The sequence below is a fragment of the Adiantum capillus-veneris genome, chromosome 7, assembly GCF_014529385.1.
Source record: "Adiantum capillus-veneris isolate H3 chromosome 7, ASM1452938v2, whole genome shotgun sequence".
NCBI classification, from domain to species: domain Eukaryota; kingdom Viridiplantae; phylum Streptophyta; class Polypodiopsida; order Polypodiales; family Pteridaceae; genus Adiantum; species Adiantum capillus-veneris.
Genome location: NC_140937.1, coordinates 50,498,745 through 50,570,833, shown reverse-complemented (window position 1 = coordinate 50,570,833; position 72,089 = coordinate 50,498,745). Strand labels below are relative to the sequence as shown.

At 43.6% G+C, this 72,089-nt stretch overlaps 1 protein-coding gene across 2 annotated transcripts; it reads left to right on the top strand.

Annotated features, from left to right (window-relative positions):
* Positions 1-32,730: 32,730 nt before the first annotated feature.
* Positions 32,731-68,336, top strand: LOC147453833 (uncharacterized). 2 transcript variants are annotated; one of them, XM_086515914.1, is made up of 7 exons: positions 32,731-32,888; positions 32,955-33,071; positions 65,189-65,536; positions 66,240-66,394; positions 66,714-66,837; positions 66,915-67,055; positions 67,523-68,336. In XM_086515914.1, exons 1-7 carry the CDS (start codon positions 32,823-32,825, stop codon positions 67,625-67,627), a joined length of 1,056 nt encoding a protein of 351 aa, XP_086372040.1. In that variant the 5' UTR covers positions 32,731-32,822; the 3' UTR covers positions 67,628-68,336. The 2 variants fall into 2 exon arrangements, with proteins under 2 accessions (XP_086372040.1, XP_086372041.1); XM_086515915.1 differs by lacking the exons at positions 32,731-32,888; positions 32,955-33,071 and adding an exon at positions 64,298-64,417.
* The last annotated feature ends 3,753 nt before the right edge of the window (positions 68,337-72,089 follow it).

Genomic DNA, 72,089 nt, shown 5'->3' with positions numbered 1-72,089 from the left:
AAAGCTTACATCAGCTTTATGGGCTTATCGTACTGCGTATAAAGTTGCTATTAATTGCACACCGTTTAAAATGGTGTATGGCCAAGAAGCAGTTATGCCATGGGAGTTTGTCATTCCTAGTCTTCGAGTAGCTTCTCAAGAAGGTTGGGATGGTAACCCCTTAGTTGAGCGATTATATATCCTGGAAAGGCTAGATGAAGAGAGGCAATTAGCTGTGCGAAATGGTCTAGTGGAGAAGGATAGGAGAAAGAAGTGGTTCGATAGCCATTTAAAGGATAAAGACATCAAGGTTGGTGATAAAGTTCTTATGTACGGGGTACGTAATGAAAAGAAGAAATTGAAATACGCTGGTAAGGGACCATATCGAGTGTGTGAAATTACCCCGCAAGGTACCATTCGTGTGGAGACTCTAGATGGAGTTGAAACCATTGGATTCCTTAATGGGAGTAAATTCAAAAGATATTATGATCCTCTAAGCCAGGAAGAGTTGCAAGCCATCTATCAAAAGAAGGCTGCCAAGGAACAAGCAGAGCTTTAAAAAATCCAAGCAAGAGTTGAGGCTCGAGAACAACAACAACGTCTTAGACGCCAACGAGAGGCTAATCTGGGAATCACGCAAGCATTTTTCGAGGACACAGATAACGACTCATTAGAATCTGAGCCACCCCTACGATACCCAATTGAGCTAAATAGCCCCTATGGGAAAGTACTATACAATGCCTTATTAGATACGGGAGCTAAACACAATTTGTTATCCTATGGAGTTTGGTGTCAATTAGGGAAACTAACCCTATCCCTGAGTACGATGCAAGTCAAGGGCATTAATAAAAAGAAAACTGCTATTCTTGGAGTCCTTCAGACCCCTATTGTCTATGACAATGGAAGCATAGTGCACAGGTTTCTAGTCATGCCCGCGGGAGCTATGGAAGGCAACGTAAACCTGGGATGCACGTGGATGTTGGCAACCAAATGCACTATTGATTGGGATACTGGTAGTGTCACGACGCGACCACCGACTCTTACCCCTATCATTCAAGCAAAGTTGAAGGATAGCCAACATTCACAAGCCAAGGTGGTTAACTCGTCTTTGCCGGCTACCCATGAACCTAGCACTTCAACACTTGTAGTTGCAGCAAGCAGTAATATTGCAAGTACTCAACCTGCACGACCTAAGAGTACATATCAATGGGTCCCCAAGGCCTTACTTCCAACTACGTCAACCCTCTCATCCATTTCAAGAAAAAATTTCCCTGAAGAACCAAGAGTGCGCTCTAGGAGATTCAAGACCAAATCACGATGGATTCCAAAACGACTATTATAAGCCCAAGGCTACTATGATGGAAATGAGCAAATTTGGCTACCTAAACGTAAAATGTGTCCTTCCCTATCGACAACAAACCCATATGAGTCAAACAGTGTAACGCTAAAGCCAATGGCATACCGTGGGAAGGGAAAGATCACAGAATGCTACACACCTAGTCCAGAGCTAGTTTGGGCTCCAAGGCAAAACCAATTTATTCCACCTAGCTCAGGAAGGGGGGAGTTCCCTGAAGCTTCTAGCTCCTCATGTAATTCATCCATAGAGGTAAAAGCTTCTACACAGCCTCCATCTATAGTAGTGGACCTCCATGAAGCTGCAAAAGAATCCACGCCTCCCAGTGTTCAAGAATCACCTGATGAACCACTTCAAGTTTGATCCTGGGAGAGTACCTTACCACCCTTGCAACTTGACGAGGCACCTAGGGTAATAGAAAACTACTGGCAAAAATCCTCACCTATTACCAACTGGAACAATTGGTTTCAAAGGGTGACGACATCATTTCAAACGGTATGATCTACCCAAGGAAGGGGGGAGTATTTGTGGACATCCATTATTCACTTGCTTCCCTCTCAACCTTTCTCCCTGACCTCTTAATCTCCAATCTTAGGGAATGTATATATAAAGCCTTATACTCACAAAAACAAGATAAAAAAGTAAAAGAGCAAGAGCCATAACACAAATCATAAAAACACATTATGCACAAGAACGTGACCCCTGTAATATTTGCACTCTAACCATCATCTATTTGCGTGTACAGATATGGCTAGTACGCTAGAGTCATCCACTCCTGCCTTGGGTGAGAGGTACCCTCGTTACTTTTCACAAATATTTCACATGGTCTTTCCAGTGCTTGCATGTGAATGGGATTTGATAGGTACGCTAGCATGTGAGAGGAATTTTGAGGAGTTAGAATGGCTGATACGTCTCTTGACCACGTCTGATCCATACTTAATAGAGAGCGTTTCTCCCATTGCACAAGCCTACCCTTTTGACCAAGATGACTATAGGCGTCTAGTGACCTTCTTAGTAAACATGGGCACCTATGATGAAGAAGAAAATTTACAGGACTACACGGATGGCACATATGGCCTCATGGATGATGACTTTGTTTATCTCAACGACGAGGATAGGGGTTTCGCCTTAGGGTTTCCCCCCAACCTCTACAATATCCTATTCCCTTGACTCTCTAGGGGAGTGCAAATAATTAGGTTAGGGTTCCTTATGTTTTTTGTTGTGTTCAATAAGTGTTGGTACCTTTTCCCACTAATGTGCCTCCTGGAGGTATTCCTTTTGTTTCCTAGTGTGTACAGGAGCGTGTTGCTATTGATAGGATTTGGACCTTCATGGAATCTTTATCTCGACTCACTCTTCAAATCAAGCGCGACCATCGACACAAACAGGTGTTTTTTGTCCATTAGCATTGTCCCTTATCTTTTTTGCATCTATGATTGTCTGCTTTGATTGTGATTGGTAGCATAATATCCAGCACATTTGCTTAGTATCAAACATTTAATTCAATGTCTTTTTTGTCATAATCCCTTGTCTAGGTTTAAACATCAAGCAAGTCCGACTAAGCTAGTTTGACCAAGTTAGGTGTTAGAGATCTTCTCTTAATACCATGGGGAATGCCTTCCTAATAATTAATGGTTACTTAGGTTCTTAATCCGATTTAGGCAGCATTGTGTGAAATGTACTAGGGCTTTCTAGTGGGGTTGACCCTATTGACCTTTAGCTTAAGTATTATAAAGGGAGTTTACTAGTGTGATGAGCCTGGGGAGGTGTATCAGTGTTATATGACCCCCCAAAGTTACAAAATTAAAATGCTGAAAATGAACAAACAAAAAATCAAAGTGCCACACTGTAAAATCTTAAGCTGGAAGAGAAATCTCAGCTTGATTTGGTACTTCACTCACATGTATTGCCTATGGTACTAGAGCCCTAGAGGTTCCCAGTATGGGCGCTTTTACTTGAAAAGCAAAAAACCCAAGGCATACAAAATAAGCACACACATCAAAATTGAATCACTGTGAAAAGAATTTGGGGGGTCAAAGAAAAAGTAATCAGTTAGGCCATGATTTCATGAGAAATTCCTTTTATGGTAGCTTAACTACAAGGTCTTCTAGATATAGCCTCTAGTCATCCCTCGAACATGAATACTTGGCTCTCGCGATTAAACAACTTAATTGACCACAGAAAATTAAGAAGCTTACCCATGGTATTAATATTCGATCTCTAGTGCCTTTCGACCGTCAAATTAGCGATCCCAGACTTGTTTAATTTTTTACCTTTACATCTATTTATGTGTGCGCTCCTTGCCACGCTGTCGAAGCAAAGGACTTGCCGATACACCGTGTGCGAGCCACAAATGGCTCCAAGCACACAACAAGCCTAAAGTAGCAAGCTCAAGAGAGCAAAGGGTGTGTCACTCACCGCTCTACGCTCGCCTTCGTAGTGGATTCCTCGCCGCGATGAAGAAGAAGCTGCAGTTGTGCCGCGCTCAACCACCTCGCCGCCGTCGTGCCGCCGCAACGCTCGATCGCACACACACTCTCACACTCTCTCTCTCTCTCTCACACGCACACACACACAAGGAGATGGTGAAGGAGAAGGTGGAGATGGAGCAAGAGCAGCTTCTATTGCACAATGAGAGAATGACTCAATTCTAGGTTTAATTGGCTTTTATGTGAGCTCACCCCATTCACACTTGGGCGCCCATGCTTAGCCAACTAACCCTAGCATGTTCGTGTTAGAGTGCGCCTCTCATCGGCAATCACTCTACCTTTCCCTATTGGACCGACAAGCCCGGTGCCTGACTCTACTTAAATAAATAATACGGTTACGGCGTCCGTCATAGGCGATAGGGTGTCCGTGAGCCACGAGGGTTAACATTGCCCCCCTTCCCGATGTAGATTCCGTCCTCGGAAGCTATTGAGTTGAAGCTTGGTATGTCCATGTTGTAGAGCATCTAGATTTGAATCTGCAAAGCAAAGTCACTGTTTTAGCAAGCGGAATTATATTGCCATAAATCATGAGGGGAATGTAAAGTACATGTGGAAATGAGTAAATGCAAGATTTATGAAATGTTAGACTGCCATTAAGGACAAATAAATTTCACTTTGAGTAAATTAATTAATCAAGAGTTTTGAGCTTATGGGTGAGTCTATCAATTAGTTAGCTATGACTAAGGTTAAAACAACTACTCTAGTACTAGCTAAGCTAAGAAGATTATCTAAATGCAAGATTCCCTAATTATGCTTTTCAGCTTTGATTAGCCAACTCGCTCTCACAACTGCAAACAAAAGCTTGAAATGTTAACTGTAAGCTCAATGGAATTCTTTTAATTTTTCTTTATTTTTTTATTTTTTATTTTTTAATACTTTTTTACTTTGGGTCACAATCATGTGACGTGTGTGCTTATTTTGTATGTCCGGGGTTTTTTGCTTCTCAAGGAAAAGCGCCCACACTAGGAACCTCTAGGGCTCTAGTACCATAGACAATACATGTGAGTGAAGTACCAATTCAAGCCAGGATTTCTCTTCCAGCATAAGATTTTTCATTTGTGGCACTTATGTTGTTTTTTTGTTTTTTTTTTTTTGCTTCCATTTCCTTGGTATTCGCACTAGTGTTTTTTTGTTGTTTAAGTGAGCAAGCCTTTCTCTGCCTAAAACATTCCTAAGGTCTCAAATACTCGGATAATTTTATTAGCTAGGCCTAGTGGTCAAGTAAATGAGTTAACCTAAAGTCACGGTCTCCTAATCTCCAGGCTCATCCATAAGATTAAACTGGAGTTCAATCAACTTAAGCAAAGACAAATTTATACATCTATAATGGCAGATAACAATCATAACTATTGCACTCAAACAAAGCATGAAAAATCATTATTAGCAATTACACATATCCACCAACATGAATCATGGAAAGTAGTACACCTGAAGGTATGGAGTGGCTCATTTCGTTGAAGCAGATGTCCTCAGCCATGTGGATGGAGATCCATATAAGTCCTACCTAACACATCCAAAAACAGGCACTATACCTCTAGGAGGCATGTCAGTGTGAAAAATTAAAACTCCTAAAAAACAAACTCAAAACACAATCTAGACCCCTAACCTACCTATCTGTCACCCCTTTTAGAATCAAGGAAAGAGGATATTATATAAACCGGGTGGCCACCCTAAGGCTAGGCCTCTGTCCTCATCATCTAGATAAATAAAATCGTTGTCCGTGAGGCCATAGTCTTCCTCACTCTCTATTAGTTCCTCTTCATCATCCTCTTGTGCAAGCATGCTAATCAAGAACCTCGCGATGCGTGGATACTCATCTTGTGCAAAAGAATAAGCATATGCCACTGGAGACACATTCGTTATTGGGTAGGGATCACTAGTTAGCCATAGACGTATCAGCCATTCTAACTCCTCAAAATTTCTCTCACATGCAAGGCTCTCTATCAAATCCCATTCGCAAGAAAGTATAGGGTAGCATACGTAGAACACTTGAGGAAAAGACAAAGGGTACCTTTCATCAAAAATAGAAGTGCATGCCTCTGGTGAAGTAGCCATTTCTGACAATACAGATAGATTTGGTTAGGCCTTTAAAACATAAGAGTTGTTTTTGTGTGTTGCTTGAATTGACACAGTGAATTTGGACTTATATGTAAGATCTGATAGGGTGCTCTCTCGTTGCTAGTCGCTCTTGCTCTTTAGTATTTTTGTTTTTTGTGAGTATAAGGCTATATATATACATTCCCTAAGATTGGATTTGAGAGGTCAGGGAGGAAGGTTGAGAGGGGAGCGAGTGAATGATTGATGTTAGCAAACACTCCCCCCTTCCTTGGGTAGATCATACCTTTTGGAATGAGGTCGTCACCTTTTGAAACCAATTGTTCCAAGTTGTTATGGGTGAAGGTTTTAACCAATAGTTTTCGACCGCCCTATGCGTTTCATCTAGTTGCAAGGGTGGTAAGGTACTCTCCCATGATTTTATTTGCAACATTGTTGTAGGTGGTGAACTTACCCCGGGAGGTGCAAACTCTTTCGTGCTTGTATGGATATGTACAGTGGTAGGTGGAGGTTGTGTCGAAGCTTCTATTTGTGTATAGGAACTACATGAAGAGCAAGAAGCTTCATTTGATTTCCCTGTTCCTGAGCTAGGTGGAACAAATCGTTCTTTCTTTGGTACCCAAACTAGCTCTAGAGCGGGTGTGTAACATTCCATGATTTTTTCCTTTCCGCAATTTTCAATTTGTTTCGGAGCCACAGGATTGGGTTTACATGGGCCAGGTGACAGGTAAGAGTACACTTTACGTTTGGGCACCCAGATTTGATCATTTTCTTCATAGTATCCTTGGGCTTCTAATAGTCGTTTAGGAATCCAACGCAACGTTTCTTTACATTTCTTGGAGTGAGTGGGACGATTCTTACGAGGTTTCCGTTTTTTTGCATCAACCATGCTCACTACAGAAGCTTTAGGGACCCACTTGTATGTTTTCTCTGTTATATTAGGATGGTTCTTGTGTGTCTCAAGCTTTCTTTCAACTACATCAGTTGAAGCTCTAGAGAGTTGGGCTATGGGGACGTATGGTTCAACCTCCTGGACATGCAATGTCTTGGGTTTTATTTCCTTAGGCAATATCTCAGGGACTATGTCTTGAGTGGTAGGGCTAAGAGTTGGTTTTTGCGTTGTAACACCCCCAGTCCCCCAATCAATAGTGCATTTGGTGGCTATCATCCACGTGCGGCCTAGGTTTATATTACCCTCCATAGTTCCAGTAGGCATGACCAAAAAGTCTTGAGCTACAATTCCATTGTCATAACTGACAGAAGTGTGCCAGATTCCAAAAATCGTAGTTTTTTTCTTGTTGACACCCTTGACTTGGATAATACTCTCAGATAGAGGTGGCTTCCCTGACTGACACCACACCCCATAGGATAGCAGATTATATTTAGCACCCGTGTCCAATAAGGCGTTATATAGCACTTTTCCATAGGCACTATTTAACTCAATAGGGTATCGTAGAGGTGTGTCAGAGTCCAACCAATCCTCTTCGATTTCCACGTGGAATGCATTTGTGACTCCAAGGTTAGCCTCTCGTTTTTGTCTTATACGTTGTTGTCGCTCCTTAGCCTCAGCTTGAGCTTGTATCTTGTTTAACTCGGTTTGTGCTTTGGCGGCCTTCTTTTGATGAATGGCCCGTAGTTCTTCTTGGCTTAAAGGATCATAATATCTTTTGAATTTACTCCCATTGAGGAATCCAATGGTTTCAACTCCATCAAGAGTTTCCACACGAAGGGTACCTTGTGGGGTAATTTCACATACTCTATATGGTCCTTTACCAGCATATTTCAACTTTTTCTTCTCTTTACGTACTCCATACATAAGGACTTTATCACCAACTTTGATGTCCTTATCCTTCACATGGCGATCAAACCACTTCTTTCTCCTATCCTTTTCCACAAGAGCATTTTGCACAGCCAACTGTCTCTCTTCGTCTAGTTTTTCTAAGATATACAAACGCTCGGTTAAGGGGTTACCATTCCATCCTTCTTGCGAAGCTACCCTAAGACTAGGAATGACAAACTCCCAAGGCATAACCGCTTCTTGGCCGTATACCATTTTGAATGGCGTACAATTAATAGCCACTTTATAAGTAGTACGATAAGCCCATAGAGCAGATGTCAACTTCAAATCCCAATCAGTGCGATGAGCTTCTACCGTCTTGGTTAAAATAGAGATTAGAGTCTTGTTGGTGCTCTTGGCTTGTCCATTAGCTTGCGGGTAATAAGGTGTAGACTTATGGTGGGATATCATAAAGGTCGTGGTAAGCTCTCTTATTACCTCATTTATAAAATGGGTACCATTATCACTAACAATTTCAAAAGGGCAACCAAATCTTGTGATAATGTTCTCAAAAAGAAACTTAGCTGTTGTCCTCGCGTCAGCTTTTTGTGAAGCCTTAGCTTCAGCCCACTTTGTTACATAGTCCGTAGCAACTAGAATATATCGAGATTGAGTGTTGCGAGCTGCGGGACTAATTGGACCTACAAAGTCTAAGCCCCATTTTTCAAATGGTTGGGTTACTTTAATAGGATGTAAGGGCATTCTGTCTTTGCGCTGTGTGGTCTTGTAACGTTGGCACTCATCACACCCTTTTGTAAAAAGTGATGCATCCTTAAATAAAGTTGGCCACCAATAGCCTGATTGCAGCACCTTTCTAGCAGTCAGGTCTCCTGAAAAATGTCCTCCTGCTATGCCCATATGTGCTTCTTGCAAGATATACAAATATTCATCCTCGCGGGCACAACGCCTAAGAATATCGTCCTTGCCTAGTCTATACAGAGTTCCGGCAATCAAACAATAGGGTTCACATTCTTTTACTAGCCTTCGAGCGATATCCTTACAAAGTTCCTTGGGTGGAAAACCATTAACTAAAAAGTTAACAATGTTCTCACTCCATTCAGGCATAGTCTCAACTATGAATAGGGAAGTATCGGGTAATTCATCATCAACTCCTGTAGGGGCTTCACATTGGGTATGCGAGACAAATGATCAGCCATGACGTGCCTTTTACCGGGTCTCACTACAATCGTGAAATCAAACTCCAGAAGAATTAACAACCATCGTGTGATTCTTCCTGTGGAGCATGGCTTGTTTACCAGATACAGCAACGCTTGATGATCCACATAAAATACAAACTTGTTTGCCAGAAGGTAGTAGCGAAATTTCTTTACTGCATAAACCATTGCTAAACCTTCTCGCTCTGTAGTGGTGTAGTTCCTTTCAACATCGTTCAATTGACGGCTTGCAAAGCTAATGGGATAGTCCAATTTATGTTCTCCTGGTTGAGTGAGAACACACCCAATAGCAAAGTTTGATGCATCAATATGCACATGGAAAATGACATCCCAGTTAGGTGTCCTTAAAATCGGAGCACTTGCTAGTGTTTTCTTCAATTGTTCATAGGCCTGGTCACACTCTTCATTCCATTTAAATTCAATGAGAAGCTTGTACAAAGGACGTGCTATCTCAACGAAAAATAAAATAAACCATCGATAATAACCCACGTATCCCATGAACCTTTGAACTCCCTTGTAATTGGTTGGTGGTGGTAACTCTAGAATCACTTTAATTTTGCTCTCATCGGTTGAGATACCATTCTTAGATACTATATGCCCTAAAATAACTCCATGCTTGACCCAAAATTGGCATTTGAACGGGTTCAATGAGATACGATATAACCTACACTTTTCAAACACCTTCCGCAAACATGATAGATGTTCTTTCCAAGAAGAGTAAACACAAAGGTCGTCTAAGAAAGCTTCACAAAACTCTCTCAAATATTCTTTAAAAGCAGTGTTTATTAATCGTTGGAATGTAGCAGGGGCATTTGTTAAGCCAAAAGCCATCACACGAAATGCAAACACGCCAAATTCCGTGATGAAGGCAGTTTTAGCTTGGTCCTCTAGCGCTATCGTGATTTGGTTGTAGCCTGAGTACCCATCTAGAAAGCTATAAGCTTCCTTGCCTGCAACTCTTTCGAGTACATGTTCGGAATATGGTAGGGGGTAATGGTCTCTTCTAGTAGCTGCATTAACTTTTTTGAGGTCCACGCACACCCTGAGTTTTCCATTCTTTTTTGGCACGATAACTATTGGAGACACCCATTCAGAGTGTTCAATAGGATATATGAACCCACATTTGATAAGCTTTTCTAGTTCTTCTTGAATGATCTTTGCGTACTTAGGATTCATCGGGTAGGGTCTTTGTTGTACGGGCTTCGCAGTGCTAATCATAGGGCTTGTATGTTGGACCACAGAAGGTGGAACACCTTTCATATCATGGTATGTCCAAGCGAATATGTCCTTGAATTCCTTGAGAAGCTCTTTGAGGACCGCCTCTTCAACTTCTGTGAGGTCTTGGGCAATAAAAACAGGTTTTGATTCTTCACCGGGGTCGGATAATTCTATTTCTTTAACTATTGCCGGACCATCATAGATTCCATTATTCCCATCGATAGGTATTATTTGGGCTTTTGTGTACACAACCTTTGCTTCCCCTGTGGTGTAAGATTTGAAATTTTCTGGTGCAGGATGCAAGTCTGTGGATTTTGGTATGTGCTTCTATTTCTGCTTTCTTGTGTTGTCGAGCTAACTCTTGGTTTTGACGCCTCCTTGCAGTGCGGCTCAACTTTGGCTTGTCTATGATCTCTAATTGGGCTATGTCATGGGGTCGTGGTCTACACCACATAACATTTTGGAGATATTCACCCCAATCGTCTACCAATTTTCGATGAGCATCACATGCTCCTATATAATTGAGCCATTCTGCTGAGGCTCTTCTTTTTTATCCTAGCACGTACATTGGCTTGATATCGACGCCTCTTAAAGTTTTTCTTTTTCTTATTTGAGACCTGCTTTTGATTTGCATTTAGATCTGGTTCACTAAAGGAGTCCTCGTTGGTGTCCTCTTCACTCTCGGAGGAGCTATCATGGGTTGATGTGCTCGGTCCTTCCGAATGTTTTGACTCTGAACTTGCTCCACTCTTTAATTCATGAGATTCAGAATCCGTTTCACTCTGGAAGTCAGTGTCTGAGTCGTGTTGGTTAAAGTCTTCTATTGAGCTATCGGTGTCACTGTCAGATTGGTCCACAATTGCTTTGCCCTTAGAAGATGCATGTATGGCACTTATCATGTTCAAAGGTGCAATTTGTGGTACCTCTTCCGCCTCTGGTGTGACCCAAGTGGTTCTTCTATTTCCCTAGGTATCTATGGTTGCAGCTAGGTGTACCCAGTCCACGTTGTCTGATTCCGTCATACCCGGTAACACATCCATGTAAGGAGAATCTTGGCCAATGTCTGTATCCTTCTTACAAGTGTAACAATATTGTAGTGGGGCCGAGTGAACTGTGGTGTCAGAACGATGATCAATAATGGTTTTACTCCCTAAGGGGTGTACCTTACCAGTCACCAAATCCACTCTAAGGACAGAGTCTTGGAATTGCAAATAGACATGATTTTTAGACCAATCATGAACCATTTGTGCTTCCCTCATGAATGGTCGTCCTAAAATCATTTCATATGACATAAGGTGTTTAGAGAAATCCATTACAATGAACGTATGTCGTACCTTGTGTCCTAGAACTTTGATCTTAAGATCCTTGAGCATCCCCATAGGTTTGGCTATGGTACCATTTGCCATCTTTACCACAATTTTAGTAACACTGAGGCGGGGTTTTCCCATGGATTCCCAACAATCTTTTGTAACGATGCTAACTCCCGCACCACCATCAAGAATTCCCTTTATAGTTAATCCCTTGGTAGTGATGGGTAGGGTCGCATTAGACTCGTCGCCTTCAAAATACTGCCCTAATTCGTTAATGGGTACCTCGATCACGGACTCGTGTCCATCTAAGTCAAGTGATTGCACATGATTTTCCTCATCAATCATAATCGAGTCAGGCCTATTTGGTTGCGCAAACTGCGGTAATCCCGTTCGTAGCTCTCCGTTAAGGAATGCTCGAAGTGCAAGGAATAACTCAGGATCTCCATACAGATTTGCTATGATCGTGGTTCGGACCTCAGAAGACATGAAGTCCACTAGTTTGGCAACATTCACTGGCATTTTGCAGGGTGTAGGTCCTTGACTAGGAACTGGTGAGGATGGAATCTCATATTCCTCAATGGAATCAGGTATTCCTTCGTTAAACATCCTTTCCAACAAGAAGAGTGTATGCTCACTTTCTGATGTCCCGTCCTCACTCCCTTCTTGGATGATACTAGATATGGCTAACGGTCTATGGTTCATGTGGGGTGGATGAACTTGCGTGGGAAACACTGTGTCATGAATTTTGACATGCATGGGTTCTGGTTCTAGTTTCCCTTGAGTCTCCTCCACTAAACCTCTTAGATGTTTCACCTGCTCAATCTCGTCTACTGGGTTTGGGTACGTCCCAATCTTCTTTTTACGATTCTTCCCTTTTTGCCCCTGCGGTTTATCTTGGGGGTCTTGGATTGGATTTGGAAACACTTGTGGTGTTTTCAGAGGCTCTTTATGGTTTTCTCTTATTCGGTTTTCATTTGGTTCCATGTTACGGTTTTCTTTGTCGGTCTTTCCCTTTGTGGTATTGGTTCTAGTCTCCATTGTCTCGATTGAATCTGAATCATCCTCGAGGTCATTCATATACACGGGGTCATCTCCTGTTCCTATGTTTGTTTTGGAACTTGGCTTTGAATTTCCCGTATTTTGCGACCTCTTCCTTCGTGTCTTCTTTTTCTTTGCTTGGATAAGTGACGCGGTATCTCTCTCTTCGAGGATATGGCATGGCCCTTGAAGCATGGACCGTGTAATCGCATAAGCGGGTGCGACGGGTGGTATTGGCGATGTCACACTAGCAATTTCGACCAAATTTAGGGGTGTGATTTTAGGCGCATTTGGGTTATAGGGGCATTGGGCAATCAAGTGATCTATGCCACAACGATTACATGTGAGTATTGGCATTGCAGACGTGCTCCCTTGATTCATTTGCATCTGTGCAGCATTCTTTTGCAGCCTAATAGGGCACTCCGCTGCCCGATGTGGTCCACCACACTCGTAGCATTGAAGAGGTGGCCTCCTAGCCTGGGTGTTGATATTTTGACCTCTGGATGCGAGAGCAGCAGCTTGATAAACCGGCTTGACTTTCCCCCAACAATCTTCCATGTAGTATATAGGACACTCTTCCAATGTATCAAGTCCGTAGGCAATACTAGTGTCTATTTCCTCCTCACATCCATCTGCATAAGCATTAGATGGCTCGCAACCCACTTGGTTCATAGGGGCGACTCTTGGATGCGGGGGCTGCGGTCCTAGCACAGGAGGTGGTAGCGGGGTAGCTTGTACAACATTTTGAGATCTAGGGACCATGTGTTGCGGTAGTTGCTCAACAGGTGGAGCAGGCATCAATACAAGAGCTCGATGTGCATCCGTCCAGGCTACAGGTGGTCTATTTGCCATCATACGTTTGATCATTAAACAATCCTTAGCTTGGTGACCATACCTACCACATGCGTTGCAAGTTCCATTAAATTTTACTCTAAACGTAGGACACTCACTAGTGCTATGTGGACCCAAGCAAATGGAACACCATTGTTGCTCCCTTCTGGGATACATGTGACTATTTTGAGGGGGTCGATTATCCTTAAGAGACTCTTGGATTGCCTTGGTGAGGTCTGTCAAGAATGTCTCAAATACCTTTGGCTCATTGGCAATGGGCTTTGCAGTCATGGGTTCATACTCAATGGTTTGTGAGCTAGTGGATCTCGTGTCAGTAGACACCCTCATGCCTGGTATCATCAAGTTGTCCTCTAATTGGATTGCATTGGCAGTGACATCTTCCCAGGTTGTGATACCTCTAATCACTAGTCCATTATAGATTCCTTCATTCCTCAACCCTCGAATGAATCGATCAAGCAGTTGGTTATTGTTGAAGCGCTCATTTACAGGGCAGCGAGAGTTTAAGTGCTTTAGACGACTAATGAAGTCCCTTACGACTCTCCTTCCTTACGTTCGGCCTTCTGTAGCTGAGATGCTACACCCCAAAGCACACCTTTTCGTATGTACTCCTTTAGAAACAACCTTCGAAGGGTAGGGTAGATTGTTTTCTCGTCCACCCTTAGGGTTCTATACCAATCTCCAGCCTTCCCACTTAATGTCAAGCTTAAGGCATTGCACTTATGTAGTTCGTTGCGTTCCCCTAAGGAATCACATACTTGTTCAAACACTTCAATGTGTTTTCTAGCATCTTCGTCCCCATTGAATTTTTGCGTGAGTTTGGCAATTTGTACTGCCTTACTTCTAGGCTCTCTATAAGATGCATGACGCATATTTTCCGCGATAGATCGACCTATGGTTTGAGCAAACGCTGCCAAGTCACCTATGTGGGGAGGCAGGGCCGGTGGAGGTACTCTTGGCATCATATGTGGGAGAGGGACGGGTACCGGTCTTGGCATATGTGTGGATGATGCAGGATATGGAACATAACCGGGCATAGGTCCACTCGGATAAGGGCTAGGGAGCGGCACTCGAGGAGCATAAACAAGTGGTACAATTGGAGGTGTGGGGGCCATGTGTGCATAAGGGGCTAGAGGCACATACGGTCGAGGCCCCATATTAGGTACTACGACACTAGGTAGTGGCACTGCGCTAACCGTAGATGTCATCGGTACATTCTCTGTCAGGCTTATCCTTGGAGTGAGCACTGTGTTTTCCTTAATAGAGGGTTGAGCCAAGTTAGGGAAGCTAAAGTTGTCGCTCGGAGGCTCAGATTGCATAGAGACCCCAGGTGAAATGATGTAAGATGGGTCCATGGGACTCATTAGAGGAGTCTCCATTTGTGATAGAGTAGGCTGTTGAGCCTTGCTCGTATCCAGAAATCTCATGGGGCCAGTTGAGAGTATATTTACCCCTCGGTTTTGCCTTTCCGATTGAATAATGCCATGGATAACATTACAGATCATTTTCTGTTGATCTTCGATGCTCGTGGCACTAGAGGTGGATTGTACAATCTCTATCCATCCTACATGGTAGGCGTGGCCAGAGTGTAGATCCGTCAACACCTCAGTGTGGAGGTTGTATGTCCAATGATCATTAATGAACAATCCTTCTAGAGTCGACGTGTTAACGGTTTCTCGTGAAGTAGAAGCAATGTTGCTCCCCGTGGTTTTACTTGTCACCAACGGTACTCTAGAGGGAACTTATGAAGGAGGCAGCTCAACAGGGCCTTCTTGGTAAGAAGTTGGCAGGATATCCACATGGACACTCTTTGGGGGTGTGGGGTCCACGTGCGATGTGAAAGGAGAGTCCACTTCCCCACCCCCTTCGTGTGCTTCATTTGCATCAGGTTCCGAGCGAGTAGCTCTACCTAATGTTTCCATGAAACGACTAAACATACTAGTACTAGGCTGTGGAGCTTCGGGAGGAGCATGGCCTTCTCTCTCAATGTTTTGGGTAGGGTATGCTTCCATGATTTCTGAGTCGGAGGAGGAATCACTAGCGGCTATTTTAGGGTCTTGGGTGGTGCTACCTTATGTCCCCGCTGAGGGTCTAGAGCCTATCGTGGATGGGTAATGGGTGTCCATATGAACAGAGGCACCCTCAATATGCTCGTGTTCTAGCACCCGCCCAGAGCGTAAGTGCATGTGCTTTTGATACCCTAAGGTGTCAAAAAGCTGCTCTAGGAGGCCTTGTGACTAGTTTTTTGCGTGTTTTTTGTTTGTTTTTTTGCTAGATTTTTTAGAGCGTGTCGTGGAATGGGCCGTGTGATAGCTCGAAACAAGCGTATCGCTAGGAGGGACGCGCTGTGCTTTACAGACCACCGTTTGGTTCTATTTTGCTCCAGAAAAGCCCGAAACAGTCTTTTCCTAGCTGGGGAACTAGGCTCCAAATAGCAAGTCTAAGGGTGCAAGTGGGAAGAGAAGGGAGGAGAGTGGAGGACTTGTCCCACATGCTCTCATTCCCTCTTGAGGGGGTAGGGTATATATATAAGAGTGAGTCTAGTATATATCATAAGACTGAGGCCTGGGCCTGGGCTTGGGCTTGGGCTTGGGGAAATGATCCCGATCCCGATCTAACTTTTATACAAACCAACCCGTCCGTTTTTATAACTCATGTTTTTTATTTTCGAAAAATCTAACCTCCCCCTCACTCACGTTTTTATTTTTCGAAAAAAAAAATTCGAAAAAGATTTATTTTTTTTTTCGCCGCAGGCGCGCGCACACACACACTTAACCTACACCTACCTTATCTACTTACAGCTAATGGAGATACTGCCACACACACTCTAACACTGTTTACACAGTACTACAGTAGCTAACAGATCTACAAAACTAACCTTACAGAACTAACATTCCATAGCTAATACCTTAATTCTAACAGTACATTGCAAAAAAATGTAACTCCTTCTTTAACAGAAAACAAAAAAGACAGTACAGTGTAACAAAAAACCTTCTCCACACAACCACACACCTTCCTTCTTCACAAATCCTTCTCCACACAACTACACACACTCATTCCCTACCTTTCCTATGATAGAAATTGCACCACAAGAAAGCGTAAAGTGCTTAACCGAGCTTAGTGTAGGGCATTTCCCCGGCAGCGGCGCCAAAAATGTGCGCTCCTTGCCGCATTGTCGAAGCAAAGGACTTGCCGATACACCATGTGCGAGCCACAAATGGCTCCAAGCACACAACAAGCCTAAACTAGCAAGCTCAAGAGAGCAAAGGGTGTGTCACTCACCGCTCTACGCTCGCCTTCGTAGTGGATTCCTCGCCGCGATGAAGAAGAAGCTGCAGTCGTGCCGCGCTCAACTGCCTCGCCGCCGTCGTGCCGCCGCAACGCTCGATCGCACACACACTCTCACACTCTCTCTCTCTCTCTCACACGCACACACACAAGGAGATGGTGAAGGAGAAGGTGGAGATGGAGCAAGAGCAGCTTCTATTGCACAATGAGAGAATGACTCAATTTTATGTTTAATTGGCTTTTATGTGAGCTCACCCCATTCACACTTGGGCGCCCATGCTTAGCCAACTAACCCTAGCATGTTCGTGTTAGAGTGCGCCTCTCATCAGCGATCACTCTACCTTTCCCTATTGGATCGACAAGCCCGGTGCCTGACTCTACTTAAATAAATAATACGGTTACGGTGTCCGTCGTAGGCGATAGGGTGTCCGTGAGCCACGAGGGTTTACATTATGCATTTGATTACATTGCAATTTAATGTTCATTGCTGACAAATTGTTTGAAATTCTTTTACCAATCAATTTGTCTACCTAAAACTGCATATGCTTTTTAATCACTTATGAGAATGCAATTATTGTGCCAATGTTGTTTGATTTTGCAGTGACTGAAGAAGGCTAAGGACATTCATCTCAAATGCTCTTCCACCTCGACGAACGAGCTTCAACTTAATAGCTTCCGAGGACGGAATCTACATCAGTAAGGGGGGCATGTTAACCCGCATGGCTCACGGACACATGGACACCCCATCCCCTACGATGGACGTGTATTATGTATTTGGTAGAGTCAGGTACCGGGCTTGTCGGACCAATAAGAAAAGGGTAAGAGTGATCGCCAATGAGAGGCGCACTCTAACTGGGACATTCAAGGGATTAGTTGGCTAAGCATGGGCGCCCAAGTGTGAATGGGGTGAGCTCATATAAAAGCCAACTAAACCTAAAATTCATTCATTCTCTCATTTGTGCAATAGAAGAATGCTCTTGCTCCATCTCCATCTCCATCTTCTTCTTCTTCACCTCCTTGTGTGTGTGTGTGTGTGTATGTGAGAGAGAGAGAGAGGAAGAGTGTGTGTGCGATCAAGCATTACGAAGGCACGACGGTGGCGAAGCGGTTGAGCGCGGCACGACTGCAGCTTCTTCTTCATCGCGGCGAGGAATCCACCACGAAGGCGAGCGTAGAGCGGTGAGTGACACACCCTTTGCTCTCTTGAGCTTGCTACTTTAGGCTTGTTGTGTGCTTGGAGCCATTTGTGGCTTGCACACGGTGTATCGGCAAGTCCCTTGCTTCGACAGGCGGCAAGGAGCGCACAGTCTGGGACATTGAGCATGGAACATCTCATAATAGACGCTTCCCATTCTCTACCTTCATCTCTGACATCACGACGATCTAACCCTTGTTCTCCATGCCCTTGCCATGGAAGCATGGAACCGACCTTTGCAGTGCTCTTATGTGATTTTTGTCCATTAGGTTTGTACCCTCGAGTGCAAAATGGACAAGGCATGAGAGAAGAAGCCCCTTGTTTGCAGCCAAGCAAACACTTTATGGTCTTCAGATCCCCACCTAAGTGCCACTCCACATCATAACTACCAAAACCCTCAATCTCCAACTTATGACCTGCAATTTGGGAGTGTATTACTTCTGTGATCCATGGAGTTCTCTCAAAAATCCATGAAAGTACTCCATTGGTCTCTTTGGGCACCTCAATAGCACCCAACCACCAAATGTCTTTCTCTAATTGCACGCTAAAAGATGGGGTGGGAGATGGCTTGACCGAATCCCTTCGCTTGGTTTGCAGAAGGGCCTCGTTCATTAGAGTGACACTTAGCCTCTCTAACCTTCGGCCTTTCACTATTTGACACTCATCGAGTTTCAACACAAAAGTGACTTTTGTGTCAAGCACTACAAAATAAATAGTGCTAAGACCTTAAACTTCAGAGTCTATGATAAGAATAATATCAAAGAAAAAAGTAAAGTGTGTCACCTTCTTCAGGTAACTCGTAAAATCTAAGCATGGCTTCTTGAAGCCTTCTAAGATCCACGAAAATATTGTTCCACATTGTGTAAGGAAAGCCCTTCTCCGAAGCTCTTATGGATTGTTTTTTACCTTTTCCCCTTGTCTTTGTTGCGCACGAAGCAGGGAAGGCATTGTGTCCTCAATGTGTAGGTATGTCCCAATGCGGGAGAACACATCTTCGTTTGTGGCCTTCTTTGCAAGCTTGACCTTGTGAGGAACGGGAAATAGGTTTTCCACAATGCCATGTTCTTTGAGGGCATCCTTTAGGAGTTGGAAAATAGCCTGATAGGCTTTGGTGCTAATTCCAGCTTCATCACAAGCTTGTTGAACATCATCATCACTAACCACATTTCTTAATTTACGCATAAGGTCCTTGGTGACTGCATCCTTAATGTGCTTACCTCCAGGTGATTGTAAGATAGAAATCACGTCCTGGGTATTGAGACAACTAGTGAGAAGGTTGACTCGATCATCTTGGCTTGTTCCACCGCATGCCTCCTGGATGAAGTTTCTAGCAACAAATAAACATAAATGTTAGAAAATAGTGTGAAGTAAGAATGCATCATGCAAGTAAAGACCAAATCACCTTGTGGCTATAACTCGTCGTTTGCGTGCTCCTCCCGAACGTGCAAGAGTTTCAATGGATGAATACGTGCGTTTGCGTTCTCTTGCGCCAAGGGGTGTTTCTTTCAAGAATGTGATGGTGTTGGTAAGCTTATGGATGTGGAACTCCTTTTCTTGCATTTGTTGTTCAAGAGTTTTAACTACCCTCTCCGAAGAGGCGACACTCTCTTGTAATGCCGTCGTCTTGAGGTGAAGAGTTTGACATTCGTGCATCCACATATGCAAAGAAGCACATGCACCCATACACAACCGCTTGCAATAGCCTAACAAGCCTGCTTCTCCCCTCCCAAGAAATTGAAGAAATGTGGAAAGGCTATTAAACGGTGGATGGAAGCGCCTTATAGGATCGTAAGGGTACAAATGGCCATCCACCCAAATGTCAACATTGGTCTCACAAGCGGTGCGACGTTCCTGTGATGACCTTTGATCACCTTCACTAGTGGTCTTCGGTGCAAATGCCGTGGGTAAGCGAATATGTATTCTTTTGGTGTGCGGAGTACGTGGTGGTGGAAGCAAACCATTTGTGATGTCCGTGAGCACCATGGAAGCTGTTGCGTGAGGAAGAAAATGATGAAAAGATAGAGGGGGAAGGGTAGAGAGGTTGAGGAAGATGGGAGGAGAGAAGGAGGGAGGGGGGGGAGGGAGAGATTGGGGAGGAGGAGGAAGGTAGGGGCAGGGAGGGAGAGGAGAGGGAGAGGGAGAGAGGAGGGAGGAGGGAGGAGGAGGAGAGAATAAAATGTTTATTACTTTTTGGGGGAAAAGATTTTTGAAAAAATGGACTTTCTAAGCTTGTGGGTTAAAAAATGGGTCAAAAAATGATTTTTGGATATGTATATATGTTGGGAGGGAGTTTTAAGTAAAAAACAAGTAAAAATGAATTTTTTTAAAAAAAGTCAAATTTTGACTCTTTGTGACTCACGTTTTTGCTGATGTGGACACACCCCTATGCTTCCTTCACTTTAAAAAAAGCTAGAGAGAGAAAGTAACCCTTTAAGTCCACATCCTACATTTGTCTTTAAAAAAAGGCTAGAAAAGCATACTCAAAACTACCTTCTTCAATGCCCTTGCCCCCTAAACCCCACACAACATTAGCCTTAATCCCTAAAAATTAGGATTCCTTACAAGGCCCATGCAAGGTTCATATCTCTCCTAATGGACGTCTACTTTTGCGTAAATCTGATTATTCTACATTACCATAAATGGCTCCTCTCATGGTTTATGAGCCAATTGCCTGTGACCCGCCTGTGACCCAGCCACAGTGAAGGATGGTTGTTCTGTACTAATTCAGTCATCTTGGAACACTATTGCGAATGCCATATGACAAATGCTAGATGCTTCAGTGTCAGATGATGAATTAACCAAGGTGAAAAAAGTACTCAAGGAGGTTGAGCAGCAGATTGAAAAGATGGAGCAGGAGAGGGCAGCCCACACCCTGCGCCACAGTATCATTGAAACTCACTCAGCTAGGACCATTCAACAATTAGAAAATAAGTTATCCAAGGTGGAGTCTGAGATATGGACCTTGAGGGAAGAAAAGGTGGAAGCTGAAAGGACTGCAGACAGATTCGAAACTCTGTTGAGAATGAAGTGAGTTGATTTCAACTCATTGCTGACTACCTACACTGCTCTGAAAGCCACATTAACGGAAAGATATATCTATAATAATCTGGCTGAGATATTAAATCCAGAAGGGAATGCTGTTTTCAATATGGATAATTTGAGGACTCTCATGGAGACAATGCAGAGTGACTTGCAAGACAAACTCTCTGAATATAACAGTGCTCTGGCAAAACAAGCTATCCTTGATTATATTGAACATCCGAACAACCTTGAGGAAGATGAAGATAAGGCAGAAGCTGAAGAAGAAGAGAAGGAGGAGGAATAAGAAGAAGGGCATGATGATGATGACTCTCCTCCATCTCCACCTTCAGGACCTGGTACTGGTGGAACGGGGGCTACCAGAGGGAATCAGTCCAAGACAGACTAATCAGACTAGCATGAAGGTCACTAGTCGGGTGACCAACAGGTGGGAGATCAACAACCTAGCAACGCTAGAAATTCACCAGTACACCAGTCACAGCACAATATGGATGATAAAGGGAAAGGCAAAGCTGTGACTAAGATTCTAACAGGTGGTGAGCAACATTCATTAGAGCTCATCATGCTGAACAAGAGATTATGACATCAACAGGCTCCTATAACCAAGATGTATCTGGAGGATGATGATCTTATCACTGATCTGGAGCGATTTTAGTGACTATATGTTGGCGCTAGGGAAATGGTTCAACATTGGAAATCAACTGCTTTCCATGATCAGGAGCGGCATTCTACTGTAGATTGTCATTCCCTAGCCATGGAATTATAACTCCTGTTGGGGAATAAGCCGACATATAAATGTATGAAAGATGTCAGAAGTCAATTAAAAGAGGTCTTGGTGCAAATGCAGATTGCTAGGGGAGTTCTGGATCAGAGGGTGCGAGCTATTCTTGAAGATCAGACTACCACCAGTAAGGGACCTCAAACTCAAATGACAGTAGGAGAACAGACAACTACTCTCCGGAGATTATTTCAGCTAGTTAAAGTTACCAGAAAGATGATGCAGCAGGAGAACCATGCTGTCCTTGGTTTTTTAGAGTTTGTACCTGATTCCCCAGTTCTCCTGTATGATTTACCAGCAAGAGAAGCGAAGTTGTCGAGGTTTTTTCCATCACTATATCCTCAACATACAGAACTAGTGGATCGGCTCACATACTATAAGATTATTGATGATCTTCACGATTGGTATGAGCGATCAACTGTGGAATGGAAAACTTGGCAAACGCTATTCAATGAGGCTCTTCAATTAAATGATTTCCAGGAATTAAGAGATGAGGTGCAGAGGATCAAGCTGTGTAAGGGACAATGAAAAATCCAGATTAGAGGTCTCACTAAGATCACAAACCAGCTGCTGCAACTCCCTGTTGAGTCCTCTAAAGTTCCTGAAAAGGACATTACGGCTAAACCAGGCCTAGGACCACAGTACAGAGGGATGACTGAGATTCTCTTTGAAGCTAGGATTAAAAAAAATCAGCCTCTTCCAGAAGGATGGATCCATACAGCTTCGTATTGCCACAAATTGGCCAGGACTCGTTTAACAAAAGGTAGACGTACGCTCTATGATCCTGACACCAAAACTTATCATCCCCTCACGTCTTATGAAGTCGAATGACCACAGAGAGGCGGGATCAGCTTGAGCAGGAGGCCATTTATAGACTCATTCAGAAGGACAATGCTGGCATTGGGACTTCTGAGACACCATCAAGACCTAAGGGCAAAAGGAAGCGGGTTCAGTGGAAGGATACTAGGTAGTTCCATCTCAAAATTCGATGGAGGAATTTTCAAACCGTTCTTAGAATCAGACGGTGGATTTTTCCAAGAATTTTCAAAATCAGACGGTGGATTTTCTCAGTCAAGTGTTGGTATCTCTTTGGTTGGACACCCTTGGAATTACAATTATAGGGGTGTCAAGCACTCAACAAGCATGAAATATGGCATAAAGCTAGCAATACCACAATAGTCAGAAATGTCATAAGGCTACATTTATGAGGAACATCGGCCAACTCAGCAAGCAGACAAAGAGCTTCCTCAAAACTTTAGAAGGATTAGATGGTGGATTTTTCCAAAAATTTTGGAGTCTTACCAAAATTCAAGAAAGGAGGGAAGGATGTAGATGGCGGAGGCAGTCTCACTAGGTGGGAACCGCCTCTTGAAAGCCGAGGAGCGAACCAGTGAATAATTACCATGGCGGTTACCACAGTAACTTCAAGGGGCTATAAATAGGACCCATTACATTGTAATCGTGTTGGTTGTACTTTTGGGCTGTTTATCTTTTGACTTCTTACTCTTAGTTGTGTGGTTGTAGTCCTGAAGCTGTTCCCGAGCTAAAGTATCCTCACTTGTAATCCTACTCTGTAATCCCTAATACAATAGTTGAGTGTACTTTAGTAAGATATACTTTGTATCCATTCTTCCTGAACTCTGAATCTGAATCTGAACACTAATTCCAGTCATTCAGTCTGTCTCTCTCCTCATCAGATGTATTTCGGTTCTGTTCCAATACAGTTTCTATCTTCTCTTCCAGTTCTACTGATTGAACTAATGAATCACCAGTAGCTGTAAATTCTAACACTGGAATCAGCTATCTAAAGAGATCAGCTCCAATTCCATGGATACTTGGTGGTGGGACATGAAGGTGCCATGGGAAGCGTGTGCGAGTGCAAGTGCGAGCGCAGAGAGAGAGAGACCTGCTTTGGGTGGAGCGCACATCAATGTTATCCTGTTGCAACTCCTTATTCTATTGTATTAAAGAATAAGTGTATATAATGGTTAAGTTAGTAGATGGGTTAGTAGTAAGTGGGATGTTCGGCCAGTTGGCATGAATCCCAACAAACTCCCACTTGAAGGCCAACGCAGCCCAAGTGACCTGGTATATACAACCATGAAGCAATCTAGTGGCTTCAACCTATACCCATCAACTCACTGCAATGTGTAAACCGCTCCAAAGTTAAGCCTTTTGTCAAAGCATCTGTTGGGTTGTCGTCAGTGTGTATCTTGACTAAATCAATGAGCTTTTTGGCCAAGAAATCTCTCACGAGATGATACCTTACTTCAATGTGTTTCGATTTGGAGTGAAACATGAGATTCCTTGCCAATGCAAGAGCACTTTGACTATCACAATATATCATTGGAGTCTCATCAATGCCAATATTTTTTACCAAGTGAGATAACCATACAACCTCTTTACTTGCATCCGACAATGCAACGTACTCTACTTCCGTAGTGGAAGACGACGTACAATCTTGAAGACATGACCTCCAAGATACTGTTGCTCCAGCAAATAGGAAAACATAGCTAGATGTTGATCTCCTATTGTCAACACAACCTGCATAGTCTGCATCCGCATAACCCATGATGGATGCATCACTGTTCCCGAAGTGTAAACATATGCCGATCGTACCTTTGAGGTACCTAAGAATGTGCTTCACTGCTTCCCAATGCTTGCTGCCAGGATTTTCCATATATCGGCTCACCACTCCCACTACAAAAGCAATGTCTGGTCTTGTGGCCACCATAGCATACATGAGACTGCCCACTGCCAAAGAATATGATACCTTAGCCATTTCGGCTCGCTCGGCATCATATTTGGGTGCATCTTCCTTGCTGAGTTTCAAGAATGCCTGCATTGGGGTACTCAATGCTTCCCCCCCCTACATATTGAAACGCTTGAAAACTTTCTCAATGTATGTTTCCTAAAATAACTCAAGAATACGACGTTTGCGATCTCTTTTGATTCGCATGCCAAGAAAGTGTGTAACATCCCCCAAATCTTTCATTGCAAAAGCATTTCTAAGTGTTTTCTTCAAGTTGGCAATCTCCGCAATGGATTTCCCAGCTATAAGCATGTCATCAACATACAAAACTAGAATGATCATTGAGCCATCATCTAGCTTTCTTGTGTACAAGCAGTGATCCTCTTCTCTCCTTCTATATCCTTGAGACCTCATACATGCATCAAATTTATGATACCACTGCCTTGAACCCTGCTTTAAGCCATAAAGTGCCTTTTTCAGCTTACATACTAGCTCCTCACGAGATGCGTTCTCCTGAACAAACCCTTTAGGCTACTGCATGTAAACATCCTCGTCGAGATCCCTGTGAAGAAATGTTGTCTTCACATCCATTTGGACAAGTTCCATGTCCTCAATCGCTACAAGACCAAGTATGGTTCTAAGCGTTGTCATCTTGACCATAGGCGAGAATATTTCATCAAAATCGACTCCCTTTTGCTGTTTGAACCCTTTGGCTACAAGTCTAGCCTTGTACTTTGGATTTGGATCACCTGAGGTAAATTTCTTCTTGTAAACCCATTTGCAAGGTAAAGCTTTCACATCATTTGGTAGTTGTACCAAGTCCCAAGTGTCATCAGCCAAAATCGAGTTATACTCAGATTCCAAAGCATGCTCCCACTTCACCACATCATCCGTCAATCATGGCTTCTTGATAGCAGCTTGGCTCACCGCAATCGGTCAACATGATGTAATCAAGACCTGGCTCAAAACGCACAGGTGGAAGACAAACTCTAGTAGACCGTCTCACTCCTTGACCATTGCTATCCGCTCCCACTGGAGCATTGCTAGTGGAAGGTACATCACTAGCCCATTGAGTTGATTTCACTGTCTTTGAGGCAACATCCTCAAAAGTGACTCTCCGAACCTCTATTTCCTTGATAGGTTGTTTATGCATCTTTGATTCATTGAAGATCACATCTAAACTACGGATGACTCAACGAGATTCCGGGTGCCAGAGACAGTATCCCATCTCTCCATCTGCACCATATCCAATGAAAATACATTTGTGTGACTTTGGCTCTAACTTCTGTCGAAGTTGTTTAGGCACGTGAGCATAAGCTTCACAACCAAAAACACGTAGATGGTCATAGTGGGGCTTATGTTTAGACCATAACTCTTCTGGAATCTCATAATTCAATGGCGTACCACGTGAACGATTTATAATGTGCATTGCGGTCAAGACAGCTTCTGCCCAAAAGCCTTGTGTGAGATTTGCCCTAGAAAGCATGGCTGTGACTCTTTCCTAAATCATACGATTCATGCGCTCAACAACTCCATTCTGAGCTGGTGTGTATGGTGCAATAAACTGCCTTTTAATCCCCCTTTTAGCATAGAAATTTTCAAACTCCTTGGAGACATACTCTCCACCGTTGTCAGTCCGCAACCTCTTGAGTTTCTTGCCAGACTGATTCTCAACGAGTGCCAAAAATTTATGGAACACAGGAAGAACTTGATCCTTATGTTTCAAAGGATAAGCCCACACCTTTCGAGTAGAGTCATCTATGAATGTCACAAAATAGATGGCCCCCCGTAGAGATTTGGTTGACATAGGACCACAAACATCACTATGTACTACATCTAGAGGTTCATCTCGCTTTTGACCCAATGGTAAGTGCACGGACCTAATTTGTTTTCCATAGACACAATGCTCACAAACAGGAAAGTCAACATAAGACAAGACATGTAAGTAGCCAAAACGAGTCAGAGTTCTCATTCCTTTTTGGCTAATATGACCTAGCCGGCAATGCCACAACTCAGTAGACGACAGCTCGTCTATAGATATGCAGTCATGACCAACATCTGACACATGCATGGAATACAAGGTACCATGCTTCTGACCTCTGAGTACAACAAGATTACCTTTGCGTACTATCCACGAACCATTGCCAAATGTGGTCTTGTAGCTCAAATCATCAAGTTGACCAACAGAAATCAAGCTTTTAGTCAACCAGGGCACATGTCTGACATTACATAAAGTAAAGTGTGTGCCATTCCTTAGATGCAATTTGATGTTTCCGACACCCTCAATGCCTAGTTCATAAGCATCACCAAGTCTCACTTTGCCACAAGAGTGAGAATAAGTAGAGAACCACTCTCTATGTGGTGTCACATGAAAACTCACACCACAATCTACTATCCAATTCTATGCATACTGCGCATCTTCTGTAACAAGAGCCTCGACAGGTAGATCTACTGTGAAGACCAATATGTCAGAGGTAAGTGGCATAACAACCGTTGGAAGAGTCTATACAATAGGAGCATTTGAAGACTCTAGCACATTGATCTCCTCGAACTTTGCTTTGCCCTTGTTTGAATCATCAGACTTAGAAGTGTCACCGGATTGTTTGTCCTTCTTGCTTTGCTGCCATTCCCGCAATCCTTCTTCACATGCCCTTTTTTATGGCAGTGATAGCACTCGACATTACGCATAGAACCCCGAGACTTACTGCGTGAGCCCCCACGTTCCTTGCTTTTGGCACGACTTTGAGTGCAGCCCCTCTGTCTATCACTAGCAACATACGCATCACCATCCTTCTTACCTTCGAGAGATTTCCTGCGAATCTCCTCGGTAAATAGACTCCCAAGGATGTCATTGTACACTAGACCGGTACCAGTGCTGAGTTGCTAATCGTAGTACAGAACGTATCCCAAGACAAGGGTAAATTGCATAGCAAGAATGTACATTTGATTTCCTCATCGAAGACCAAACCCTGAGTGGTCAACTGAGTGAAAATGATATTAAACTCATTAATGTGAGTAGAAATAGTGCCCTTTTCCTTCATACGAAGGTCAAACAGCTTCTTCATCAAGAAAACCTTATTAGTGACACTTTTGTTCTCATAGCTGGAACACAACTTATCCCATACATCTCTTTCAGTCCTTTCTCCAACTATAGTAAAGTACACAGATTCGGCCAAATGCAAACGGAGGGTAGATTTGGCCTTAGCATCAAGTTTCTCCCAATTCAACATCTGTATACTCGCCCTCTGGGCGCTCCATGATAGGATCCAGCTAGCCTTTTTGTATAAGAACATCTTGAATCTGCTCTTTCCAGATAGCAAAATTTGTCCCATCAAATTTCCTAATATTGTACATATCCTTTTCACCACTAGATGACATGGTGCAAACTAAAGATAATAGGCGATAAACATTGGTAATTCTGGGAAAATTTTGGCAGAGTTTTCCCAAAAAAACTGATAGAATCTCAATCCAAAACTGTCACAAGAGATCAGTAACGCATCAAAAGTAATGCTCTCAGAGCATAAGACAGGCGTATCAACCACTAACTGTCACTAACTGTGCATAAAAAGTCAAAAAACTGACCCAAGACTGCCAACACAGCGTCAAATGCACCTAGCCCTCTCTATACGTCCTATGGCGAGGCCACGAAAAAGGGGTACTCTAGCAACCTGTATCACCGAAAGGATCTCAACATTCGAGAATCCCCCAGCTCAAGAAAACCTCATGCTATCGACCCTCAACCGAGACTTAGAAACGGTCGGGACTGCCAGAAACAAGCCAAATCGGCTCCACAAAAGGTACATATGGCAGTTTCCGCAACTCAACGTACATCCACTATTAACAATACTGCAAGGTGCAGTATACGCACTCAAACAGGCACCAAACAAAATGTGCAAGCAATAAACAAATCCCTGCGGGGAGTAAAACCGCTCTCAAAAGAGCTCAAGCACTATCAAAAATGCCAAAACAATGCATATGCACATCAAGTACTCCCACTAAAATCTGTGCTGATGCAAAACACTGCAACCTGTAAGAAACCTGGATGTCCTATATGTATGCAAGAACCTGTGAGGAGATGGATGCCCGAAAACCCAAGATGGATGCCGATGTCGAAAAGTGCTCCTAATCAGCCTATAAACACCATCTCAATAGCACATAATAGCCATAAAACGGCTATATACCATCCCAAAATAGTCTCTAAACAACCTGCACCTGTGTCCTGTAGCTATACCTGTAAGTTGTAGCAAAAGTGGAGTTGAAAAATACAACTCCTGAAGCGTAGCTCGGATGAAGCTTTTGACTGCACGAACAGCTTTGAAAGGGGGGTAAAACCACAGGACACCTACTGGAAATGCTCTTGGAACGCTGAATTTGCCGATGCTGAAATATAAAAAACATGTTTGTACTTTTGAAAGTGCGAGCACGCGGATGCAAAAAATGTCAAGCACAAACCCTGCTCTGATACTAGTTGAAGGTGCCGCGAGAAGCGTGTGCGAGTGCAAGTGCGAGAGAGAGAGAGAGAGAGAGAGAGAGAGAGAGAGAGAGAGAGAGAGAGAGAGAGAGAGAGAGAGAGAGAGAGAGAGAGAGAGAAAGAGAGAGAGAGAGAGAGACCTGCTTTGGGTGGAGCGCATAGAAACGTTATCATGTTTGCAGTTCCTTATTCTGTTGTATTAAAGAATAAGTGTATATAATGGTTAAGTTAGTAGATGGGTTAGTAGTAAGTGGGATGTCCAGCCAGTTGGCTTGAATCCCAATAGGACACAACCTTTTGAAGAAATTTCGTGGTGGTTTCAAATTTATTCTCAAAGCCTAGAGGTTTATGACCAATAGAACTCCCCCTTGACATGGCTCCTTGGAGCATTAGTGGCATAGCCATGTAAATAAACTCTTTGCAAGCTGGTATCCTTGAGGTTTCACAAATCATTGTAGAGGAACAGGGGTAGCTTGTGGAAAGAGTTGTTGAGGGCCTTTTGGGGTTGCAGGGCCACAGGAATGCTTGCTTGTAGTCCATCGAGCTTCAAGCTCTCAGCGCATGAGAATGACCTCTGAGGAACTAAAAATGGTCAAAAAATAACTTTGATGTGGCTTCACATCCGTGCTGTGAGCAGATAAATTCTTCACGCGTGTAGAATGCTTGCTTGTAGGCCATCGAGCCTCAAACTGAGGAACCAAAAATGGTCAAAAAATATTTTTGATGCGGCTTCACGTCGATGTTGTGATACCACATGAAAGGAATCTGGCTATGGCAAAAATGAGATTGAGCCATTCACGATGAGGTTAGTGTGTTAATGATAAGAGATTAGGGAGAAAGATTGACACTAATAGAAATAACAAAACATGGATTTGATTAATGATAAACTAATGGCAAAACATGGTTACAAATAAAGCTCAAATGATGGGTAAAGAGATGGATACAATGTGTGCAGATTGGGAATCTTTTATAGGAGTACAAGGAGAGCATCTAATGACATAATTGATGATGTCAAGTGTACGCTTCCAAAGTAGAGGGGGTTTCCACTAGTTGGCGGTACGGATGTGTCACACACCCTAACAAGATAAAGTTTTTTCACTATTTATGATATTATCTTACTCTTCTAATGGGTCATTACAATTTTGGATAAGCCCACTTCTCATTTAAAGCCATTGAGATGTCCTCTCAAAATTTTGATGAGAGTCACTCCTTTAATTCCTCTTTTTTTTAAAATCCCCTCTGTTGTGAGAATGGCCAACCTTAGTTATTTTTTAAGAGGTCAGTAAAGGTGACGATTTTTAGTTTTTGAGCGCTCCAGCTTTTTGTAGTAAGCCATATGTAGAGAAGGTTCAAACTCATGCCACATTAAGTACATGGAGCCGTAACCACGTTCTTATTCATGCTCAACCCCCACGTCGAGTACATGGATCCATAACCACTTTCTTATTCACCCTCACCCATAAAGTGCCCTCAATAAAGTGGTATCAACTTCATCTCATACTTTCCACCATCGTCAACCATACGTAGTTGCCAATTGATACACACAAGGGCCATGTTCAACCTTTGAATACCATTGTCTAGGGCATACACAAGAGAAAAACACCCTGCCTTGCCACACTAGATGCAAACAAACATCTATACTTGCTCATAGGGTAGTGTGATACGAGCAAGAAGCTATTACTTGCAAAGGAGATGTTGCTTAGGGGCCACCAATCAGGGCAACCTATTCCATCACCTAACCAAAGTGACCTATGCACGCCATTGATTGGCAACAAGCACCAATAACACCTTTGAGTTGAGTTGTTCTTTGCATATTGACTTTTGAACAATGTTATTTTTAAAGTTAGTGAACCTCATATAAAGGTTCTTTCAAGAGGACTCTTTTACCTCAATTGGTCAATCAAAGAGTAATAGTGAAAGACATATAAGACATTGTGTACCAAAACTAAGACCAAGAGGGAATCGAGTCATATGACGCTTTGAATCAAGAAGCCTAAGCATGGTACCATCTCAAGTTTCAATGGCATATCAAGCCCTTGTATTGTGACTCAACAATTACTATTGGACTTGGCCTCTCATATGGATTTTCATGCTATATGCATATCTAATAGAAATCCCTAGGTCAGTAGTGTAGACAATGAAGGATCTGAGTTTCATCAAAGCTTTCAAGGAAAAATTTACAAGATTGTCCCACAAACGAAGCTAAATGTAAACTCTTAATTGGGAGCCCCTTCTCTTAGTCAATTTTGAATAAAGCCCTCAAGGGTGGATTAACGATGATGATGCATAAGGCTGTCTTACTACATCTATTAACCCTTTACAAAAAGACTAGATGCTATTTGTACAATCCAAAGGTAACAAACATAGTAGGAAAATAGACTTTGAGTTTATTAGTGCCATGCAATATTAAAGGCTTTATTCAAAATTTACCGAGAGGTCAAGGGATTCCCAATCAAGAGTTTGATAGTCAGTTTCAATATTGGGACGATCCTTTGCTATATCTTCTAAAGATTTTGGTGAAACTTGGATCATTAACTCCACTATTGACCTGAGGATTTAGGTCAAATATGCCTATACCATAGATATCTATACGAGAGTCCAATAAGGGTTCAAGTCCAATAGCATTGCTGAGTCTCAATACCAAGGTCTGATATGCCACATAATACTTGAGATGGTACCATGCTCATATGTCTTAGTCCAAAGCTTCATACAACTTGGTTCTCTCTGAGGTCTAAGCAATGCTGCATGATGTCTTCTATAAATTTTCCCATTGCTCTTTGATCAAGCTATTGAGGTAAGAGAGTCTTCACTTGAAGCTTGAGAAACTATGGTGTGAAAGAGCCCTTTAAGTACACTTCCTTTAAGAATAACATTGTTTAAAAGCGAATATGTGAACAATGTCACTCTATAAAAGCCCTTTGACTTAAACAACTCAGTTTCAAAGGCGCTAATAGTGCTTATGGCCAATCGATGAGGTGCTTAAGTAATCTTGGCTAGGCATTGGAATAGAGTGGTCCATTGGTATCCTCCAAGAAACTTCTCCTTTGGAAGAGATAGCACGATAGTTGCTTTCATTATAGAGAGGCTTGTTTACCTCTAGTGTGGCAAGGTAGGGCATTGCCCTCTTGTGTATGACAAGGGTGATGAAGGTTGAACATGGCCTCTGTGTGTAGATATTGGCGGCTCCAAATGATTGGCGATGGTTGGGAGTATGACGTGGTGGCAAAGCCACTTGAGGGGGCTTGATGGTTGAAGGTGAATAAGAAAGTGGCTACGACATCATGTGCTCAGAGTCGCATGAGCTTGAATGCATACAACTCAATGTAGAAAGCCAAAGCGTTCAAAAATTGGAAAGCGTTACTTTTAATAAAATCCTTTGAAACTACTAAGGATGGTCTTTCTTATAAAAGAGGGCATTTCTTTACTAGGAGAGATTGAAGGGCTAGTTCTAGAGCCTATCTCAATAGCTTTAAATGAGAAGTGGGATAACATCACAAATAATTAAAGAAATTATCGTATGAAGACTTGAACAATGGATAAGCAAGTCAAGATTAGTGCTCAGAACCTTGCAAAGCTTACTAACCAATTATGGGCTGTGATACCATGTTAGAAATCCTGGCCACAAAAAGAGATAGACAATAAATAAACTAGGTAACCGATGCTAATACATGAGTGAATGGGAGAGTGACAATGTAGAGTAGAGTTATGCGAGAGTGTATACAGAGTAGGGAGGGATGAGAGCTTATATTGCTCTAGGTGGAATGACCATGACATCACTGCTTGTGTGAGTGAGTGGCATGCTAGTTTAGATTCGGTTCTCACCTAGGATGAAGGCCTATGTTAACGGTGGCCTTTGCCCTGTGGTTTCTCACCTAGGATGAAGGCCTATGCTAACACAATAAAGTCTATGGCCTTTGCCCTTTGGGCATGCCAAAAACTCCTCCCACCAAAGAAAGGAGAAATATGTTTCCCTCTCAGTAAGTAGCTCAGTAGCTATGGCGGGCTCTCCCAAGCAAAGTCAGAAATTCGGCAGGAAGAGGTCATCGAAGTATGCGTCCCATGTAAGTTGTCCGCCATCTCCTGGCTTCTGCAACCCTCCGTGTATGATTTTCCTTCTATTTCTGTAGGGTCCCAAACGAAGACGGGGACTGGAGCTTCGTTCTGGCCTGCGAGGTGTCTTGGTTACCTGCGTGGGTGGAAAAGAGCGAATTAGCTGCAGAGAGGCTATCCAAGTGCTAGAGCAGGTCAGAACGTGTTTGTTTTGCATGTACGGATTTGTATATGCTGATAAATCTCTCTCTCTCTCTCTCTCTCTCTCTCTCTCTCTATCTCTCTACACACACACACACACACACACACACACACACACACACACCATTATAACATATGCATTTGCGGTTCTTTTTTGGCAGATATTCTGAAACATCCCAATGGTTCAGACAGTCTCAAGCTAACATCATCCCTAAATAGATGACTAGTAAATGTTTTTGGTTGCAAGCATCATAAATAGACAATGCCTGTGTAACTAACCACACAAACACGGTTTGATGGGGAACCCGGGTCGACTCTCCTCTCTCTTCTTAGTTCAGTTGTTATGTTTCTTTTTGTGTGTTGTTGAAGATTTTTTCTCATTGGATTCTGGATATTAATCATAATTCACACCGAATATTCACATTGTAATCCACACTAGACTTTAGACTACATTCAACATCACATTCTTATCTTGGTCCACATTGTCACATTATACCTACACTATATCTATCTATCTAGTCATCACATTTTGTTAGGTGCAACGGAAGGGTTTAAGGATTTTAGCTCAGAAATAGTACGTTGCACAAACACAAGGTTACTTTACTTCACTTAAGAGATGGGCGTTGAATGCCCCTGCGGGTACTGGGTTCTGATGTCCTAAAAACTGAAGGTGTCACACACTGGAGTGCATAACAATATCAAAATATACTATGATAAATAGACTTTATCATTTAGTGCTGAGCCAATTGACATAGAGAGAGGGAGAGAGGAAAAGAAGATCGACACAATACTAGGGAACAGAAGATGGGCTGGTACTCCCCGTAAGAGTATCTTTATTACTAGGGAGAAGTCTATATAAGCACTTGAACCGAACGTATTACCACGTTCGTTCTAGATAAGACTCAATGGCCTCGGCTTCCTATTCTCAGGGCAAAAACCCTATTCCTAGGAACCTCCGTTCCTTATTCAGAATCCTCAAGAACCAAAGTTCTTGCCTTTGGATCTCACCATCCAGATTGAGGGCATGGCATTCCTATAACTCTTTTTGCGACTCTACTCCTAGAGTCCTCTTCCCGCAGATGATCTTAGCATCAACTCTGCTTTCCTGGTCGTGAAGTCCTTCCTTGGGAATCTCAACTACTTGATCCCAACTCAAGAGTCTACCATACTTTCAAACTCAAGGTATGAAACCCTAGGGCTGATCTGGCTCTATTTCCTCATAGCGCTTTTCTCGTGTAGAGACTCATACCTTCCTTTGCTCCTACTCCCTCGCGAAGAGGAAGTGCTCTTGCAAACAAACACTCAGAGATCAAAACATGAAAAACGTTATCTATGAACGCAACTCGGTTCTCAAAAAGCAACTTCGCCTTCTCTTTCAATCCTTTCCAGTGGGCGGCCGGCCACTTAAAAAAATGGTATGAACCTGCTAAAAACTCAATAAAGCCTTAGAAGCTGAAAACAATGTTTACACAATCACAACCCAGGCTTCCCTGGATGAAATCTCATGCATAGATACGATTCGAACATATACTCCTTTATGGGAAAGCATTTGCTTTCTCGTGTGTTGCTACTGATTTCTCGCTTGGAGTGTCCAAGCCTATGACAATGGTATAAGAGCTTAGAAAGATTTTTCTTCTATGGAGGATCCGATCCTATTTGCAACACACATTGCTTTTTGTGTGAGAAATATTATTTAAAGAATCTTCGCGTCCCGACCCTGGACTTATTAGCCACTCCCACCCTTACTTCATCGCGCATCGGGCGCACTCTCGTCTTCATCACTCTGTCTTACAAGGCATAAGCCATAAAGAACCCCAGATTACACATCGGTTTTTGCGGAAAATCTGACAGAGATCACTCCTCTCGGTGGGCAGGAAAAGAAAAGTTGAAATCCGGCACGGGAACTCAAGAAAAGAATGAAGATTTGGACAAATTCTTGGCAATAAAGTTCGTCAGATCAGAGTACAAACGGCAACTGCAAGTTGATACATGTGTGAAAAGGTTGATCAAGTACTCCAGAGACCCGAGATTTGCGAAATACTTGAAGATTTACCCGATTGATGAGATTTATTCGAGATGGCCAGCTAAAAGGACAGACAAGTGCAAAAAAGAAAAAAAAACTGTATGCGCAGAAAGAGTTGAATAGAACTCTTGCATAGAAGGGACCACCAGAAGATAAGCTAGAGAGTTACAGAGCAATAGCCGAGCGCGGAAGAAAAGGAAAGACAAAAGCAAGACTGGTACCAAATTTTGTGAGGACCGCCAACCTTGACCAACTGAATGAAAGTACTGAACTTTGCAAGGCATGGGGCAATGTGCCAGACCAAGAAGCCCTTATCTTCTTTGATGGAGAAGCCAAGGCCAACTTCATTTCAACCGAATTGGTGGCTTGACTTGGAATTACGTCCGAGGAAATGGGGCCACTGACTGAGGCTGTTCTAGAGGCACCTGGACGGGATGTTGCCACTACACCTGTCATTGGCAAACTATGTTTGCATTGTCAGGGGTATTTAGGACACGAGGACTTTTACATCATGCCTTTGGAAGGGGGTGTGACGTCCTCCTCGGAATCCCTTGGTTCCCGAAGAACAGTACCATGATTGATTATAAGGCAAGGAAGGACATCTTGAAGAATGAGAAGGGCAAAGAGATTGTACTTGATGTAAAAATGAAATACCTCGAAGAAAGAACAACAAGATTTCCTGCAAGCTTAGGCTGACTGTTTCTTTGAGGGCTTACCAGGCGAGTTGCCTCCTTCACATCCTGAAGATCACACGATTGATTCGATTTCCAATAGTACATCACTGAACCGGCCACCTTACAGAGTTAACCAAGCCCAAAATGAAGAAATAATAAACTAGAACAGATTCCCCTTTACGAGGATCGATGATAGACTCGATAGACTTAAGGGTTCTACTTGCTTTAGCCAAATTTATCCAAAGAGTGGTTATCATCAGATCCAAATTGCTCTTGGAGACATCTACAAGACAGCTTTGAGGACGAACTTTGAGTTTGTATGAATATTCGGTAATGCTATTTGGCCATACGAATGCTCCGGCTACATTAAACCTCATTAGGATTTTCAGAGAGTACCGATCGTTTGTGGGCACTTTCTTTGACGACATTATCGTCTTCTCCAAGAATGAAGCAGAACACAGACGCTACTTGTTGTAGGTTTTCTGTAACAAACTTGGACACCCCAAGTGTGAAATCTGTCGCGACACAAGAGAGATTTACTTAAAACACTTCACAAAATTCAATCACAGTGCAATTGAGTCGACACGGCCCGACGTAGTTCCGTGGCCAAAGAGATTGGCCTCAAAGACTGGCGCCCCTTTCGGTATTTCTTTTTGTAAACAATTGAGCAAGTGCAATTGCCTTGGCTCTTCTTTGCTCACCGGCTCGTCAGCTCTGTATGAGCCAGAGGGAGAGCCTAGGGTCTTATTTAAGGGCCCCTGGCCTTGGAAAAGCAGGTTACATGAAAAGCTTAAGTTTCAAAAGCATGTGGTGCCAAAAGCTGCCGCCCAAAGCAGTCAGCACAATTCGCAGAATTCCGTACACAAGCCACGTCAGCAGCGCAGATTGCGTTGAAGAAACGTAACAAGGGAATTGACTTTCTTGGTTACTTGGGCCAAAAATCCTCTTTTGAGAAAGCAAGAAAACAGAAGAAGAGTGTATGCTTTGAAGCATTGTCCTGTTCAACCTCATCTTCTTCTGATAGCTCGGACAATTCATCCTTTTCTGACTTGAGTGATGAGGATAGAAAGGGCAAGAAACGACGAATGGACTATACATTTTATTTAAAAAGGAAGCACTTTTACAGAGCTAAGCAGTATGATTTTCTCGACGAAAAGGACAAAAAGACCAAGGAATTCAAAGAGGGTGGACAAGCAGTAAAGTTTGAAACCTTTTCAGGGTTTTGAGATGCTCCTAAGGCTTTAGCCTTCATCTAGCAGTTTGATATAGCATTTTCTGGAGGCCGCTATTCAGAGCACTCAAAGATTAGACGGGCAACATCCTTTTTGAAAGGCAAGGCTCGGACATTGTGGTTCCCCCTTTTTAAGAAAAGAAGTGTGAGAGTGCGCGTGAGCATTTTCTAGAGGCCTCTATTTAGAGCACTCAAAGATTAGATGGGCAACATCCTTTTTGAAAGGCAAGGCTCGGACATGGTGGTTCCCCCTTTTTAAGAAAAGAAGTGTGAGTGCGCGTGTGCGGAAGCGTGAGAGAGGAGAGAGAGAGAGAGACAATATAGACAAAAACGCCAAAGATGGTGAAGAGGGGTCGATCAACCCTCCATGACTACCATGAGCAGAAGACCCAATACAATCAGATGTGTTGTCACAAACTGGTGACGTGGTTGCCCAGTACACACACGCACCTTCCCTTTGGTTGGGACTGGCATGGTGGGCAGAATGATGACATGGCTGAAATGGGGACTCTGCTGAAATTGCTAACGCGGCATTGTAGTACGAAAACCCGGATAAGTGCTGACGTGGCATGTACGGACTTTCGTGATGTGCGGCGGAAGTTCAGGGCTGATCGTACGGAAATATCTACGCAAAAAGCTGGCTGCTTTTTAGGCTACGCAATTGCAAGAGAGAGATAGAGAGAGCCCTTTTGCTTTTTCTGCGCAATTGAAGAGAGAGAGAGAGAGCTCTTCTGCTTTATTTTAAAAAGCTATTTTATGGACAGCTTTTGGAACTTGCTTTTTTTTACAAGCAAGAGAGAGAAAGAGCCTTTGCTTTATTTTTGGGCTTTTGATTTTCAGCTTTTGGGCTTTGTTTTTGGTATCCCTTGTAATCTTTAAATATGTGAGCAGGCCTCTCGTAACTCAGAGCATCTGGACGCAGAGTCTGAGTGTGAGCGCCTGCCTGCACTCTTGTACTTTGAACACAGATTAATACCAAAAGAAATACCGAAAGGGGCGCCAGTCTTTGGGGCCAATATCTCTAGGCACGGAACTCCGTCGGGCCAGGGTCGAACCAATTGTGAATTGTTAACTGTTTTGAAGTATTTATTTGTACTGTCGCGGTAGATTCTTGACTTGGATGCGAACACATGCATGTCAATCATGCGAACACATAATACTTCCTGTGATGGTTCTTTGGACCAAGGCTCGAGAGCCAAGATCGCTTCTTCGGGATCTATCGAATCGCCTTGTGGGGGATCTGTGGACCTCGACTCGAAAGCCAAGATCGATTCTTGGTGATTGATCGAATCTACAACGAGGTTAGTTTCGCTAGAAAAAGCATCAACTAACACACCATCCTTGTGAACAATCACATCATCTTCATGCAATTCATCATGCTTGTCTTTTTCATCCAAATCATCAGGCAAATCATTATCCTTCAAATCATCATGCTTCTCATAATCATGCAAGTCCTGTGTGTCATGCTGTGGAGAAAAAGAGACTGAGAGAGTCGCCTTATCTCAAATTATTTCCACCTTGTCCTGCATATTAGCAATGAGAGATGGAGAAGAAGAAGTATCCACTCCATGAAAGACAGTAGGAGAATCATTGTCGGCATTGAGAGTTATAGTGTTAGCCGAAAAATTTATGAAAGCATCAGTTTCACGAAACCACTTAATGCCTAAAATCATATCACATCCTGAGAGAGGAGAAACAACAAATCTTCTAGTGAAGGCAGTTTGTTGAATTGCAAACAACACATCAAGGCACTCCTCCGTGATGAGAGCGTCCATACCAGGACGAAAGCCAGAGACCTCGATAGGAGATCTCAGACTAACTTCGAGGCGGGCTCTCTCAACAAGAGAGGAACTGATCACATCACGCATACTACCTGGGTCAAACAATATGACAAAACGGTGCCCTGACGTACGACCATAACATTTAATGAGAGAATCATCAATGGGTGGGTCCTGAGAAACTTTGGGCACACCCGTGTTATCATTCATTGCATTGACAGATGTAGTGGGTGCTGTGGGTTCTTTGGATTCAAGCTTAGGACATGCTCGTTTTATGTGACCCTTAATGTGACAATGAAAACAACGACCTTTCTTAGAATAAGTGCTTTGTTCTTCCGACGTGATGTATCCTCCTACAATTCCTTGTGCTACCTTTTCATCTGGAGTAAGCTTAGGTTTAGCAGTTGTGTTAGCCTTACCCTTAGATTCATTGGAAGAATTCTTTGATGAGAGACTGTTGGAAGATTGGTTAGAAGAATTATCATTCTTACCATTCTTACCCTTCTTACCGTTCTGCGGGTTCTGAGAAGTCTGCGAGGTACTTGTGGAAGTCTTGTTCTCCTTAGGCTTTCCCTTGTTGTGCTTCATCTCTTGTGCGAGAGTAATCGCTACCGCCTTGTTGAGATCGATTGGATTGAATACCTCGACATCGTACTTGATATACTCGTCCAATTCAAAGAGAAAAGCCTCTTTGCGCTCATCATCCGACATGCGTAATTGGGTACCTAGCTGCAAAACACGATTAGAAAAAGACATAACCGACATACCATTTTGCTTGAGAGCTCGCCAATCGTCCTTCAATCATGCAAGGTGTCACAAAGTGATGACGTGGCGGACAGCAGAAACCCTAAAATTCCTACAAACCCTAATTTTTGCCAAAAACCCTAAATTCCGGAAATCGCGGAGGCGGATTATTATTATTATTATTATTATTATTATTTTTGTGGAAAATGATGAGCGACGCGAATTTTGCTTTTGCTTTTAAAAAAAAAAGAAAAAAAAGAGAAAAGACTCTCTAAGAGAGAGAGAGAACTGATGCTTTTGATTTTAAAAGCTTTTGGGGCTTTGCTTTTGGGCATCCCTTGTAACCTTTAAATTAGTGGTGAGGGCCTCACTTCTCAGAGCATCTGGACGCAGAGTCTGAGAGTGAAACCCTAACCGCTCTCTTGTACTTTGATGATTGATTAATACAAAAAGAAATACCGAAAGGGGCGCCAGTCTTTGGGGCCAATATCTCTAGGCATGGAACTCCGCCGGGCCAGTGCAAATCTATTGTGATCTGTGAATTGTTTTGAAGTGGTTATTTGGTGCTGTCGCGGTTGATTCTTGACTTGGAGTGTCCAAGTTTGTTACAGTGTCCAAGTTTGTTACAGTGGTATCAGAGCACGGCCGATTTCTCTTCTACGGGAAATCCGATCTCCGAATTTTTTTTCCGCGGCACCTATGGCTTCAGGCAATGATCAGTCGACTCCCTCTGCATCTGGAGATGCGGGATGGGATCACAACGAAGATTCAGGCAGAGAGTATGGCCCGCCTTGGCCTACTTAGGCGGAGCGGCGAGAGATAGAGCGTCGCCAGTTGATCGGCGATGCAACAAAGATGATGCTCAATTTTGCCAAGGACCCGAAGATGGCAAAATATATGAACCAGACCTCTTTGGAAGAGGTACAGATGGAGTGGCAGAGAACCACAACACCACTCCCGAAATCCGCTCTCAAGCAACCTTGTGCCTCCAAGAAAATATACAGAGCAGGAACTGGAGAACGTGGTTGATGCACGGATTGCTCAGCTTTTCGACGTGCAAAAGAAAGACAAAAAGCACAGCAAAAAGCAGAAGAAAGGCACTGACTTCCAGGGATATTTGGGTCATCAGTTGACATTTGACAAGGCAAAGAAACGGAAGAAGCGTGTTCGATTTGAAGGAGTACCCAGTTCTTCTTCTTCTTCTTCTGACAGTTCTTCTAGCTCCTCGGATTAGAGCGAAGAAGACAGAAAAAGCAAAAAGTGAAGCAAGACACAAAGCTTCGGAAAGGGCAAGAAAAAGGCAAAGAAGGCTACATCTCGCCCAGAGATTGACAGTTCTACTGAGGACTCGTCTACAGACAACTCAGATTCCGATGACGGAAAGTTTTATGCGAACAAGACGAATTTGTTTTACAAAGCCAACCAGTATGACTTTCTCGAAGATAAAAGCAAGAAAGTCCGAGAGTTTAAGGAAGGTGGCCACTCGATCAAGTTTGATACTTTTGAGGAAAATTAGATGCTTCGAAGGCTTTGTCTTTTATACAGCAGTTTGACATCGCTTTCGCGCGAGGACGCTATTCAGAGCACTCCAAGATTCGGAGAGCTGCCTCTTACTTTAAGGGGAATGCTCGTACTTGGTGGTCCACGCTTCTATTAAGCAAGACTGTGCCAGTTACATGGCTGAAATTCAAGAGGCTTTTTATTTCTTCTTGGTTGACTCAAGAGTTTGAGCGAGATATACGAGCTGCTTGGAACCATCTCCGGATGACCAAGAGCGATACAGTGAATTCTTATTGTGAAAGATTCTGGAGCTCTTTTCTACCCGCCTCTTCATTCAAGAAGATCTCGTTCAGAGAACAGATTGAGCGGTTTACCTTGGGTCTACCTACAGAGATCCGAAATCACTGCTTGGAACAGAAGTCAGCTTCTATTCAAGAGTTGATGAGTCATGCGAAGCGGGGCTTTGCCATTCACTCTTGCAGTCTGACCTACCCCACAGATGAGGCCATGACACAACGAGCCGAACAGACTTCTGGGAATGAAAGTAAAATGAAAAAGAGCAATCCAGAGAAAAAAAAAGGATGCACGACCCAAGCTTACTCCTGAGGAGAGAGCTCGCTTCATCAGAGAGGGGAAGTGCTTTGGATGCGGGGAACATGGACATATTTCCGCAAAGTGCCCTGATAAGGCACAGAAAGAACAGAATGATAAAGACGACGACAGGTCTGAGAGTTCGAGAGCAGCTGAGGAATGTGGCAGAAAAGGCAGATAGAAAAGCAGAACTAGTACCACATGGCGTGGGACCTGCATCGAATCTAATGAATGAAAGTACAAACTTTGCCGCTTTCGGGACAAAGCGAAGGATCAGGAAGCTCTTTTGAAGGAGCCAAGGCCAACTTCTTTTCACTTGGAATTGGCGGCTCGATTTGGAACTACGCCCGACAGACTGACGCCACAGGCGGAGGTAGTTCGACTGGCACCCGGATGGGATGTTGCCATTACACCGAGCATTGGCAAACTTCGTTTGCAATGACAGGGGTGTTCAGGGCACGTGAGTGACGTTCTACTCGGGATCCCTTGGTACCACAAGAACTACGCCGTGGTTGACTACCGGGCCGAGAAAGCGACTTTGATAAATGAAGGGCTTAGAGATTGTACTTGATGAACTTCAGTTTTCTTACTCATTCTTTTGGGAGAACTGAACGATGGATAAAGATTGAATATGTTTTGACCTGAAGAAAAGAACGCCAATATTTTTTTTCTCCACGCTCATGCCGATTGCTTTTGAGAGGGCCTGAAGATCATACCATTGATCTGATATTTGGAAGCACGCCACCGAATCGGCCACCTTATCGTGTGAGCCGAGTACAGAATGAAAAGATTATGAACTCAGTGAAAGACCTCTTGGAAAAGAGTCTTGTCCAGCCTAGTACTTCACCGTATTGCTCTCCAGTGTTGTTGGTTTTGAAGAAAGACGGATCTTGGAGAATGTGCATCGATTATAGCACTCTCAACGAAATCACCATCAAGAACAGATTTCCGATTCCTAGGATCGATGATATACTCGACAGGTTACAGGGATCCTCGTGCTTTAGCAGGATTGACTTGAAGAGTGGATATCATCAGATCAGGATAGCGCCAGGAGATGTCTACAAGACAGCTTTTCGGACGACTTTTGGGTTATTTGAGTTTTTGGTGATGCCTTTTGGCTTAACCAATGCTCCTGCGACATTTAACCGGATGATGGATAGGATTTTTCGAGAGTACAGGCTATTTGTTGGCACTTTCTTTGACGACATCATTGTTTTCTCCAAGAATGAGGCAGAACACAGAGATCATCTGCTTCAAGTATTTCAGGCATTACGAGATCACACATTAGTGATTAATGCTAAGAAAAGTGAATTTTTCCTACCAGAGATACATTTTTTGGGACACATTGTGTCAACAGCAGGAGTGCAAATGAACCCGGCCAAGATAGAGACTATCCGTGATTGGCCCGATTTGAGGAATGTCCATGAAGTTAGAAGCTTCTTGGGACTGTGTTCGTACTACAGGCGGTTCATACGAAAGTTTGCAGAGGTTGCTTCCCCTTTGCATACCTTGACACAAAAAGGAGTACCTTTTTCGTGGGGACCCACAGAGGTGACTGCCTTTCGGATATTGAAAGAGAAATTGACTACAGGACCAGATTTGACTTTGTCGGACTTGCAGAAGTCATTTGAAGTATTTTGTGATGCTTGTGGTCGTAGTCTGGGTGCGGTCTTGATGCAAGAAGGCCATGTCATAGCTTACGAGAGCCGTTTGTTCTCTAGGCCGGAGATGACAGCACAGATCTATGGGAAAGAGCTTTTGGCGGTTATCCACGCTCTTACTCAGTGGCGGCATTACCTACTCGAAGCGGATTTTACTGTCTTTACAGACCATCAGAGTTTGCGCTACTTCTTGTCACAGAAGCAGCTTTCGGAAAAACAGATGCGATGGGCGAACATCTTGTCACAGTTCCACTTCCAGATTGTCCATGTGCAGGGACAGAAGAATGTGGTGGCAGATGCTTTGTCTCGGAAACCGTTGGTTCTGGCTATTTCCGCGATACATCATAGGAGCTTCGAGGATATGGTCGATCAGTGTGCCACAGATACAGATTTTGCAGATATTTTCACACGGATACGGGATGGGGAGACAATAGCTGGATACTCCCTTCGGGAAGGCTACTTGATGAAAAAGACTATGTTGTGCGTTACACAGCCATTGAGGGAAAAGGTTATGATTGATTGCCACTGTCCACCTTTTACGGGTCACCGCGGCATTGCTACCACCATGAAAGGGGTAGAGAGAGATTTCTTTTGGCAGAGACTGAAGAAGGATGTGGAAGAGTTTGTGCGCAGTTGCTTGGTATGCCAGAAGGTCAAGTTTGACAGGCATAAGGCACAGGGATTGTTACAGCCTTTACCCATACCCACCCGCCCCTGGGAAAATATTGAAATGGATTTCATTTTTTTTAATCTCCCGAGAATACAGAATGATCACGATGATTTTCCGATTACATGGCACGCCTGAGACGATTGTCTCCGACAGAGACCCCAGATTTATGAGTTTGTTTGAGAAGGCAATTTGGGAGAACATTGGCACGCGGTTGCAGTTCTCGTCATCGTTCCACTTGCAGACTGATGGGCAATCTGAGATTGCCAATTCAGTGATTTTAGATTTATTGAAGTCTTGTATCTCGCATCAGAAGACTCAATGGGAAAAAAACTTACCTTTGCTGGAATTTGCCTACAATAACACGATACACTCTTCGACGGGGAAGATGCCATGTGAGATTGTTGAAACTTCTGCGAAGGTTCCATCCTTCCTGAACACGAAAGATTAGAAATTTGAAGCGGATGAATATTCGCGAGACTTGGATACGGCTTTTGCCAAGGTTCGCGAGACTTTGCAGGAGTCTCAAGAACGACAGAAAAAGGCAGCGGATCGCCATCGTCGCGACTGGAAACTGAAGGAGGATGATTGGGTGCTCTTACTTTTGAGAAGGCACGCCTAAGAAAGAACAAGGGAAAGGAGAGGCTTTTTCCAAAGCTTAGTATGTGATACTACGGACCTTTCCAGATTACTGACAAGATAAATGATGTCTCCTTCCGATTGGAACTGCCAGATACTTGGAGGATTCATAATGCATTGCATGTGAGTCTCTTGAAACCTGTTAAGAGTGATGTGCCTGATGATGGGGAGCCTGATGAGCAACCCAAAGTGGAAGAAAACGAGGAGATCCTTGTTCTTGAACAGATTTTGGCACATAATGATACGAAGAAAGGTAAAGTCCGAAGGCGGTTCTTGGTTAAGTTCAAGAATTTTCCTGCATTTGATGCGAAGTGGATGGAGGAGGAGGACCTAGCAGATACTCCTCGGATTGTGAAACTTTACCTCGATGTTTTGGTTTAGCATAGTCTACTCCAAACGGAACCCAGAATTCAGCTTGGCCGGAGATCTGGTGCAGTGGGATGCACAAGAGGGGAGTCACTCCACTCCTTTGTCAACAGATGCCTCGATTTTGATACTAAAGTCACTGATGTCTCTTTGAGCTTCAGGGATACTGAGAGCTGACAGTATTCTGCTGGATGACTTTATGAAATGGAATTCCTGATTATGATACTGATTTGTTCTTGACTTCTTGTGAGTGCAGGAACTGATGCCGAAATGACTGCAGCATTTTGGTCTGATTGATCTCGAATAGACATGGTTGCAATAGGGGTTAGTCAATCGGACATCGATGAGGTCCCAATTGGACCTAGATGTGATTTCTAGCTACATTGCCGATAAATCATGGTCTAAGATCTGAATGAATGTTGAATGTCATGTGATGTCCTGTGATGTCTGGTGATGTCCTGTGATGTCGTGTGATGTGACTGTCGATTTTGTATATGTGCTAGATGTGCGTTCCTAGTACGTAGGTACTAACAGTCAGTGTCTGCTAAGACGGTTTATGGCTTTTGTCGGTTTTGCAGGCGTAATCGCGGTCGATTACAATGCTTTCAAGAGGGGGGTATGTCACAAAGTGATGACGTGGCGGACAACAGAAACCCTAATTTCTGCCAGAAACCCTAAAATTCCTGCAAACCCTAATTTTTGCCAAAAACCCTAAATTCCGGAAATCGCGGAGGCGGATTATTATTATTATTATTTTGGAAAATGATGAGCGACGCGAATTTTGCTTTTGCTTTTTAAAAAAAAAAAAAAAAGAGAAAAGACTCTCTAAGAGAGAGAGAGAACTGATGCTTTTGATTTTAAAAGCTTTTGGGGCTTTGCTTTTGGGCATCCCTTGTAACCTTTAAATTAGTGGTGAGGGCCTCACTTCTCAGAGCATCTGGACGCAGAGTCTGAGAGTGAAACCCTAACCGCTCTCTTGTACTTTGATGATTGATTAATACAAAAAGAAATACCGAAAGGGGCGCCAGTCTTTGGGGCCAATATCTCTAGGCACGGAACTCCGCCGGGCCAGTGCAAATCTATTGTGATCTGTGAATTGTTTTGAAGTGGTTATTTGGTGCTGTCGCGGTTGATTCTTGACTTGGAGTGTCCAAGTTTGTTACAGTGTCCAAGTTTGTTACACAAGGTACTGAGGTGGCATAAACCGCGCCTTGAGCTTGTCTTGGAAATCAGCCCAACTAAAAGAGAGGGGCGTGAAATCGTCGGCTACCTCTAGGTTCGCGGTTAGCTGTGCCTCTTGCCATGCGTGGTACCAATTGATGGCATCACCGGCAAGGTACATAGTTGCTGTCAAAACTTTGCTATTTCCTGTCATTTTAGTTGTAGCAAAATAAGCATTAAATTAATGCAACCAAGAATGAATAACTGTAGCATCCATCTTACCGTCATACTTACTGAAAGTCAACTTTTCTGTAACTGGATGGTTGGAATCCGCGTCGTGGCTTGCGCAACTTGACGAACTCCCACGATCTTTGGGTGGTTCGGTCTTCGAGGCTAGGATGTGGGAAATAAATTCTTGATGACGAATCTCCCTTTGAGCCTCTCGTTCATCGTGCTCGCGTTCGAAAGCAAGGCGATGTTCTTCTTGTTTTGCGGCCAGAGCAGTGCGCATGCTCACATTCCTGAGCAAGTCAATTTTCTTCTTGTCTATCCATCATGGCCATCATCTGCTTGACCATTGCCTCCATAGGGTTTGGTGCACTTGGTGGCGTAGATGGCGAAGGGGGAGGGTTGAAGAAATCATCTCTAGGTGGGGACGAGTCTTCGTCGCCTCTCTCATGCTCATCACCTGTATGCGAAGTATCCATTCCGCTTCGGGTGACGACCATGCACTATGATCTTGGGGTCTTAAGCTCGCGAGGAACTTGGGTTCTTGAGGGTCTTGAGGTTCTTGAGGTCCTTGATTCGTGAGAATCTTGGGTTCTTGAGGTTCTTGAGGTTCTTGAGTCTTGAGGTTCTTGAGTCTTGAGGGTCTTGGGTTCTTGGGGTTCTTGAGGTTTTCTTTCGCTTGCAAATCGCGTTGGAGAAGGATCTTCTCTTCACCCGAGTTCTACCCTTTTCTGCGGGCGCACCCCTTGGCGGCCTTGCGCTCACACCAAGGTTGCTTTTTCCCACCTCACGTCGATTGGCCGGCCGCTAAGTGCACGACCCGCTCTAAATGAGTGAAAAGAGACACAAGGGGAGGCTGGACAAGCCCTTCTTTCTTGGGATTCCTGTCACTCTTCAACAAAACACGATTAGGAATCGCCACGCCCAAGTAAACTTGGGTTCGTGTGATCGCAACAAGCAAAAAAATTCTTGTGGTTCTTTCCTTGAGTAATGCAGAACACTTCCAAAGCTCTGATACCAATGTAAGGTGCAACGGAATGAATGTTGTATTTTCTCAAGATTAGTGATCGTTATTGCTCAAGGTTCCTTTTAGTTCTTAGGGAAGGAGAGAGCCTTGCGTCTTGTAGAGTGCTGTGATCACGAACAAAGTGAGTGGATATTGTGAGTGCAAGTGAATGAGACTGAGAGAAGGAGAGAGAAGAGATACGACACCCGAGAGGTTGTAAAACCCTCCTCCGAGGGCCCCACTCTTGTTGGCGAGAGTGGTCTACTTTGATTGCACAAAGGTGTACAATGCGTATGCAATGGACTGATGCAATGGGACTATGCCGACGACGACGACGACATAGGTTGAAAACTGCGGATCTTGTATATGTTGGACTGTTTCGGGGCTGAATTTGGTTGCTTTTCTGTGGTCCTTATGGCTTGAAATCCCTGATTTGGCAAGGAAACTTAGGGCTGAATAAAAACGTGGAACTGATGCAAAGCTGGCTGCGTTTCATGGGCGGTTGTCGTAGGCTAAAAACTCTGATCCTGCAGGTTTGTCAATGCTGAAAAAACGCTGAAGGGGCAGTGTTTACCATGCTAGAAAAACGCTGAATTGACCAGCAGATCCAGCGTTAGTATTTGGCTAGAAAAATGCTGAGCTTTTGATGCTTGAGGGCGATAGGCTGATGTGGGTAAACGCCAAGGTATTCTGATGGGAATTTTGATGATCATGCTGTGTGCAACCGGAGGATATGCATCTATGCTAAGTGACTGGGCATCCACGGTCTACGAATAGACTCACAAAAGTGCCAGATCAGTGCTAATCTAGACTTGACTGGACTGAACTCAACCCTGTTGTGGTGTATCTTGTCCACGGACACATAGGGTTGGGATGTGTCACGTGACATTTCTAGAGGCCGCTATTTAGAGCACTTAAAGATTAGATGGGCAACATCCTTTTTGAAAGGCAAGGCTCGGACATGGTGGTTCCCCCTTTTTAAGAAAAGAAGTGTGAGAGTGCGCGTGTGCGGAAGAGAGAGAGAGAGAGAGAGAGAGAGAGAGAGAGAGAGAGAGAGAGAGGGAGAGAGAGAGAGAGAGAGAGAGAGAGAGAGAGAGAGAGAGAGAGAGAGAGACAATATAGACAAAAACGCCAAAGATGGTGAAGAGGGGGCGATCAACCCTCCATGACTACCATGAGCAGAAAACCCAATACAATCAGATGTGTTGTCACAAACTGGTGACGTGGTTGCTCAGTACACACACACACACACACACACACCTTCCCTTTGGCTGGGACTGGCATGGTGGGCAGAAATGATGACATGGCTGAAATGGGGACCCTGCTGAAATTGCTAACGCGGCATTGCAGTACGAAAACCCGGATAAGTGCTGACGTGGCATGTACGGACTCCCGTGATGTGCGGCGGAAGTTCAGGGCTGATCGTACGCATACGCAAAAAGCTGGCTGCTTTTTAGGCTACGCAATTGCAAGAGAGAGATAGAGAGAGCCCTTTTGCTTTTTCTGCGCAATTGAAGAGAGAGAGAGAGAGAGAGAGAGAGAGAGAGAGAGAGAGAGAGAGAGAGAGAGAGAGAGAGAGAGAGAGAGAGAGAGAGCTCTTCTGCTTTATTTTAAAAAGCTATTTTATGGACAGCTTATGGAAACAGCTTTTGGAACTTGCTTTTCTTTACAAGCAAGAGAGAGAAAGAGCCTTTGCTTTATTTTTGGGCTTTTGATTTTCAGCTTTTGGGCTCTGCTTTTGGTATCCCTTGTAATCTTTAAATATGTGAGCAGGCCTGTCATAACTCAGAGCATCTGGACGCAGAGTCTGAGTGTGAGCGCATGCCCGCACTCTTGTACTTTGAACACAGATTAATACAAAAAGAAATACCGAAAGGGGCACCAGTCTTTGGGGCCAATATCTCTAGGCACGGAACTCCGCCGGGCCAGTGTCGAACCAATTATGAATTGTGAACTGTTTTGAAGTATTTATTTGTACTATCGCGGTAGATTCTTGACTTGGAGTGTCCAAGTCTGTTATAGTGGTTTCATAGCACGACCAATTTCTCTTCTATGGGAAATCTGATCCCTGTTTTTTTTCCGTGGCACTTATGGCTTCAGGCAAAGATCAGTTGACTCCCTCTGCGTCCAAAGATGCGGGAAGGGATCACAACGAAGATTCACGCGAGGAGTACGGTGGCCGGCCCGCCTTGGCCTACTCAGGCGGAGCTCGAAGAGATGGAACGTCGACGATTGATTGGCGATGCAACAAAGATGATGCTCAATTTTGCGAAGGACCCAAAATTTGCAAAATATATGAGCGAGACCTCTTTCGATGAGGTGCATGTGCAGTGACGGCAGACCACAGAGCCACCCCTCAAGCCGGCCTTGAAGGAACCTCCTACTTCGAGGATGTACAGAGAGCAAGAATTAGAAGAGGTGGTTGATGCACGAATTGCTCAGCTTTTTGACACGCAAAACAAAGCTAAAAAGCGAAACAAAAAGCAAAGCTTCAGGAAGGGCAAGAAAAAAAAGGCAAAGAAGTCTAGATCCTGCCCCGTGGTTGACAGTTCTACGGAGGAATCGTCTTCAGATAGTTCGGACTCGGATGACAGCATCTTTTATGCAAAGAAGAAGAATTTTTATAAAGCGAACCAGTATGACTTTCTGGAAGACAAAAGCAAGAAAGTCCGAGAGTTTAAGGAAGGTGGACAATGAATTAAATTTGACACGTTTTCTGGTTATAGAGATGCTTCGAAGGCTTTGTCTTTTGTACAGCAGTTTGACATCGCTTTCGTGGGAGGGCGTTACTCAGAGCACTCTTAAGTTCGGAGAGTTGCTTCTTATTTTGAGGGGAATGCTTGAACTTGGTGGTCCACGCTTCTATTAAACAAGACAACGCCAGTTAAATGACTGAAATTCAAAAGGCTTTTTATTTCTTCTTGGCCGACATGAGAGTATGAACGTGACATACGAACTACTTGGAACCATCTTCGGATGACCAAGAAGGATACAGTGGATGCTTATTGCGAGAGACTCTGGAGCTCTTTTGTACCCGTCTCTTCATTTAAGAAGATCTCGTTCAAGGAACAGATTGAGCGATTTACCTTGGGTCTACCTACAGAGATCCGAGAATACTGCTTAGAACAAAAGTCAGCTTCCATTCAGGAGTTGATGAATCATGCGAAACGGGGTTTTGCCATTCACTCTGGCAGTCGGACCTACCCCACAGATGAGATCATGACGCAAAGAGCCAAACAGACTTCGAATAATGAAAGTAGAAAGAGAAAGAGCAACCCATAATAGAAAGACAAGGATGCACGACCCAAGCTTACTCCTCAAGAGAGGGCTCTCTACATAAAGGAGGGGAAGTGCTTTGAATGCGAGGAAACTGGGCATATCTCCGCGAAGTGCCCTGACAAGGCACCAAATGAACAGGATGAAGAAAGGCCAGAAAGTTCCAAAGCAGCTGAGGGATGTGGTAGAAAAGGCAGACAAAAAGCAGAACTGGTATCACATTGCATGGGGCCTGAACCGAATCAAATGAATGAAAGTACAAACTTTGCCGCTTTTGGGGCAAAGTGAAGGATCAGGAAGCCCTCTTTTTTCTTTGATGAAGGAGCCAAGGCCAACTTCTTTTCACTTGGAATTGGCGGCTCGATTTGGAATTACGCCCGACAAGCCTGAGGCCACAAGCCGAGGTAGTTTGTGTGGCACCCGGACGGGATGTTGCCATTACACCGAGCATTGGCAAACTTTGTTTGCAATGAAAGGGGGTGTTTAGGGCACGAGGAGTTATATGTAATTGCCTTGGAAGGTTGTGACGTACTACTCGAAATCCCTTGGTACCACAAGAACAACGTCGTGGTTGACTACCAAGCTGAGAAAGCGACTTTGACAAATGAAGGGCTCAGAGATTGTACTTGATGAACTTCAATTTCTTTACTCACTTCTTTTGGGAGAGAACTGTACGATGGATGAAGGTCGAATATGTTTTGACCTGAACGCCAAGATTTTCTCTACACTCATGCCGATTGCTTTTCAGAGGGCCTGCCAGGTGAGTTACCATCTGCTCGTCCTGAAGATCATTCTATAGATCTGATACTAGGAAGCACACCACCGAACCGGCCACCGTACTGTGTGAGCCGAGCCCAGAACAAAAAGATTATGAACCAAGTGAAAGATCTCTTGGAAAAGAGTCTTATCCAGCCTAGTGCTGCACCGTATTGCTCTCCAGTGTTGTTGGTTTTGAAGACGGATCTTAGAGAATGTGCATCGATTATAGAGCTCTCAACAAAATCACCATCAAGAACAGATTTCCAATTCCTAGGATCGATGATATACTCGAGAGATTACACGTGTTTTAGCAGTATTGATATGAAGAGTGGATATCATCAGATCTGAATCGCGTCGGGAGATGTCTACAAGACAACCTTTCGGACGACTTTTAGGTTATTTGAGTTTTTGGTAATGCCTTAAGGGTCTTATTCAGCCGAGTACTTCACCCTACTGCTCTCTGGTGTTGTTGGTTTTAAAGAAAGACGGATCTTGGAGAATGTACATTGATTATAGAGCTCTCAATAAAATTACCATCAAGAACAGATTTCCGATTCCGAGGATCGATGATATTCTTGACAGATTGCAGGGATCCTCTTGTTTCAACAGGATCGACTTGAAAAGCGGATATCATCAGATCCGAATAGTGCCAGGAGATGTCTACAAGAGAGCTTTTCGGATGAGCTTTGGTTTATATGAATTTTTGGTGATGCCTTTTGGCCTTACCAATGCTCCAGCGACTTTTAACCGTATGATGGATAGGATTTTCAGAGAGTACAGATCTTTTGTTCGCACTTTCTTTGATGACATTATAGTCTTCTCCAAGGATGAGACAGAACATAGACAACATCTGCTACAGGTCTTTCAGGCATTGCGAGATCACAAGAGATACCAAGAAGAATGAATTTTTCTTATCGGAGATACACTTTTTGGGACAGATTGTCTCAACAGCAGGAGTACAGATGGAGCCGGCCAAGATTGAGACTATACGTGATTGGCCCGATTTGAAGAATGTCCATGAAGTTAGAAGCTTTTTGGGCTTATGTTCTTACTACCGGCGGTTCATTAGAAAGTTTGCAGAGGTTGCTTCCCCGATGCATATCTTGACACAGAAAGGAGTCCCTTTCTCGGGACCCACAAAGGTGACTGATTGCCTTTCAGACTTTGAAAGAGAAATTGACTACGGGACCGTTTTGACTTTGCTGGATTTGCAAAAGTCATTCGAAGTATATTGCGATGCTTGTGGTCGTAGTCTGGGTGTGGTCTTAATGCAAGAAGCCCATGCCATTGACTTTGAGAGCCGATTGTTTTAAGACAAGAATTGACAGCACAGATTTATGAGAAAGAGCTTTTTGCTCTTACTTAGTGGCGACATTACCTACTCGGAGCCGATTTTATGGTCTTCACTGATCATCAAAGTTTACGCTACTTGTTGTCACAGAAGCAGCTTTCGGAAAAGCACATGCAGTGGGCTAACATCTTGTCACAGTTTCACTTCTAGTTTGTCCATGTACAAGGACAAAAGAACTTGGTGGCAGATGCTTTGTCTCGGAAGCCGTTAGTCTTGGCTATTTCCGCGATTCATCATAGAAGCTTCAAGGTGTTAGGTGCAGCGGAATGAATGTTTGCGCTTTGCTCAAGATGAGTGCTCCGAACTGTGCTCAAGGTTCCTTTTGTTCTTATGGAAGGTAGAGCCTTCCATTCTTAATGAGAGAATGCTATGATCACAAACAAAGTAAATGGACACTGTGCGTGAAAGTGTATGAGACTGAGAGATAGATAGAGAAGAGAGATACGACACCAGAGACGTCGTAAAACCCTCCTCCAAAGGCCCCACTCTCGTCGGCGAGAGTGGTCTACTTATGATTGCACAATCTGGTACAAATGGTATGCATGAGACTGATGCAAGTCTAGGCTATGTTGGCGACGACGACGGTGATGACGAGACCGACCTAAGCGATGATATCTGCAATCTTTCTACCGCTGTCCAAAAACGCTATGGGCTGAAATCTGTGACTAGTCCAAAACGCTGATTTGGGGGTTGTTTTCTGTGGGTCTTTGACACTGAAAATCTGCAGGTTTAGGGCTGAAAACTGAGGTTCTTTTAAGGCTGAAAACTGCTGGGCTTTCCGGGCTGAATCTGCTACTTTCTTAGGGCTGAATTTGCAGGTTCTTCATGGCTGAAAAACGCTGCATGCTGAAAGCTGTACCTGTTGAAAACGCTAGGCCAGAACTCTGTCAAAAACGCTAGGTTGCTGAGCTTCTGTTGGCGATGGTTGCTGATCCAAAACGCTAGGGCAAGGGACTTGCTGGCGATGATCCAAATGCTGGAAATGCAAGGCTGATGCAGATCTAGGCGATGTTGCTTGATGGAGAAAACGCTAGAGGGATGGTTCTTCTTGCTTGGAGGGGGAAAACGCCAAGGTCTTGCTTGAGAAGTTGTATGCTGAGCTTGGCTCCTGTTGGCTCTTCTGCCATTTAGTGCTAGTTTAGGTTGGCTTATATACAAACTTACTCAATTTGCCCTACCTACTTTCTAACAAAAGTCACTTAAAAATAATAAGTGAAAAATGTCAAAAATAGGTAAAATAGGCTAAATGCACTGTAAAATTCCCCTGAAGGATTCTGATGGATTTTGATGGGAATGCTTATGATCATGCTGTGTGCAACCAGAGGATATGCATTTACACTAAGTGACTGGGCATGCATGGTCTACGAATAGACTCACAAAAGTACGAGATCACTTCTAATCTAGACTGACTGGACTGACTGAACCTTGTTATGCTGTAGCTTGTCCACGGACACATAAGGTTGGATGTGTCACGTGACATCCCCTCCTTTTCAAAGTGAGGTATTGGTACCGAACTGTATGGCGTCAAGGGAGATCGCCAATAGTATCCGGAATCTTGGAATGGACTCTTTGTCGGCCGACCCTGATGTGTGGGTCGTGTGGTACTTGAACTTCATAAAGGTCTGCAACGCTTGCTTCTTTGGGCCGCGCTGAAAGCGACACAAAGTCTTCTGTGGCTCCTTTAATGCTTCAACTTCGTTTAGAGTCATGCTTCTTTCTTCTTCAAGAATCTCCATGGCTGAAAGTTCCTGAAACCATTTCCAACACAAAACCATGAACATACCTATTCCATGTAAAGTGAGTGGAAAAAAATCTTGTCGTCCTAAAAGATTGTGCATGCAATGTAGATGAACAAAGAGACGGAGTGTCAAACCGTTCACTACACACACGCAAACAATGAGATCGAATCTTTCTCTTATGATCTAAAGCAATCAATTGTGGCAATTCACAACGGAAATGCCCATGCTTGGTGCCCATACTTTCATGTGCTCTTTCTACAAATGTGTCATACCTAGGAAGAGACATGGGTACATCCGTGCTCATTCATGAGTGAAACGTGCTCAACGTACAATATGTCATGCCTAGTAAAAGGGATCACATAAAGACGCTGACTAAAATACAGGAAACGATCACGAATGGAATACTCGAACAATGCGTGCGTATCAATCATGCGAACACATAATACTTCCTGTGAGGGTTCTTTGGACCTAGGCTCGAGAGCCAAGATCGGTTCTTCCTGAATGATCGAATCGTCCTGTGGGGGTTCTTTGGACCTCGACTCGAAAGCCAAGATCGGTTCTTCGTGATTGATCGAATCTACAACGAGGTTAGCTTCGCTAGAAAAAGCATCCACTAACACATCATCCTTGTGAACAATCACATCATCTTTATGCAAATCATCATGCTTGTGCGAAATCACATCTTCTTCATGCAAATCATCATGCTTGTGAACAATCACATCTTGATCATGCAAATCATCATGCTAGTCATTGTCATCCAAATCATTATGCGTATCATCATGCAAATCTTGTGTATCATGCTTGGGAGTCTCCTGAAGAGACTGAGAGAGGGAGAATGAACAATGTCCTCTCCACGAATGACAATGGGAGAATCACTTTTGGAATGGAGAGTGAAAGTGTTAGCCTCCCAATCAATGAGAGGGTTAAGATCACGAAACCATCGAATGCCCAAAATCATATCACATTTTGAGAGAGGAGAGACAACAATTCTTCTAGTGAAGGCAGCTGCTTGTTGAATTGTAAACAACACACCAAGACACTCCTGCGTGATGAGAGAGTCCATACCGGGAACAAAGCCAGAGACCTCGAGAGGAGATTTCTGACTAACTTCTAGGCGGGCTCTCTCAACAAGAGAGGGACTGATCACATCATGCATACTACCCGGGTCAAACAATATGACAAAATGCCGCCCCGACACCTGACCATAACATTTAATGAGAGAATCATCAATGGGAGGGTCAAGAGAAACTTGGGGCACACTCGCGTTATCATTAATTGCATTGACAGAGAAAGTGGGTTCTGTGGATTCTTTAGATTCATTCGATTCAAGCTTAGGACATGTTCGTTTTATGTGACCCTTAATGTGACAATGAAAACAACGACCTTCCTTAGAATAAGTGCTTTGCTCTTCCGACGTGATGTATCCTCCTACAATTCCTTGTGCTACCTTTTTCATATGGAGTAAGCTTAGGTTTAGCAATTGTGTTAGCCTTACTCTTAGATTCATTGGAAGAATTCTTTTCTGAGAGACTGTTGGAAGATTGGTTAGAAGAATTACCGTTCTTACCATTCTTACCGTTCTTACCGTTCTGAGGGTTCTGAGAAGTCTGCGAAGTACTTGTGGAAGTCTTGTTCTCCTTAGGCTTTCCCTTGTTGTGCTTCATTTCCTGTGCGAGAGCAATCGCTACCGCCTTGTTGAGATCGATTGGGTCGAAGACTTCTAATCAAACTTGATATACTCGTCTAACCCAAAAAGGAATGCGTCTTTGCGTTCATCATCCGACTTGCGTAATTGGGTATCTAGTTGCAAAACACGATTAGAAAAAGACATAACCGGCATACCATTTTGCTTGAGAGCACGCCAATCGTCCTTCAATCGTGCGAGGTACTGAGGTGGCATAAACCGCGCCTTGAGCTTGTCTTGGAAATCAGCCCAATTGAAGGAAAGGGACGTGAATTCGTCGGCTTCCTCTAGGTGCGCGGCTAACTGTGCCTCTTGCGGCTTGCCAAGCGTGGTACCAATTGATGGCATCACCGGCAAGGTACATAGCTGACGTCAAAACTTTGCTATTCCTTGTCTTCTTAGTTGTCGCAAAATAAGCATCAAATTGATGCAACCAAGAATGAATAACCGTAGCATCCATCTTACCATCATACTTATTGAAAGTCAACTTCTCTGTGACTGGATGGTTGGAATCCGCATCGTGGCTTGCGCCACTTGAGGAACTCCCACGATCTTTGGTTGGCTCGAACTTCGAGGCAAGTACTTGTCGAACCAATTCTTGAGTGCGTAGTTCTCTTTGAGCCTCACTCTCGACCTCCAAGGCCACTTGTTGAGCTTCACGCTCGGCCTTTCTTTTTGCTTTTCTTTTGTTTCGTTCATCGCGCTCGCGTTCTAAAGCAATGCGATTTGCTTCTTGTTGTGTGGCAATTCTTTCGTTTCTTTCTTTGCGCTCGCGGTCCTTGGCTTCCTGTTGTTCTGCTTTTCTTGCTAGTTGTGCCAACGCAACTCGATTCGTTTCTTGTTGTTGTGCCATCATCTCCAACATTGACTTGACCATCACCTCCATAGAAGTTGATACAACTCGTTGCGTGGATGGCGAAGGGGGAGGGTCGGAAAAATCTCTTGGTGGTGAGAACTCTTCGTCGCCTGTATGCGAAGTATCCATTCCGCTTCGGGTGATGACCATGCACTAGGGTCTTGGGTTCTTGGGTTCTTGAGGGTCTTGAGGTTCTTGAGTTCTTGAGGTTCTTCTTTCGCTTAGAGATACGATACCAGAGACGTTGTAAAACCCTCCTCCAAAGGCCCCACTCTATTTATGATTGCACAATCTGGTACAAATGGTATGCATGAGACTGATGCAAGTCTAGGCTATGTCGGCGATGACGACGGTGATGACGAGACTGACCTAAGGGCTGATATCTGCAATCTTTCTACTGCTGTCCAAAAACGCTATGGGCTGAAATCTGTGACTAGTCCAAAACGCCGATTTTGGGGTTGTTTTCTGTGGGTCTTTGACACTGAAAATCTGCATGTTTAGGGCTGAAAACTGAGGTTATTTTAAGGCTGAAAACTGCTGGTCTTTCCGGGCTGAATCTGCTACTTTCTTAGGGCTGAATTTGCAGGTTCTTCATGGCTGGAAAACGCTGCATTATGAAAGCTGTACCTGTTGAAAACGCTAGGCCAGAACTCTGTAAAAAACGCTAGGTTGCTGAGCTTCTGCTGGCGATGGTTGCTGATGCAAAACGCTAGGGCAAGGGACTTGCTGGCGATGATCCAAATGCTGGAAACGCAAGGCTGATGCAGATCTAGGTGATGGTGCTTGATGGAGAAAACGCTAGAGGGATGGTTCTTCTTGCTTGGAGGGGGAAACCGCCAAGGTCTTGCTTGAGAAGTTTCTTGCTGAGCTTGGCTCCTGTTGCCTCTTTGGCCATTTAGTGCTAGTTTAGGTTTGCTTATATACAAACTTACTCAATTTGCCCTACCTACTTTTCAACAAAAGTCACTTAAAAATAACAAGTGAAAAATGTCAAAAATAGGTAAAATAGGCTAAATGCATTGGAAAATTCCCCTAAAGGATTCTGATGGGAATGCTTATGATCATGCTGCGTGCAACCAGAGGATATGTATCTACACTAAGTGACTGGGCATGCACGGTCTACGAATAGACTCACAAAAGTGCTAGATCACTTCTAATCTAGATTGACTGGACTGATTGAACCTTGTTATGCTGTAGCTTGTCTACGGACACATAGGGTTGGATGTGTCACGTGGATGTGTCACGTGACACAAGGACATGGTCGATCAGTACGCCACAGATCCAGATTTTTCAGATGTATTTAGTTGAATATAGAATGGGGAGGTAGTAGCGGGTTATACCATACGTGATGGCTACTTGATGAAGAAAACGATGTTGTGCGTCACACAACCGTTGAGGGAAAAGGTTCTAACCGAATGCCACTGTCCACCATTTACGGGTCATTGCGGCATTGATACTACCTTGAAAGGTGTGGAGTGTTACTTCTTTTGGCCGAGACTCAAGAAGGATGTGAACGACTTTGTACGCAGCTGCTTGGTATGCCAGAAGGTCAAGTTTGACATGCATAAAGCACAGGGATTGCTACAGCCTTTACCTATTCCCACCCGTCCCAGCCGACGCCCACCTTGGGTATGGCAGTCCTATCGGACATCCGCTGGACGGGGGCCTTTTTCTACCAGGCGAAAATCCTGGAGTACCTGGGCAAGATTCAGTACGGTCTGTGAGTTACAAGGGTTTGTCCCTCTCTCTCAGCCTTGGTCCTTAAGTGCATCACTGAATTCGTTTGGTGATTTCCCGACGTTACCCTCGGGTGGCGTGACTAACAAGGGAACATGGACTGACTAACATGGCATGAAAAGACTTTTTGCTCCCCGGAGGGGGAAACTTGCTTCCATTCCCCGTTGACATGCCACGATACGGCATGGAGGCGCTTTTCCCTTTGTCGGCAAGTCCGCAAGGTAATCTGTCTTTGACTCGTTTGCGTGCACGCGAAGCAAAGGCAGTTCCTTGCTGGCTTGCCGGCTCTAGCCCAAAAAAGTAAAAAGTAAAAAACTTGGGAAAGTATTGCTATGGATTTCATTTTTGATCTCCCGAAGACATAGAGTGGGCGCGATGGTATCTGGACTGTTATTGACAGATTTAGCAAGCAAGCTCATTTCATTCCAGTGAAGAAAATAGTCAAGTCGGATCATTTAGCGAGACTGTCATTGCCTAGATATTCAGATTACATGGCATGCTTGAAACAATAGTCTCTGACAGAGATCCCCGATTGACGAGTTTGTTTTGGAAGGCTATTTGGGAGAACATTGGCACTCGGTTGCATTTCTCGTCATCTTTCCACCCACAGATAGATGGACAATTTGAGATTGCATATTCAGTCGTACTGGATTTATTGAAGTCTTACATTTATGATCAGAAGACTCATCGGAAAAGTTTTTGCCCTTGGTCGAATTTGCCTACAATAACATGATCCACTCTTCGACGGGGAAGGCGCCATTTGAGATTATTGAAGGTACTACGAAGGTTCCACCCTTCCTAAGCACGAAAGATAAGATTTTTGAAGTCGACTAGTACACGAGGGACTTGGACACTACTTTTGCCAAGGTCCGAGAGGCTTTAGCAAAATCTCAACAAAGACGCAAGAAGGTAGCAAATCGACACCATCGCGATTCGAAATTAAAGGAAGACGATTGGGTGCTCTTACGAGTTGAGAAGGCACGCCCGAGAAAGAAAAAGGGAAAGGAGCAGCTTTTTCCAAAGCTTAGCATGAGATACTATGGATCTTTCCAAATAAAAGAAAAGATAAATGATGTCTCCTTTAAATTGAACTTGCCCGATACTTGGAGAATTCACAATGCTTTTCATGTGAGTCTCTTGAAGCCTTTTAAAGGTGACGTGCCCATTGATGGGGAGCCAGATGAGCAACGTCAAGTGGAGGATAGCGAGGAGATCCTCGTTCCACAATAGATATTGGCACATAAAGATAGGAAGATTTTTTTGTTTTATTTTGAGACCCTCTTTTTGAAGTAGCAAACGGTCGGACATTGTATGGCCAATGTGAACTGTAGTTTCACCCGTCGGACGGGAAGTGGTCGGCATCCCCCCGTCGCACTTAGCAAGTTGGTGGATACTAGGAAGTGAACTCAATAAAGGCATAAAGTCAAGGTGGGACTACCAACAGAAAGTATCCGACAGTTGGGCCACATTGCACTTTTGGATGCGGTCCCAATGAGGATAGATGGTTAGATGACCAGTGGGAGCCCAATGGAAGCATCTCCTAAAAATTAGGGAACTGCTATTTTGGGCCGTGAAATGTGTTCGCGTCATTACCTCCGGTATGACCAAGGGAACATGTAACAACTCTGCCGCGGAGTCAACTGGGCAACCAATCGAGAGATTTTTAGGCGGCAACCCTGAAACGGGCAAAAGCTTATAATTGCGCCAAGTGGCAAATTTTCATGCACTTGCCTCATTCAGAAAATTAGGCGTTGAATTTTAAGCTGGGAAGAGGCCTCATTTGGTTTTTGTCACACAGGTTAAGAGCTATGGAGTGCTTTCTTTCCCTCTCATGTACAATGCGGTGCTAGGAGCGATACCTTGCACGCTACACACTGCTCTCTCTCCCCCCTACGTGCAGTTATGTGATGCCCCACAAGAGGGCTCTTTATTTGCTTGATGTATAGTTGTGTGGGTTCATGCTTTTGTGATGAGGCAAGAGCCTCCTTGAGCAGGAACAGGGTAGCTTACTGCTACTTCAAAGCAGGCACCGGTGAGGGTCATAACCTCACCATACCATACAGGTGCGAAATCAGCGCTGTAACTCCAAAGCAGGCACCGTGAGGTTATGAGGATCATAACCTCATCGTACAGGTGCGAAATCAGCGCTGTGTATGCGTTGTAAATTGAATGTTTTTCAGCCATAGGACACCAGAACCCTTGGGAATCGTGCCCCAGTGGCAGAGGATAGCCAGGGACTGTTTGGGGCTGAAAACAGAGCAAAAACCAATAAATACAGTGCGCTGAATTTACTGTTTTTGGGTAGGAATCAGAGGGTATACGTCAGTGGAAGTGAGTTCTAGCAGGGGAATTGGTTTCGTGTAAGTTTTGGGGTTGTTATGTTGCCGAAATTTGGCCAAATCAGGTAGTATCTAGCGGGATACAGGTAAAGGATTCCCAGGACTCTACTTTGTAATTTACCCTCTCAAAAGTATAAAAAAATACCGAAAGGGGCGCCAATTTTGGGGCCTACAAGTTGTCGGCGTCTGCTCGAAGCATTCTAGCTTCCGAGCCGTGTGTGTGCTTAAGTGTTAATTCCCGTCGCAGGTTTCCTTCGCACATTCTCTGTGTGTGTGTCTAAGGTAAAGAATTTCGGGTGAAAGCCAAGGCCTACCGCCCCACGGGCCTGTCAGCCATAGTGTAATTTCAAGTTCCTGTGCTTTGTGTCTTTGCTCAAAATCCAACCGAGGCTCACTTCTTGACGAAAAAGTGATTCTGTCTCGGCAACGGAACCATGTAACCGGTCCGTAGGGCGGTAGACTTTGGCTTTCACCCGAAACTTTTCTTTAGACTTTAGGACACAAAGGATCTTCACGAATAAGCCTGTGATTGGAACTCAACACTTCAAGACAAACCACGGCCTGGCAGCTAGAGCGCTACCAAGCAGACAACGACACCTTGTTGGCCCCAAAGATTGGCGCCCCTTTCGGTATTCCTTTATTCTTATTATACTTGAGAAAAACCTGTAAACTTCTACAAGCTGTCCCACTTTTATCAGGCTGAAATTCCTGTCTTCCAACCCAGTTTCGGCAACAAAACCACAGTAGAAGTCTCCATGGAAAAAATCCCAAGCAAACATAGACTTTCCACGCACTTTAGAGCTCTTTGCAAAACCCGACAAGAAATTGCAGCTCGCCGAATTCTCTGTTGTGCGCTCCGATCCACGTGCCGATCACTTTTCTGGGTAGCCCTTGAGCTCTCGCACCTGTAGGGTCACTTGCCCCTTGAATTAGACGAGGTTCCTCGTAGGAAATCTCTCTAGATTGTCCTGTACAAGCACCCAATGCTTTCCCGAGGCTCCCTTGACAAATAAACGATCCGAACGCTTCCACCTAACCCTCACCAAGCTGTTCAAACCTGTCCATGGCTGTAATTGCAGGTTTTTGACCCAATTTTGCTAGCATAACGGCGCAAAAATCCCTGTAGGTTAGAAGTACACGTCAAGGACGCTTTCCCTTGCGGTATGGAAGCTTTCCAGTGAGCTGCAGGTCAATTTCAGCATGCTGTAATTTTCTGTTTTGCCATTGTTAGGTGTCTACTGCCGTGTACATGCATCCCAAGGCCTTTTCGAGGCTCCCTTGGCGATTCCCTACAATTTAGGTGCGAAACCCTAAACTTGCAGAAAAACACAACTAGATTGTAATTCTCTGTTTTGGACCATTTCGAGCGGAGCGAGCACGCCTACGCGTGTCTCAGGTGCTCCTGCACGCAATGGGACAATTCCCCTGTAAATTGGACGAGTTTTCACGCGAGAAAGCTCTCTGTTTTTGCATTCCTTTGCGATGGAACTGTGCGTACTTGAAGGGGATTATCACTTAGCTAATCCGGTTCCTGTACAGAAGGCTCTTGCCTTGGCAAACGCGCATAAACCCCTAGAACTGTGCATGGTCATCTGAGAAGCCCACTAGAGGACATTACCATATGTGCAAAGGGGAGAGAGAGGTGCGCGAGAGCAAATCGTCGCGCTACATAGAGCAAGGGAGAAGGCAAGCTTTCCATTAAAGCTGTGATCACCTACACCCACTACTCGCACCTATCAAGTCCCTCTCTCAATTTGGGCGCCCTCTCTTCATGCTGATCTGGCAGAATCAGCCTGGAGCCGCCAAGTGTCCCTTATGCCTCTTTTGAGTTAATTTCCTAGTACCCACCAACTTATAAGTGTCGCGAGGGGCCTAAATGACTTTGAACTGAGCCTAGACACCCTTTTACTGCTCGCATTCCAGTGCCTACAGGCCGGACCATCTCGTGGCGACCTGCCCTTCCCGATTGCGGGTGAAACTCTTGGCCGTTGGCCGTTTCACACTAGCCACGCAATGTCCGGTCAGTTGCAACTTCAAAAAGAGGGTCTCAAAAATTAAACAAAAATCCTCGGAAAGAAACCAACAAGTCAAGTTAGCATTTGCCACGTCCTCGTGACAAGATCCCTGAAGTCTGTCAAGAATATCATTGATCCTTAGGACAGGGAATCTGTTCTTGGTGGTGATTTTATTGAGAGCTCTGTAATTAATGCACATTCTCTACGATCCGTCTTTCTTTAGTACTAACAAAATCGGAGAACAATAGGGTGATGTACTAGGTTGGATGAGACCCTTTTCTAAAAGTTCTTTTAGTTGGTTCATGATTTCTTCATTTTGGGCTTGGCTAACTTGATAAGGTGGCCGGTTCGGTGGTGTGCTTCTAGGAATCAAGTCAATGGTGCGGTCCTCAGGATGAGGTGGAGGTAACTCGCCTGATAGGCCTTCTGAGAAACAATCGGCATGTTTGTGCAAAAATTCTTGTCGTTCTTTATCCAATTCAGACATATTGGTTCTTTGTTCATCATTCAATTCTTTCAAGTAGATCGAGTAAACAAAAAGATTGGATTTCATTAATTTCGAAATGGCCGAAGCCGATACAATAGGGACGGACTCGCCCTTCAATTTTACCTCAAGTGCAATTTTCTTGTCCTTCTCATTCGTCAAAGTTGCTTTCTTGGCCCGATAGTCACCCATGGTATTGTTCTTGTGGTATCAAGGGATTCCTAGGAGGAAGTCACACCCTTCCAAAGGCATGATGTAAAAGTCCTCGTGCCCCAAATATCCCTGACAATGCAAACGGAGTTTGCCAATGACATGTGTAATCCATCATAATTTGCGGACTTCCGTAAGGTCTGCCACGTCAGCACAGCCAGCACGATTTCCGGGTCTTCCGTACGGCCAGCCCGCCAACTTCTTTTAAATCTCTAGTGTCCCTAGGGCCCTGTCGGCAGGTACCCATAAGTTGAGACAACTTGTAAGGATTTGTCGTGTCTGTTGGGCATGCTACGTCATAATTTTGTGACAACCACAATCATCTATCCCTTTACTTTCTTGAGCTTTTGATCACTCTAGACAAGTATTTATCATACTGTATCCTTCAACGCACTAATCATGCTCAATTGGCATATGTTGCTAGTATGACTCATGTTTTGGTCCATTTGGTGTAATTTTCATAGTTACCAGGAACGGGAAACCAGAACGGGAATGCGGAACGGGAACGCCGAACAAAATGCCATTCCCTGTTACGGGTACCCACCTTTGAAACACGGAACGGGAACTTGGAATGGGAACGGGGAACGGAGACCTGAAAACGGCCATTCCCTGTTACTATGGTAATTTTGTTCTCATATTGTTGTCTTTGTGTGGCATACATGTAGAATAATTAAAAAAAAAGGTTTTTCTTTTGCTGTTTTTTGCACTGACCTTGTTCCCTACCATTTTCTGTCCCCGTCCTCGTTGCCCTACTCCCATTCTTGTTCCTCAACGCTGTTATCTATTCCATATCACTATGAAAGAGATGGAGCGCCCTAAGGATAAGACCATTAGATGGTTGATAATTTGTGTTGGTGAAGTGACAATTGTGTTATTTTGGGCATTCAATTGAGAGCCTTGATTGAGAAAGGATTTCAAAGATTCTTACTCCATAGCATTTCGAAGAGAAGTCTAGAAGTGAAGCCATCTACTGTGCTTTCAAGTTCTGGTTGAAACTCCAAATTTTAATTTTGAAAGTTGAAACTTCTTCACAAATTAGTACAATGGAGACATGCATTCAGAGGGAGTAAACACTATCAAGATGGAAATTTAGGTTAGCAAGGAAGATCTTATGATGAAAGTATCGGCCTAAAGGTGTCAAACTTGGTAATTTGAGTGGCCTGTCTGCTATAAGAGCAAACATTTTGATGGGGATCTGCTGATCCCAACTGGTGATTTTAAGAGAAAGGTACAGTCAATTTCGGGAAGAATTTATTGACCTTACATGAAGGTACCTGAAAGTGAGGATATATGGTGTTTATTTTAACCTTTTGAGTGCAAGATGCACATTAAGTAGGCGTGCGTTTCTTTGCACTTCCACAAGTTTTCTGAAAATTTTACTTTTATTCAAGTTTTATGATACACTAGGTGAAGAGAATGCTGGCTTCAATGGCACTAAGGGGAGTCTAATGGACAAGGATCAGCAATGTAAGTCTCAAAACAACGAAGCTCCAATTTCCGAATTGCATGAAGAGAGACAGGACGCAGGGAAGGACAAACAGCCTGAGTCTGGCAACAGCAAGTTCAGAACGTCAGACTGTGAGGAGGCATCCACAAGCTCTTCTGAGCCTGAGAATGAGGATGCAGATGAGGGCTTAACTGAAATCAATAGCACAGGTGGACCTGAGGGTGCTATAAAGAAGACAAATATTGAGTCCTTGTTGGAGGAGGAGATAGCTGGCTTAAGGGATGTAAAGCAGGTTCAAAATTCTTCTCTTTATTGCATGCTAAGATTTTTACGAAGGTTTCTTGCAATTTCTGTTTGTTTGCTTATCTGCTAGACAAGCAGCAGTAGGAATGAAGAGACTTGCATGTACCATCCATCATGATGTAGTTTGGTAGGCAAACAAGGGCCAAGGGAAAGACCAGGGCTTATGCATGCACCGTCCATTGTAGTGTAGTTTGTTAGACAAACAAAGAAGGGCCGGGGCTTATGGGCAATGCAAGGTTTACTGGTAAGGACTTTCAGATATAGGACTATTGATGCTAAAGTGATATGTGTTGGTAATGGAGTTAGAACAAACTTCCTGTTAAAGCAGTTGCCCAAATGACAGAGACCAGGTGCATTTTTGAAAGGTCCATTTACATTAGTTTTGATCAACAGAATGTCAAGAATTAGTCGAAGCTGTAAGTCAAAGAAGCCTCTCAGTTCGGCCAATGACAAGGCAGCTCTCTGCTGATGGGTCTGCAGTATAACCTTGTCCTTTACAAGCAAATCATTTATGCTTGTCAAGAAAGATTTCTCTGACCTTATGAGGGCATATATTGTTTGTGGAAATTGAAAAGGCTCTCAAGTAAACAGTTTACAGTAGACAACTTCTGGGTTGTTTTTGTTTATGCTGTTTGTGTAAATATATTGTTTACTGTAATCTGTTTGAATCTCTCCACATGAAATTGGTGCAGAGACGTTTTGCAAGCGTTGACACTGGATGTGCTGGGGTGGTCTTTATACGAATGTCGAGCAGTGATAATGCAGATGGGTTGATTGAGAGAGGCCCTAATCAAGTTGTGCAAGCCATCGTGGCGAATTGTGTTAGTATGAGAAAGCCTCTTACAAGGTCTGTATTTCTTATTTGTCAAGGTCCGCTTTCTGGTCAAGTTTCTATCATTACAAGCTAGAAGGGCATCCTCAGTTTTAGCTATACCTTGCTTGATTGTTTTTCAATTGGTTGCCTAGCTTTTTAATAACACATGAATGGTGCCAGTGCTTACAATCGGTTTGAGATGGGTCAGAATCCTTTCCACACCTTTAGGTTCTTTAGCCTATTTGGTGCTTGACAGCTTGAGTTTTTTGAGATATAATTTATTAATTGAAAACTTTGATAACTTGGAAGTTGTTGGGTTTGTGCGTTTATAGAGTGAGATGGTGAGCTGCAGGTTTTGTCTAAGGTTTTTGCCAATAGAGGTCACATGCTACGCTTCTGCAGAGGAAGTGAAAAAAATGGCAGACCCGTGTTTATCGCGACATTTTCCAGTTGTGGAGAAAGATAAAGCTTTTAAGGTCTTCTCTATCAGTTCTGTTCATGACTTCGATTCTCAAATCCCTACTTATTGTGGGTCTTGTTTGCATTTCTGCAGTTTGCAATTGTTTATGAAGCTCGGGCCAATTCAAGCTTAGACAGGATGGAAATGATAAATACAGTAGCAAAACTCGTTGCACCGCCTCATTCAGTTGACTTGAAGAACCCAGACAAAACCGTACTTGTCCAAGTTGTGAAGGTACAAAAATGTTTGTTGTTGACTTGCGTCTTTCTGGAGCAGTATGCATAATGCGAGTACGGACCCTAACTTTAAAATGCCTATTTTATGTACCATGCATTAGGATCCATAAACAAAGTATGATGTACATGCCATCTTAATGGGATTTATGCAAAATGGGTGTGTAAATTTTTTGGGAGTAGGATGGGTGTTCAACAAGGGAGATTTCACCCGATACATAAATTGATAGGTTGTATAATTCACATGGTTTACATTGTTTACTACCATCTGGGAGACCAAGTGGTATGGGGAACGACCTGTTCGCATACGGCAATGCTGGAAAGGTTTTAAAGCTCGGGAATCGATTGCTTTCTAATTGTAAAGCTTTGTTGATGTGTTTTCAAATTTGCTACTTGTTTGCACTTATGTCATGATGGTTTGTCCTGCAGAAACATTCTGAATCTCATGTAAGTGTTTATTGTTTGCAGACAGTTTGTGCCATTGGAGTGGTTAGCAATTACAAACAGAATGCAAAGTACAACATTCGAGAATTGACGTCTTCAAAACAGGAATCAAAAGCGTCTATTCAGTGAGAATCTGTTAGATACGCACTTCTGGGGCGAGGCCTTCCTGTAGGTAAGGGCTTGGAAACAGAGAGGCCCTTACAGTTTGTCCTTGAGTCTCTCCACAAACTGCACAGGTGAAGATCTTGTAAGCACAGTAAATGAAGACTCCGTTCTCGCAGATTTGCATTGTGTCGCACAGGACTAGGTTATCTCTCACACAATGGATTCATATAGTCCACAAAGCCTCACTAGAGATCTCATATACAGAGAAGTTAATGAGTTCTGGTAGATGTATACATGTGAACAAGCAATGAGTACGTTAGCGTATGTAATTCCTGCTCTGAGACTGAAAGAAGACTCTAGAGGTGCCTAGAAATGCAACAATTAGAGGTGCTGGCAATGGCTCACTGGTGTTCCTTGTAATGACACTCTATACTGCAAAAAGGCTACTTTAGGACAGGAGAAGAGTGGTCAATATGAACTGGTTGCTGATGGGCATCTTTTTGTGCTTCAAATTATCTTGTGGTCTTGAACATCCTTCCTTTTGATGCTGCTACCGCCTGATGTCTTGGTAGACTTCAGGTATCCGAGCAGCTGAAAGTTTTGAAAAAGGATGCTCTGCTTATTGTGTTGCTGTCATTCTATCCAATTTAATTGGCAATACCAGAATTAAAAGGAGGAAGAATTGGGAATGGAATTAGTACATTAGAAATTTTATGGCCAGGGTCTTGCGATATCCATTTTATTATGTGTCTTCGTTTTATGTGTTGTGCCAAGTGCCCCTTTGCTTTATGGAGATATTTATATATATTATCTGTGTCTACATTTATTGTCGTAGGTTGGCAACTTGCAGGTGACTCTTTGAAAATGTGCTTTGTTTGCTGTTATGACAAATGAAATATGTTTTGACTTTGCCCTTGAAAGAGTTACAAGGGAGCATGCGTTCTATTGCTTTTTTTTGAGATTTTTATCTATTTTAATTGCTTTGGATCGTTGGTGGTGGTCGCTCGCACACCTTTTCTCTCTAATTTTAAATGGCATTGCTTGTTTTCGGATGTTCCCTAACCACGAGTTAAATACTGCATTGTAAATAAAGCTCATGGTTAGTAGAATCCGACCCGTTTTGCATTCATACCTCTACTATTTTACTGTGGAGTATCAATGAATTAAGACTCAAGTAGTTGTCCATTCGGCTCCTCTTCCTTCTTAGCTGCATCAGTCATTATGTTTGATAATTGCCAGCATTCCTTTGTCTAGCACTGACGTTTCCAAAATCTTCCTAGCCTAGAGGGCCTTTTCTTTTTGCTGTTTGGTTTTTGAGATACCAAGGGCAATGCAAGGCCCAACATTTTTGCTTAGTTCGTGGTAGGCAATTATTCAATGGATCGTGATAACAAGTCTTTGGCACTAGATTGAAAACTTGTTTCCAGTTTAATTTTGGAAACTATCCTAAGGTTTTTATAGTTTTTTCAAGAGTCGATTGAATTTGATCTGAGAAATGTATATGCTCATCTCCTTGCTAACCAAATTTTGCAACAAACACATCTGCCTTTCTTAAAAAGGCATATTCTTGAAATATCCATGAAGTTGCCTGCACTTGTTAGAGGTTTAAGTACGCATGCATTGCTTGTAACCTTGAAAATAGTGTGCACTCTAAGCTCTGGCGAAATGCTACAGGACATACATAAATTTTTGATGGGAATTTCAAAAAGACAGTTTCTATTGGAACTTCCACATGTCTCCATCACATCATCATCCCTAGCAATAAAAGATTGTCACTTTCTTTGCCTCCCTTGCAGTAGGATTCATCCTCATTCTTGTAGGATTGGCCTTGATGTGCTGGGCCTTTTTGCACTGGGACTTCATGTGATTGGGTATAGGTGGGAGACAGCTTGTCGAAAAGGGACGAGATCTGAGCACAGGGAAGAGGATTAGGAATAGGAGTCCTATTTAGAGAGCAGCTACAAACGCTTGTGCACATTATTCGGAGAGATGTTTAGGCCAAATACATGTGGGTGAGATAGGTAGGTGGATTCTTGTACATTGCTATATGTTACTCTGTCCCTAGGACATCTGTGTATGCCGCACCCATAGGATAGTCCCCTTTCTCTGTATTAGACGAGGACGTATGGGAGTTTTCCAAGGATGGTGACATCATTCTCTTGGGGGATTGTAATGCCTGCAGGAGATATCATCAAAAGACTTTTTATGATACCTTAGATGAGATATTGCCTTAGATGAGATATTGAGAGAGCTAGATACCAGTGATATGGGGCTTCACAAATGCTCACACGATGAGTATACCGACTATGGGAGATATCTTATGGAGATGGGGGCCTCACATGAATTGGCCATACTTAATAGCCTACATCAATTTCCCGCAACAGCTGGGTTTTACTTGCTTCCCACATAGAAATGGAGCTAGCACAATGGACTATGTCATGGCTCAACTGAGCTTTGTTTCATATATACAAGATTTCACAATTGGCATAGCAATGGATCATGCTCTCTTGACATGGACCATTTCCTTATGATCATGAGGGCTTAATAAAAGAGCATTTTATACATGCCAGGGAAATGCTTGCAGAGCTTCTAGCAGTGATGTTCAACTGTGCAATGTGTGAGGGTCTACCTGACACTTAGAGCTTGTCTACTATAGTGGCTATCTTCAAGGAAGGAGACCCTATGGATCCTGGGAACTATTGTACTATTATGATTGGGCACACATTGGAACGGTTCTATGCATCCATCCTTGCGCAATAGTTGAGAAGATGGAGAGAGCTGACATGCAAGTATTCTAATGCTTAGAGCTATTATTGAGGTAGGTAGATCACATGGGAGGAGGATTTATTGTAGCTTTGTGGATTTTCAAAAGCCTAGAGATAGGTTGATGTGAAGATTACAGGACATGGAGATACCCACAGAGCTGATCTGGGAGATTATGGCACTCTAGAGGTCGGTGAGAGGACATATTCACACCCTGAAGGGGTTATTTGATGTAGTTCACTCCACTATTGGAGTGAAGCAAGGATGCCTGCTATCTCCGATGCTCTTTGGCATGCACGTGGAGGAGGTTTTTGATTACATTGAGAGGGGAGATAAAAGTGGGGGGGTTATCTAATGTAGTTCACTCGGATGCCCGCTATCTCCGATGCCCTTTGGCATGTATGTGGATGAGGTTTCTAATTACATTGAGAGTGTTGATTTCTAATTCCCTAGAGGGGTTGCAACGTCGGTTAGATGCTTTACATGCGTTTGCCCATGATAGTGGATTGTCTATCAACCTTGGCAAAACCAGGTTATGGTATTTAATACCACACCACAATGGGTCAGGAGATCAACAGTCACATTTTCTTATGACCAAGAGTCAATGGAGTATACATATGTATACACTTACCTTGGAATAGTCTTCAGTGGGCCAATTTTTTCATTGAGGAGAGCAGTTGAGACTAAGTTGACCAAAGCTTATGCTACCCTACACAGATTAGAGAGGATGTGTTTGCAGGTTCGGTTTTAGGAACCTCGAACAAAGCTATGGCTCTTTGATACTTTAATGACATCAGCTATGCTTTATAAAGTCCAGATATGGGGACCTTTAGTGGACCACCACAACAAATCTGGTAGCAACGATGGGTGGAGGTGTATGGAGAGGCCTTTGGTTTCTATGATCTCTCGGATGATTACAACTAAGGCTTTAGTACCACACGAGATTATCAGAGCAGATCTAGCTGCATCTCCACTCCTGGTTGAGGCACTCACCAAATTAGTCTCCTTTATGCACGGTTTATGGGCCCTCCCAAAACACAGATATGCTCGCTTAGCTCTTGAGTCTTCTCGACGACTAGCACTGCAGCGGGATACTACCTGCTGGGATGGATAGATGCCATCATGGTTTCAATTACACAATTTTAGTATGGATAGACTGCCTCCTTTCCAGTACTCTTTGAATGCATCCTCTCTGTCTATTACGAGCAAAGAGATCCCCAGGCTCATTCATCAGGACCTGTCTCAACTTGACACTTGGAGGACTTGGATTCAACTGACACAAGAGTTGGGCATGAAGATGGCTTTCTATAGAGAGCATCTTCTCCAGCTGATAGAGGACGGGTTTGTGACTAGAATTAGTTACATGGATACACATTTATCTTGGGGGATACGGTGCACATTTGGTCAGTTACACACCTCTTCACATCAGCTTGAGGTCGAGACTGGCAGATTTAGGGGATAATGCCATCAGCTTGAGGTTGAGATTAGCAGATTTAGGGGATAATTCCATTTGGAACCTGCGAGACAGAGCTGCATTACATATGTCACTGTCCGGTGTACTACGAGATACGGGGGCAATTTCACTATTTTGGTTTATTTTTACTCGAGCTACGCAAACACAAAGAGAGCTTGTTGCAAAGATTTCTTGTGAGCTTCTTTACACATTGTAGGCGCTCAAGGGTAAAGAAGCTTGGACATTTAATATTGTGAAGCCCTCTGGATT

Coding starts and splice junctions, on each gene's coding strand:
- LOC147453833 (XM_086515914.1), top strand. CDS start 32,823: ATGGCGGGCTCTCCCAAGCAAAGTCAGAAATTCGGCAGGAAGAGGTCA. Junction 32,889..32,954: donor CATCGAAGTATGCGTCCCAT/GTAAGTTGTCCG, acceptor CTATTTCTGTAG/GGTCCCAAACGAAGACGGGG. Junction 66,395..66,713: donor ATGAGAAAGCCTCTTACAAG/GTCTGTATTTCT, acceptor GGTGAGCTGCAG/GTTTTGTCTAAGGTTTTTGC.